Source organism: Anoplolepis gracilipes, chromosome 10 (assembly GCF_047496725.1).
Source record: "Anoplolepis gracilipes chromosome 10, ASM4749672v1, whole genome shotgun sequence".
NCBI classification, from domain to species: domain Eukaryota; kingdom Metazoa; phylum Arthropoda; class Insecta; order Hymenoptera; family Formicidae; genus Anoplolepis; species Anoplolepis gracilipes.
In genome coordinates, this window is record NC_132979.1 from 9,550,280 (window position 1) to 9,618,266 (window position 67,987).

General features: G+C 31.4%; 4 protein-coding genes and 2 pseudogenes across 9 annotated transcripts; 1 reads left to right on the forward strand and 5 right to left on the reverse strand.

The window, feature by feature from the left end:
• Window positions 1–5,341: 5,341 nt before the first annotated feature.
• LOC140670356 (uncharacterized) lies at window positions 5,342–6,467 on the reverse strand. Its single transcript, XM_072900918.1, has 3 exons — window positions 5,822–6,467; window positions 5,516–5,688; window positions 5,342–5,432 (listed from the first exon to the last, which is right to left on the reverse strand). Exons 1-3 carry the CDS (start codon window positions 6,335–6,337, stop codon window positions 5,342–5,344), a joined length of 780 nt encoding a protein of 259 aa, XP_072757019.1. The 5' UTR covers window positions 6,338–6,467.
• Window positions 6,468–8,581: 2,114 nt separating this feature from the next.
• LOC140670710 (uncharacterized) lies at window positions 8,582–9,573 on the reverse strand (annotated as a pseudogene).
• Window positions 9,574–20,568: 10,995 nt separating this feature from the next.
• LOC140670357 (uncharacterized) lies at window positions 20,569–21,404 on the forward strand (annotated as a pseudogene).
• Window positions 21,405–23,527: 2,123 nt separating this feature from the next.
• On the reverse strand, window positions 23,528–31,746 carry LOC140670203 (proto-oncogene tyrosine-protein kinase ROS-like). Its single transcript, XM_072900772.1, has 9 exons — window positions 31,545–31,746; window positions 30,408–30,487; window positions 29,377–29,464; window positions 28,609–29,256; window positions 26,048–27,501; window positions 25,260–25,349; window positions 24,878–25,101; window positions 24,213–24,680; window positions 23,528–23,959 (listed from the first exon to the last, which is right to left on the reverse strand). Exons 1-9 carry the CDS (start codon window positions 31,658–31,660, stop codon window positions 23,600–23,602), a joined length of 3,528 nt encoding a protein of 1,175 aa, XP_072756873.1. The 5' UTR covers window positions 31,661–31,746; the 3' UTR covers window positions 23,528–23,599.
• Window positions 31,747–38,882: 7,136 nt separating this feature from the next.
• Window positions 38,883–46,096, reverse strand: LOC140670530 (proto-oncogene tyrosine-protein kinase ROS-like). 2 transcript variants are annotated; one of them, XM_072901178.1, is made up of 9 exons: window positions 45,944–46,096; window positions 44,890–44,971; window positions 44,023–44,110; window positions 43,226–43,897; window positions 41,364–42,826; window positions 40,577–40,666; window positions 40,195–40,418; window positions 39,530–39,997; window positions 38,883–39,281 (listed from the first exon to the last, which is right to left on the reverse strand). In XM_072901178.1, the coding sequence occupies exons 1-9, from the start codon at window positions 46,043–46,045 to the stop codon at window positions 38,916–38,918; spliced, it is 3,555 nt and encodes a 1,184-aa protein (XP_072757279.1). In that variant the 5' UTR covers window positions 46,046–46,096; the 3' UTR covers window positions 38,883–38,915. The 2 variants fall into 2 exon arrangements, with proteins under 2 accessions (XP_072757279.1, XP_072757280.1); XM_072901179.1 differs by lacking the exon at window positions 44,023–44,110.
• A 1,782-nt stretch (window positions 46,097–47,878) lies between these two features.
• Window positions 47,879–55,700, reverse strand: LOC140670439 (protein sevenless-like). Of its 5 annotated transcripts, none has more exons than XM_072901030.1 (8): window positions 55,518–55,699; window positions 54,342–54,423; window positions 53,305–53,392; window positions 52,527–53,172; window positions 50,684–52,145; window positions 49,506–49,729; window positions 48,839–49,306; window positions 47,882–48,336 (listed from the first exon to the last, which is right to left on the reverse strand). In XM_072901030.1, the coding sequence occupies exons 5-8, from the start codon at window positions 50,856–50,858 to the stop codon at window positions 48,100–48,102; spliced, it is 1,104 nt and encodes a 367-aa protein (XP_072757131.1). In that variant the 5' UTR covers window positions 50,859–52,145; window positions 52,527–53,172; window positions 53,305–53,392; window positions 54,342–54,423; window positions 55,518–55,699; the 3' UTR covers window positions 47,882–48,099. The 5 variants fall into 5 exon arrangements, with proteins under 5 accessions (XP_072757133.1, XP_072757131.1, XP_072757129.1 ...); XM_072901028.1 differs by having other exon boundaries at window positions 52,350–53,172; XM_072901029.1 differs by having other exon boundaries at window positions 50,684–51,366; window positions 51,845–53,172.
• Window positions 55,701–67,987: the final 12,287 nt, after the last annotated feature.

Sequence of the window (67,987 nt, forward strand, 5' to 3'; positions counted from 1 at the left end):
ACATATCATAATTATATACAGGGTGATTCAAAAGAACCTAACCTAACGTCCTTAAAGTGACATATTCTTGAGCGAATTTTAGGACGATTTTCCTCTTACAAAATTTTGTCTAAAGCTTAGTTTCTGGACATGTAGGGACGGCGCAACGCGTCATCAGATTAATGGCCTTCCTACGGTCAATAATATTGTATAATATCGTATAGAATGCAATAATAATTCAATAAACTTCAAGTGATAATATTGTATAATAATAATAATTATTACTATTGTAATATTATTAATCGTCTAGAGGAGTCATTTGTTTCATGACGCGTTTCGTTGTCCCTGCTTCCCCGTTGTATTCAGCTCATAAATAGTTAACTATTTTCAATTATAACTCAGAGATTTTGTAAAAATAAAATCGTTTTAGAATTTGTTCAAGAATATGTCATTTTAAGAACATCAAGTTGTTTTGAATTACCCTGTATATGAATTCTGATGTCAATACTTGAAAAAAATAAAATGGAAAAATTTTTTTATTTATTAATAAAAAAGATTAATATATTTTATAATGAATAAGTTCAGAGATAACAAACACATTTATAAAGAAATAAAATACATAAACTATAAAGTAAAGGTGAAAACTTAACTGATAGCTACAATATTGATTTTTACATTAATAAAATAATAAAAAAGTGTTTTTGTGTTTTTAAATGTTATGTTTTAAGACTTAGAAACACACTATTAATAATTAAACAAAAAAAAGTAAATATTATTATAAAATAAAAATCTTTTAGCGAAAACAATTTATGATGAATAGAAATTTTGCAATAATTACAGTGCGTTTATTAGTTTTTGTAATTTTACTAATTATTTATTAAAAATTAAAAAAATTAAGGTTTGACCGTTTATAACCCTTACGGTACAACCGAGATGTACCATGATCCCTTTTTTATTTTTTTTTATTTTAATGTTGTATATATGTAGAAAGTGAGTTTTCACTTCGCACGATCTAGTGGAAATATGTTTAACTAACGCATCTATAAGAGCGCGCATGCCCCGTCGTCAATCTGCTGCTAATTGCGAGATAAACAAGGTTGGGAAAGTTACTTTGTAAAAGTAACTAGTTACAGTTACAGTTTTTTCATTGAGAAAGTAACTAGTTACAGTTACAAGTTACCGATTTTGAAAAAGAACTTGTTATAGTTACAGTTACTCAAAAAGTAACGAGTCATTACTTTTCAGTTACTTTTTTTAAATGATTGTACAATATTATTTTAAACATAAAAAGCTTAACATTTTGTTTTACTAATTGTTGTATATTATGTGTTTAATTATGTGCTATATTATTTTACGTATGTTAAATGATATAATTTTATAAAGATAAAAGATTAAATCATATGCTACCTAAATACTGATAAATTTATTATTTTATATATTATGAATTATAAGACAATATACAAAATATTAATAATAAAATGTAATAAAATATAATAAAATATGTGTTTAAATATCCAAATATATTTTATAATCTTATAAAAAAATAATATTAATCTTAACTTTTAATAATCATAAGGTACTAATAATAATATAATCATAATAAAAAATTTAAAGTTAGGACAACGTTCGAATTGTTATTGAATTTTTTCTATTTTTATTATATTTAAATTATTATCATCTTGTATTATTTTTTTATAATGCAAAAAATTGGTCGGTAAGTAAAAATAAGATATACAGAACGATGCTTTTAGCGCATGCTCTCAAAAAAGTAACTATTAAAGTAACTATTAAAATAGTTATTAGTTACCAAAAAAATGTAACTAAGTTAAGTTATAGATAGAGAAAAGTAACGAAGTTAAGTTATAGTTACCGAAAAAAAGTAACTATAACTATAACTTCGTTACAAGTAACTCGTTACTTCCCAACCCTGGAGATAAATATCATATTAACGTGTGTTCTGGGATCCTTACATACCCCCATATGTACTGAACGTTTTAAAGTTAAAACGTATTTTTTTTTTCTTTATTTATTTAAAACGAGTTTGACATGCACGGCATGTATGCGTCCAATATGTCCAACACATCGAATCGACCTAACAATTTGTCCTGATTGTACCAATAATTATTCATCAGATTTATAAAAAAGTTATTAAAGTTTTCTTCTAAAGTTTTTTTTGTAAAAGTTTATAGATTTTCTAATAAAAAGAAGAATTTGAATTATTTGAAATTATTGTATATTTATTTGATGCAAAATATATGCAAAACTAAGCAATTTGCACGAAAAAAGTAACAAAAATACGTCACATTGACCTCTTTGAACAATTCAACTTTTTATAATGCACAAAGTTACAATAATTTTTTTTGCGTAGTATGAAACTTCTATTTAAAGATTATACGTGTAAGAGAGTCAGTAATTTTTCTTCAAATAACTGAAAACTTGAATATCTCAAATTTAAGAAAAATTTTATTATCAGATTCTCTTAACCGCGGTTATACTCAAAACACGTGTTGTCGATTCGGAAGGTCGTAGCAGAGAGAGCGAACGGAAATTTTTTCTACAAAAGCTTGTTTTTAAAATCTCCCACTCCTCTACAGTGTCGATACAAATTTTTCGATTGTTTTCAAGATCGATTTTCTTACATACGTGAGTTTCTCTTGTTGCGATGCTTTATATAGGATATAAATATTTTAACGTGAAAAGTGAAATTTTTTTCGATGTTATACCAAATGTTTGCTTCTAGACTTCTTAATATGAAAACTATAAGTCCCACATCAATAAACTTTTTATCAGCATACTTGTTAAAGTCTGTACTTTCGATTCATATATGATTAATATAAAAAAAATTAATTTTAAGTAAAGTTACAATAAAAAAAACAAGTATTCTTAAGAAAATCAGTGAAAAAGCGTCAAAAATAATTCCGGAGGATGAAGTAATGTTTTAAAAAATATCTTTAGAAAAATATCAAAAATTATGATAAATAAAAAATAGTATATAAATACGCACGTAGCGAATGACAGCTGTTGTGGATGTTGATTTGTCTATTGGTCTTAATTGATTGAAAGCTAATTTGAAATTTCACTGTATCAATCTTTTACTTTGAATTTAGTAGCTGCCTTGTGAATTTCCACATTAAATTATCTTTAAATAAAAAGTAATTTACTGTAAGTTTTATATAAAAATTAATAAATAGAGATAGATATTTAAAGAAATAGAAACATTTCAAAATCGTGTCTAACAAACGTATCACATATGTGTTTAATTTAGCAGTGTATCAGAAAATCAACGGAATAATTAATTTAAAAATTTATATTAAAAAATTCTTATTGTTACATTTAAATTTTAATATACCGTCTCAATTAAGTTTAATTTTATATTATATAACACTGATTTTTAAATGTATAATGCAAAACTAACAAATTGTATATATATTTTTTAATATGGTTAAAACTCTTTAATTAGAAGTATAGTCATTAAAACAAGTAATGTGTTATTTGCAATATATAACATTTAGTTATATTGTGTAAATATTTTTTATTGGCATAAAGTTAGAAATGAGAAAATGCATGAAAATACTTTCCTGGAGACTTACCGGAGTTAGGTCATTTTCCAGATTTCCCCAAATCGCGATGGTCAATCTGGTTAGTATTAACACTTTTAATAAAACAAATAATATTTTTAACGTTTTTATAAATTATTCTTCTTGTAGATGTTTATACTCAATCGCATTTGACGTGATTCTCGACTGAAATGCCCAGTAGCTATCAATGTTTGATACAATCTTCACAATGATTCAGATACACTAATCGAATCAATGTTTCTTCACGTCTCTTGATAGATTTTTTGTAATATGTAGAGTTCATGCCTATGTATATAAATTTAGTGCTTATTTTTGGATGTGTTACTTTTTAAGACTTTTTCTCATAATCGATTATAATGATTTTTATCACTAAATTATATAACTGCTGGTAAATCAATAAGTAGTATATTTTCCTTAATTTAATTTAATACAACTTAATGCAAAATAATGCTTATAATATATTCTATAACATATTATATCGTATAGTATATTATATCAAGGACAGAGTAGTATATGCACAATCAATCTTTAATAGTTTGTTAAAATATTCAAATAAACCAATGATTGAACAATAAGAAGCGGATAACGTATTATTTATTATAATTATAAATTACAGAGTAGTAATGGGGCAGGTATGGCCCGTCAAAACAAATCCCCACCACCGCGCCTTCGGGCACCGCGGGGGTGTCTGGTGTTTTCCCCCACCACCACTGGGACTGACAGAAAAAAAATTGGTGGTTGGAGGGGAAAGGGTTCGTGCTCAGGTAAGAAAAATTTATTTTTTGGAAAAATTTTCTGGTTTTCTCAGGACTTGACTTGAACCTGGGTCCTTCGTATTGCTGATCCTGGTCCTGGTGTACTGAGTTAAATAAGAACTTACTAGAGTAAAGGTTAGATAAGACATTTATGTTACGTAGTGGGGCAGGTATGGCTCTTGGGCCGATATCGGTTACGGAGACGATGGTGGGACGGAAAAGCGCGTTCTGCACGTGGGGCAGGTATGGCCCGTCAAAACAAATGATGTCGCATGGTAGTTGACTATGTATAACGTCATGCCTGTGAAAATGAAAAAAAAGATAATAACACAGGAACGTGTAGGTTCTGTCAAACGCGATGGTATGACGCAACGAAAGAAATAGTATTATCGGTGTCTTATATTACGATGAGCGCCTATTGTTGAAAGAGGTTGCGGAACATCCTTTTTCAACAATAAAAGTAACGGAACTACTTATATGCAAAATGGGAAAGAGGAGCGGGTGAAAGAAATAGATGATTAAAAATAAAATTGCTCACATTTATTGATGCAGATTTTTACTACAAAAATCAAGATTCTTATTACATATAATTAAGGTAATAATTAATTTTTATTAAGTAATAGTACAATGTATTTTTTTATATTTTATTACACAAAGGTTTACATGTTTAAGCATTACATGTCGGTATGTTTAATACGTTTTTCGTGAAAGAAAATTTTATTAAATAATCTTACAATCAAGCGATCGTTACGTTCGCAATCTTCGGTAAAAAGAGTAAGAAACTGATTAAGATCGTAACCACTACACATATAATATAAAAATACGCAGCAGTATTGCCCGCAAGTTTGAGAAAAAATTCCTTGTAATTGCTGGGTGTTCCAATGGTGGATGGTAGAATTTCGCCGCAGTCGGAGTAAAAATCCGGAATACAAAGGGGATAATCCGTAGCTATCGAAGTAAGTGCCTGTACCGTATTTATCGAGGAAGAAAGCGATCCAATGTTCTCCAGGTCGAGTATGGTTGTCGGTGTTAACAACGATGACCGTCGACCTCGTCCACACCCTCGGAACTCTGTCGGCAGAATACACTCCCACATGTCTGGCATCGAGATGATGGAGTGCTTGCAAAATTTTGCAAGAATTCATTTTTTTCCAACAAAGGCGAACGAACGTGCGGTATTATTTGAATAACGTCGGTTTTTACCTCTTTTGATTGAATGCGATTTTATCAATATCGGCTTTCGGGTTTTCAATGTCGGTTTGCGTAGTAATGTTAGTAATTTTGAACTTGTTTTCATCCAGCAACGTCTTTGATTTCGTCAATTTCACAAATCCTTCTTCTTCTTTTTTTTCAATTAGATGTTCGGTTTTGTTTCTCTATTTCATTACTCGATTTAATATTTTCATTTATGTCACAAAAAACATAATCTTTGCTTTCGATTTCCTCGGCGATTTCGTCGTCCGTGTTCTCGGAGTATATTTCACAATCTTTCTCAGTACTACAACTAACTTGAGTACTAAACGTAACGTCGATATCACGATTATTTTGTGTGACTATCCAGTATTTTAGTTTATAAGCATTGTGTAATGCGCAACGGAAGATTCCAAAATTCCAAAATTCGTGGTAACAGCAATATCGTCCGTCTTCTTCTTTTGACGATAAGTTTTTAAATGGCGGAGAGATATCTTCCAAATTATTTATATCTCTGGAAAGTATATTCCGCAAGTAGCTTGCCTTTTCGTTGCTTCTAACGTAAATGTAACGCACACGTCTTGTAATTTCGCGCAAATGTGAAATAAAATATTTCAGATTAGTTTCACCGTCGAACCACTCAATACCGTGATAATTTTGCGAGAGCCAATTGTTTTCTCGTCTTGCTTTTGCGGATAATTCTCCAAATGGATGTAGAGGCATCATAATCCAATGGCCGACGATTGGGGCGTCAATCGAGACAATAGCGACTTCCTTTGGGATAAATTTATCGTTGACATCACGGAAGCCTTGTATGTCGATGACTATGTCCATATTGTGAAAATTTATGTGCTTGCAATGACAAAGTATAACCTCTTCACGAAACGCTCGCGTTCACGTCTCGAATGAAACTAAATCTTCTTTTGTTACAATACACGATTTTGGAAAACACGGCGATATCGATATTTTATTTGAAATTGGAGGGGGAATTTTTAACCGAGTATTACACTACGAGGCATAAATCGTGCATAGATAAACTAGCCGGAAAAATTGACGATGACTTGACGCGACGCGTCGATTTCTATCACATTATCGAACTCTGCGTAAACAATACAGTTAATGGTCTCGGCGAGAGCTCTCTCGAATCGCACTTCTAATCGCAAACTTCCATGTTTCACAAGATTCCAATGGCCGGCACAATTAGCGGACAAATCGGGTGTAAGGTCAAAAGCAAATAACGTATATCCCTTGAAATAATCCTCTCTGCTTATAGAATTTCCTTCATTCAAAAAATGGATACCCCCGAAAAAAGCGTTTGATAAGCTTCAACATAAAGCGGTTCTTCAACCGAGAAAACCGACTGTAACGGCCTACTGGGAATTTGCATACCATCGACATACATCGAGAAGAAATTTATACCCCAATTTTTAAAATTAAACGGATTTAATTTTCTATCACCATTAAATGCTTTATTATTGACGAAACCGACTATTATTCGTTTCGGTAGTTGATCTAATATTGCATTATTTATTGATTCCGCCATTACCCCGCTATGAATCGTAAAAGTTTTAACCTCGACTCTCGTAAGTGGATACTTGGCAGTAACTTTACTCAACATTCTAGCGTATGCAAATAACACCCCGGCGCTTATTTTCGTTCTTCTCACAAGTAAGCTGGCATCCAATATATGAATTTTCGATAAACTGTTACTTTCCATGAGACAAAATGAATCTTTCGTACGAGTCGTAAGCGTACTTCTACGCCGTTAATTAAAAATTTGTCTTGATTGAAAACGTCGCAATGAAGATGTCCTATAAAATCTAGCGCTCGTTCTCCATGAATGTATCGAGCTCGTCTCACGAACGCGGCGTTGCCTTTTGATTCCAATAGATCGTCCATGTATCCGGGTGTATCCGCGTCCCACAGACTCGAGGTTAGATGGGTAGTTTTTGCGGGTGAAGAGTAATTTAACAACGCCTCGATGTACGCGCGATACGCGTAAGCGTTGTTCTGAGGCGACACGAGCTTTTGATTGAAATACACGTCGATCTGATTGAAGATGGAGTGGAGTAAATGATTTACGGGTCCTACTTTGACCTCTGTGGCGGCGGCGGTATCTCCCGTTCGCGGCGCGAGGTCGTCGTTGGTTTCCACGCGCACTCGAAGACTCAGCATGGTATGTGTGAGATCTAAATATTCTTCTCCATGGCCTGGGATGACGAATTCTATCGGTGAGTCGTCCGAGAGCGAGCTGACGGGTTTGTAATAGATCCATTGTGAACTTTCGATGCTAGTCTGCGTGGGTGGTAAAGAAAAAAGATCGAGTTCACTTTTTAAACACTCGAATGCGTATGAAGAAAAGACATGATTATTTACCGTAAATTTTTATCAATATCTTTTACCGATATTTTCGTTGTCTACTGTGTTTAGCGTAGTATCGTTTAAGAAAATATGTCGGATACGGTGCGCTTTCTAGAAGTTTTACGACGTTTCGCGGAGGAGTTATGTCTTTTCTTTGACTTGCGATTTTTCTTTCTCCCCTTGCTTTTTAATGTTTTATTCCGCGCTTTGGTTTTTTTCGGTAATCTTTTCTTATCTGATTGCCAACGTTTACATGACGACGTTAGCGCGGATTTAACGATACGCGCGTTAAGCCTGGCGAAAGGAAACTGAGCTGCGTGCATTTTCGCATCTGTCTTATATCCCGAGCCTTTCATCAGACTACTTATTTTTTCTTTAGCTTTTCTCTTGAGATTTTCGCGCGATTCTTTAAAACGGTTTTCGGCCGACACCTTTAGCGGTATATTATTTTCAATATCACCGATTATTAACACCTGCTTGTAAAGCTTCTTTCCCTACTGCACGCGCTCCTCTACTTAGATAAGGTAGTATACGTCTAAATAATCCTCTTAGAAAACTTCCGATTCCATGACCGCGTTGATAAGGTGCGCCGACGAAAACTCTCGGAATTTCACCACCTTTGCCGCTTTGTAAATTGTAATACTCGTAGTAGTCTGTCATGTTGCATTTGAGAACTTAATTTTTATCTTTTTCCCTATGACACCGACGTTCGCAATATTAACGGGTTTGCCTAAAGTGTAACGTCACAGTCGATGTTCCGGATTCGAATGCTATTTTTTTTCCGAACTGATCTCTTATATCGATTTCAATCCTACTGAAATTTGTTCGTCATAACGGGATATAATGCAGAGAAGAGAAATGTTTCACTTGATTCGTTCCGTACTCGTAATCGCGATCATGCCTCTCGATCGACACTATTCGGAGAAGAGGAGACTGCACATCGCCTGTTATGTAAGGTTCGCAAATATCACAATAAACGAATAGTTTATCGGGAATACCGCGAGCCAAACTACAGGGTTCGTAACTAAAGAATCCAAAGTGTCCCTTTTCAAAACCGAGTTTAACAAAAATTGATGTAGATTTTTTTTTTAATCAGGATTATACGTCGTAAGCATAGTATAGTATCGTCCTTCCCGCTTAAGAGCATTATAAAGTGCATCCCCTAAACCGAGTATTCGTAGTTTATCGGAAAAGTTTACATAATGATTTAGTTTACATTTATTTTCATCACACTCAAGGTAAAACTCTATACTACCGGCGGATAACCCCCGTCGATCCAGACGAAAATGCGAACTGACTCCTTTACACGTCGTATTAATCGCGTCGAGAAGTTCGTCCATATTTTTATAAATGCCAGCCCGTATTTCGTCTTCCCTCGAAATTATCACAGAATCTTTTTCCTCGTTACCTTGAATGTCAATATCGGCGAATGTGAGTATATTCTCACCGCGTTGTATATGAAAAAAAGTATTGGGAAATTGAATTTCGCTGAGCGCGACTTCCCCTTCGCCGTGTAACTGTATCGATTGAGGCAATTCCGTAATAAATGACGAGGTAGTATTGTCCGGAAAATAACGCATACTGCTATTGCTCGGAAGAACCAGTAGAAATTGGTCCTCCCTCATCTCAAAGATTTGTTAAACTTGAAGCGGGAATCCAACTATCGAACTTGCTAGGATAACTACGCCAGCTAACTAACAGCTGTTTATTATCACCACGTCCTCTGCTCTTTATCACGCGATCGACGATAAATTCTTCCTCCTGTAAATTTTTCTCAACTAGGGCTAATTCTTGCTCGTAAAAAAATACCGTCTATGACCTCGCCGGCTAAGTCATTTAGTTCGTACACTCGCGGTTTTCGCCAATCAAGAACCCGATGAATTCGAAATATCTCCTCACTCCACTTTGCCTCGTATCCTTTCTCGAAGGTGATTTTTGCTCTACTGATTCGCACGAGTTCGCCAACGCGATATTTAACCTTTTGTTTTTCGCATTTCTCGTTTTTCCAACGAAGAGTTATATTTTCGCGTGCAATGCGGGCATTTTCCCGCGTAACGACCGCAGGTTGCATTTTGATACTGAAATGACGCGTGTGATTATAAGCGTGAACGATATCCTGCAAAACATTTATGTAACGTCGTGTATTTTTATGCGTAAAATAACGCCACATACGTTCCTTGAGTGTTCTATTAAAACGCTCCACTATAGCTGCTTTAATATCAGGATTGCGAGTTACGCGAAAGCGAATGTTTTTTTCTTTTAAGAATTTTTGTACAGGACGCGCTATAAATTCTTTACCTTTGTCGGTCTGTAGGCAAACCGGTAGACGACCATTGCTTTTCGAGAATATACGCTCAAAAGCTCGTATTACATAGATACCTGTTTTGTCACGTAAAGGTTCAACCCATACAAATTTACTAAGCACATCGATTACTTCGAGTAAATAGGAATAACCGTCATTATAGCTCTTGAGATTACGGAGATCAATCAAATCAGCTTTCCACAAATCGTCGATATTTGTCACGTTATAATGTAAATGCGGAAATTTTCGTCGTACCGGTCGATGCAGCGTGTACGCGTCTTGCGATTTAAGTCAATCGAGAACATTGTTGGGACTAAAATTCGGTTTAACGGCTCGCGTTAAATTGTCCACCGCGGAATACCCTGCGCAGTGCGAGGGGTCGTAATACAGTTTTTCGAATTCCGACATTAGAGTCTCATCCAGTCGAGTAAACGTTTTTTCCCTTTCGACGGAGAATCTTCGTTATCGTGTGTTAATGTTTCATCGGCGTTGTCTTCGCCGGCGGATACAAATATCGTGTCTGCGTCGGACTCGTTTAATTTACGAGTGTATGATTTTGAGCGCAGAGTTTTCTTCGGAGTGGAGCTCCCGCGAGGTAACGGATTTTTAATACGATGAACTCGTAACAAATCGCGATTATCTATGAGATTGGAAGGCGTGTTTATATCGTGCAATAATCGAGCAAACTGAATTCTTCCGGTTGCTTTTACGGTTTTTCTTTCCCGTATCGCGTCGTTTATGAGATCCGAGATATTCGATCCCGTTACGACTACCGTCTATAGTCACAACTCCGCGTCTATCCCAGCTAATCTTAGACTCCGGGGTGTCTATCAAATATTTCAATAGAGCGCGTGCTTTGTCGCGATAAGATTTCGGCACGGAGACGACTATTTGTTTTATCATTTCCACCGATTAAGCGCGTTTTTTTCCGAAACTGCTACTAGCATTACTATCGCTAATGTTACCGTCACTGCTAATTAAAGTTTGCGTTTCCAAAAGTTCATCGTTATCGTCATCATACAAATCTTTCATGTCTTCGTTCTGCTCTTCATCTACCTCGTCATTATTTTTGCGTAAACGTTTTCTCGCAGCTCGAACAAAGTGAAGATAACGTTGAAGTACTTCCTTATACATTTTCCATCTTTCCCCCTCGTCGCGGGGAGTCGCGAGATTAAGAATACGGCACATCTCAATATCGAGTCGCGATAAAGTAGTTCCAGGCGTCTGCACCGTATTATTTTCGTTAACATTTTCCAGATTTTGTTTTATCGAATTATCCGACAATAATGCGCTGGGTGCTATTTCCGGATGATGTTGATGTTGCATGCGCTGCATTCTCTCGAGATTTTCCGTAGAAATTAAAACCATTTTTTTAGCTCTTTCCATTATTTAAATATCGGAATCGTTAATGCTTTACTTTTTATTCTGAAAAAAAGCTGATATAAAAAGTTGTATAATTTTTCATTTCCCGATAATCCGTGATAATATAACCTCGAGTAAAGGAGCAATAAGATAGGGTAAGAATCCTCCCCGTTGTACCAGTAGCTTTCTTTTGCCTCTCCAATTACCTCGTTTTGTCGCGACGCGTCGTAAGATGGTTTTATGCTTGGCTAATCGTCTTTTTTCGTTACTTCCAAGCGGTACATTTCCTTTGAGCGTATTATAAGCGCACTCTTGTATGCACTTTATTTGTTTATTATCTGCAGTGCGTAAGAAAGACACTCTTTGATTTTTTTCAGATAGCACAAAGTTTTCAAAAGACATGCGTTTCGCTCGCCGATTGATTTGATCGTCTAGCAGTTTTTATTGCTCCGTCCGACGAATTCCGCGACGCCGGTGACGAAGGATATTTATTCTCTTTTACCATTACGATGTAATAGCGCGACTGGCAAGATGCGTATGTAATCACCTTCCTTTTATATACTCCCTCCTCTATTGTTCGATCTACGAGGTACGTAGACGTAATGCAGCGAATCGTCGGGAAAGATACACGCCCGAAATCGATATTCGTCTGAAGTAGATTGTTTCAAATCAAGCAATAAATACCCATGCGGTCTCGAGGTTGCGTCGTAGTATGCTTCTTCCATAAACTTTGGGTCGTCGGGATATACTTGACGTGCTAAATGACGAATTTGGGCACGATCACGCAGATTTTTGAAAACAACTATATAATTCGCGTTGAGAGATATGTCACGCTGTCCACACCCCTGATGGAACAGATTTTGCGAGATAAGAATAACACTGAGATTCTTATGATGGCTTTCTTTTGTAAACAGATCCACGATAGTGTCGCACGATGATGATTCTCTCATAAGATCGTCGATTATTACCAATTTCGGAGAAAGTGAATCGTTGGAATATTTTTCCGGGCGCGGCAATCCCTCTCGAAATTCGATTATTTTTTTTTCGCGTTTCTCAAAGTATTATTACCGCTAAAGTATTCGCTTCTTCGCGCGCTTTTCTCTTCTACTTCTCTTTCACTCACAGCGTGTTGTAGGCGCTGATACGCATCTTGCCACTCGGCGTAATAAAATAAAATTCTCTCGAATCGTACATTGGACATGATTGATAAACTTCGAAGGAAAGTTTCCACGAAAATCGTTTTTCCGCATCCCGTAGGTCCGCAGACGATCGACGTCCAAGGATGTTTCCAGCATACATCCATTTTGCAAAATGAGCGATTGCGCATTTATACACAAATTTATAAATGAAATAAGTTCATCGTCACCTTTACAAATAATAATAATAATAAGCTTGTTAAAAATGCGCATGCGCGATAAATTTTTAATGTTAAACGTTGGAATGCAGAGGAATAAGCTTATTCGCGCTTCGGGGCCCTCCACCCGCGGCGGTCGCGTGCTCGCGCTAGCGAATATCTCGCTGAGCGTAATGGCGCGGTGATAAGCTGTAACTTTAGTAAAAATGCTCTCACCAGCATATATATGCTCGCGATAACAAGGGATTGAGCGTACGCGCTATTTTAAAAAAATTATTGTTTTACTAAATAAAAAATATACCACTTAAAAACTAAATTAATAAAACTAAAAAATATAAAAAGTTGGGAGGAAATAGGAGCAGTATTTTTATTAAAAATAAATTTTTTATTTTTATATATGCATTTACATAGCATTTTTCTTATTAGCTATATTTACATTTTTCAACTAAACTAAGATTTATATTTTATTATAAAAAAAAATTACAGCTATATTTAAAACTAAAATTTTATTTTACAAAACTTTACATTTTGACAATATTTATATTTTACGCAGGGTGGACGGAAAACGTGCGCAATTCTATATTTTTACACACAAAGTTAGAGGAGTGAACAGGAAAGTATGCTAATATCTATCAAGTTTCTGATAAATACCCGTACGGTAGAGAATATCGTTTTGTTTTTATAAATCTTCGTTTTAATAGCAGAAGCGCACATCTTTTTGTTTCATCACGCGTAATTATATCATGAAACACTGTGCGCCGAATGGCTTTAAACCGAAGATTTATCCTCGATTCAGGGGTTGTTTCTTTTACTTGTTCCTCTGCCTGTTCCTCTCTTTCTTTTTGTAATAATAATTCTCTAATGCTAATAAAATTAACTAAGCGCGAGTTTTCAAAATTCAGAATTATACCCTTTACTTTACAAACTTCGCGAGTGAGTCCATCGGGTGTACGAACCACATACGCGTAAAATTTCGGTCCACCGGATACGAACGACTCTATGTAGCTACCCTCGCCGTAGTTTGCGAGTTCATCCGTCATATCGCCTAAAAAATTACCCGTACGCGGTTCGTATTCCTGAGGATCGCTGGTACTCACGTATATACATGAGTCGGTATCATAATATAAAACGCGGTTTTCTAATTTTTCTAAATATCCGTATAATTTTAATCTTGTGCCGTTGTGTAAGCTGCTATTACTACATTAGTAAGGGGCGAAGGTACGATTGCTTCTTGTCGCATTCGTGACGAAACATATATTATTTCGTCGTTTACGGGCAATATATCGATTATTTCGTGTTGCGGGCTAGTGAGTAGGCTCATTAATTTCTGCTCCGTTTTAACGATGTCAGTATGTGGCAAGTTTTCGCGTTGACCAAATTTTCCCCAAAAAGAATTTAACGCTAGTTTCGCGACCAAACGTAAACCGGGGTTGTGTACGATGTTATTTTTCTCAAGAGCAATACCTTCTGTTTCCTCGTACTCACGAAGATATCGCTCTTTAGCATCGTCATCTGTGCATTCGCTCGGCCAACCATTAGCCTCCTGCTTTAATTGTAAAAATGTGTTTATATATCCGGCGAATAGACCTCCCTGGCGCGTGGTTTGATTATAATGAGTGACATTATACTGCCAAATCTCACTAACCTCTATCACAAAATAACCTTTCTCAATAGCTTTCTTTAATTCGCACGATATCCATGTACCTTCGAATTCGCGTTCGAAAGGTTCATGAGCGCACACGGATTGAGAAAATGTTTCGCAACAAGCACGACACAATGCGAATAATAATTTACCCTGCACGCGATAGGGTAATACAGGGTGAAAAAGATTGCAGGGAGGGAGTACTCTGCAACGAACGATTCCTTCGACCGAGTCGAAATTATATCCCGGCGATATTCTGATTAATTCCGCGCATTCCTCGCCTACGTATACCGTTGGATGCCCGATCGAAAAAGCACCGGTTTTCAACACATACGGGTACAGTGAACATACATCAACGTAACGTATCTTCTCCGTTCCCGTAATCTCGTAGCGCGTCACAATATTTTCCGTGCGCCCTCCGTAGAAGGAGTGTCGAGGATCGAGCGGTTCGTTGTCTAACATTTGATGATGTAAATATTCACGCATCTCAACATTTTCATTTATATCGCGATCAAAGTCGCACTCCCATTTCTCTATCACCCTGTATCCCCGTGTTCGAAGACGCGATGTCGTTGCGACGGTATGCTCATAACGTAAATCGATTGTATCTGTATGATCTGACGAAAGCGGTTTATCGCGATTGACTCGAAAACATCTCGGACAACCATGCCAGAAACATCCGTGAAATTGTAACACGTAATATTGCGTTACCCCGTTTTCCGCAGACTCGTAGTACCCATCGACAAGCGTGCCATCGGGTAAACGATATTCCCTGCTTCGCTCTGCGTGGAAAATGCGACGACCGAGCTCACGCTCCTTCCACACTAACCACTGTAAAGCTTTGCGCGACTGAATATTTACACGTCTGTAACCACCCGCAGGAATAACACCTATCTCTCTTTCGCGTAAAAAGTTTTTTCTGAATACTCTCATGCACGTAGAAGCAATAGTTGTACATTCCTCGAATGGACACACATCCCCGCGCTGTAAAAAGATTTTTCTAAAAGCCATGCACGCTTGTCTAAGAATATCTACGTCATTACGGCAGTAATCCAATATTTCGCGTTGAAAATCAAACACGTAGTTCGCACGCGTCATCTCCGAGTGCCATGCCAAAAATTTATCGCATTCTTTCACCTGCATAGAATCAGGTGAATAATATTGTACATCGGGCAGTGGACCGACATAAGATTGATTATCGATAATATTAAATAAGTGAGGAAAAATACCTTTATTCGAAATATCCGTCAGACCGAAAGCCTTGGGTAATTCGGATAAACGCATCGGCATATAATTAACACTATCGATAAATTTTGTACGTCCCACCGTTAATACTATTTTTGTTCCATTTAAAATTATTTGCGGCTCTAACGAGATACGGTTTTCCACGATATGATGTAAAATAAATTGAGCATCAAACGATTTAGCGTTATGTGCGATACAAATTATTTGTTTAAAATATTTTGTCGGACGCGTTACAAAATCTACAAATTCCTGTACGGGATTATGATGAAATATATATTCCCGAATCCCGCACCAACGACATCGCATCGAGGTTTTATTTATTTCCGCGCATGACTCACAAATTTGATGAGCGACGCAGAGCGTAGGCACGTGAATTTTTACATTCGTGGTACCTTGGAGCGTTTCATCTTGCCTCGTCTCAAAGTCATAAAACACGAATGCTACGCGGCTTTTTTTACGTGCGGGTATACAATTATTTTCACCACCGTACCTCCGTTGTTGTTGCTCCCCATTCTCTTCGATAAATTCCGCACAATAAGGATTGGAATTATCGCCGCGCCGAATAGGTAACATATAACAAAAGTGGTTCAGCGATTGTAAAGAATGACACACGGTACAATAAGCCATGTCGCATTCGTGTTGTTTATTTCTTTGAATTAACCGGCCGCAATCGTTACAAAATCATACAATTTCGCAAACGCTTTTTTGCGATTTTCCATCGTATGATTTCCGCGCGCGGTGACGCTCCAAGCACTCACGATTAAAAAATCCCCGTCCACAATTATCGCATTTAATATGTGGCGTATCTGTTTGCTCGCACGGCGGCATCGCGATACATCGCGGACATTTGTTAGAGCATCGATGCTCCCCCTTATCGGAGCGATAACTTAAATTACACGGAACGCAGTATCCTCGCCCATCCGCGGCGGCCCTTAAATTTAAAATTACGTCGAAATGCTTTATGTCCGGATGAAATAATATATTTAAGCACGTTCTTGTCTCTCGCTGTAGAGAGGCTAAGAATTCAACCCCGTTGTACAACGGTTTACCGCCCCGACCAAAAGTAACGATATTATATATCACTATAGCAATATTATCCCTGGCGAGATATTGTTGAAAGCGTTCGATTTCGGGAATTCCGCTTCTTTCCTCAGGAATCGTGACACCCGCATTCCTCGTAAGTTGCAACGCTAAGTCGCGTTGTAACACAGAGTTTTGTCGTCTCACTGCGTTCCATTTTTCATGTAACTCTCCCGTGCGCAAATTTCCACGCTCGTTAAAGATTTGAGCGGATACAAGCGCACGAGGGAAACATAAATTGTCCGAATTGGAAATCATTAAAATCGAACGCTTAACAATAATATCCCGTGTAAGTGCGTTACGTCCGCTTCCCTGAGGAGGAGTAACTTTAGAAACGCGGATATTAAACGCTAGAGCTATATCATGACCGTCGCAACTTTGCACTAACGAACTTACAAGATTCCAAATATTCTCGTAAGTCGCGAAATGGTCGGAACGATATACCTGCGGGTCCACGCGTAAAATTTCCAGAATCAAAAGTCATCCCGACGTAATCACCCGGTACGCACGAACGCGTTACGTACGTGTGAAGTTCCCGAAACGCGTTCTCTAGCCAGTTATATACATTAGTTCCCTCGGGTACGGGTCGGATACGAAAACTAATTTCGTGTCCCTCTATACCGAAATTTCTAAATTGGCGCACGTTTTCTGATAATAATACAATACTTCTAAAATTATTTTCTACTTGATCGCCAGTATATACACCCTCCTCTTCTCTTCTATCAGGCTCGTTTTCCACAGCGTCAAGTGTTTCCTCATCTGTATGCGAGTGATTTTCTTCTTCTCCTACGCGTACTTGTTGATGTTGATTTTGTTGAGGTTGTATTTTGCCGCTTCTTCCACCCCTGATCTGTACTGTGAAAAATAAGAATAATTAAATTATTTTGATGAAATATTTCGTAAAATATTTCTCTCTTACGTTTAAATTTTGTTAATAATGTAAAATTATTACGTTATTATTTATGTTAAGCTAACTTACTCGTTTTAATCTTCTCCCTTCAACCGTCTGTTACGCCGGTATATCTTTAGGGATCATACACCGGCGTGTATGAAATGTCGGAGATGATAGTTGTTGAGTAAAAGTTTTCTAGTAAAATTTTTTCAAATAAAATAAAACTTAAACGTAAGAGAAGAACTAAAGAATGTTTTAAGTTATTACCTTCTTCTATCATCGACACGTCATTTATATCTTCTTCTTCTTCTTCTTCTTCTTCTTCTTCTTCTTCTTCCTCCTCTTCCTCCTCTTCCTCCTCTTCCTCCTCCTCCTCCTCCTCCTCCTCCTCCTCCTCCTCCTCCTCCTCCTCCTCCTCCTCCTCCTCCTCCTCCTCCTCCTCCTCCTCCTCCTCCTCCTCCTCCTCCTCCTCCTCCTCCTCCTCCTCCTCCTCCTCCTCCTCCTCCTCCTCCTCCTCCTCCTCCTCCTCCTCCTCCTCCTCCTCCTCCTCCTCCTCCTCCTCCTCCTCCTCCTCCTCCTCCTCCTCCTCCTCCTCCTCCTCCTCCTCCTCCTCCTCCTCCTCCTCCTCCTCCTCCTCCTCCTCCTCCTCCTCCTCCTCCTCCTCCTCCTCCTCCTCCTCCTCCTCCTCCTCCTCAATCATTTTGCCCGATACTATTTCTGCCTCTTCATTTCCCTCCATCAGGTCTTCATTCCGTACTTCTTCGTTTGCTGCAATGTAATCTAAAAAATATTGTATTATTTCTCTTGTTTAAAAAATCTTTCGCGCTATTTTTTTTATTCGATGTAATATTTTTTACTTACTTGCAATCTGGGAGAATATGACCACTTCGTCAATCGAGCTAACTTCTCCGGAAAGCGGTTCCTCTGTGTCATTCTCTGTGTCCCCCTCCGTTAAATCGATAACAGGAGGTTCTGGAGTTAATACTATGCGTGCCCGTCCTGAAATGTACGGTATTTTAAAATTTGAAAAATAATATTTTGTTTTTCATCAACGCTATAAAATATGTGTTAAAACTTACGTGAAGGTCCCGCCTCTGGCGACGTGCCTGCTTGTCGTTTTCTGCGTAAACTTAATCTTCCGGTTCGATCTTCGTTTATTCGAGGGAGACGATTTCCTTCGACTCTCGTGATCGCGATCGGACGCGTTGAGTCTAAAAATTGTTTGATTTAAATAACATATTTTATAATTTTAAACCCGATAAAAGTAAAAATAAAAACTTACCATTCAAATTCTGGAGAAATCGATGAAAATGCAGCCGAAGAAATTCTATGTACCCACCAGCATCGCTCTCTTCCTCATCAAAACAGATTCGCGATTCGATAACTTCTCCGGCGATATTCAAAAGTTCGCGAAAATTGCAAAAATGTCCTAGGCGGAATAATACCGCGAGCACCACGCTAGGACACTCGCCAGCGAACTTTTCGAAGACGCTATAATTTTTTTCGTCGTCGCTTGTTAATCCCGATAACAATTTGTCAAATTTCTGGCCGCATAAACTCTGTGCCAGTGAAAGGCAAATTTCTACAACGTTTTTAAGATTCGACATGATAATTAATTATTTGCACTGTAACTCGCGTGATGGATAAAATTCAAATTCGGAACTTAAAATGTACTTTTTCCAATACGGAGAACCATATTTATACATTTTAAAGAAAACGGCTCTTTAGGAAGAGGGGAAAATTCTTTGATTTTGTATTGGTCGGATTGTTAAACAAAATGCGATAGGACAATACAATGCAAAACTTTCGAAAGAATGTTTTATTATTATATTTTCTTCTTTTATGATGGATTAACGGTAAGTTTAAAGAAAATTTTGGAAATAATCTATTTCCCATGTTTACATTTCTTTTTTTGTTACGTTCGATAATAAACGAATATTCCTTTTTTGTTACGTGAAGTAATCTTTATTATTTTCTTTATTTCCGCGGCGTCTCGTTATAAGAAATATGTCGTGAAAAAATTTCGGTAATCTTTATTATTTTCTTTATTTTCTCGCCGACTATTTATAAGAAATATATCGTGAAAAAAATTTCAGAAAAACCAACAAGCAATAAACGCTTATTCCTTTCTTTTTGTTACGCAAAGTAATCTTTATTATTTTTTTTATTTTCTCGGCGGCACGTTATAGGAAAAAACCAACAAGCAATAAACACTTATTCCTTTTTTTTTTTTTTTTTTTTGTTACGCTAAGTAATCTTTATTATTTTCTTTATTTTCCCGGCGGCTAGCTATAAGAAATATGTCGTGAAAAAATTTTGGAAAAACCAACAAGCAATAAATAAATATTTTTTTTTTTTTATTACTTTTATATGTGACGCAAGGTTTTGTTTTTTTCTTGGCACTCTTTAGAATTTCTTTCTCTAAATTTATATTGAATACAATTTTATTTATTTATATATATATATATATATGAAAAATTTTCTTTTATTATATTTTTTACGATTTTTGTAAAACTACGTTATAAAAATATTATTCTCTGAACTTTAGACGCAACACAGGCAAGTTATGGAGAGTAACGTACATTTTTATAATCTATTTTTTATATTGATTTAAAATTTCATACACATATAATTTTTTATTATTCTGTGCGCGCATTTTCCCTACCGCATTTCTATTTCATCTTTCTAATTTAAGTATTCGGGAAAATTAAGTTCAGTCGTTTCCTGCCATCCGAACTAGCAAGTTCAACTGTAAAAGTTCGTTGTTTTTGTTTGTATTCTGTGCGTGATTATTCGAACTTTGATTTTCTACGCAGAAGCAGCTATCATGGATAATCGTAAGGAAATTTCAAATTTCAAGAAATCCTTGTATTCAGTCAGCGCTTCTAAGTCAGAATGCAATTTCGTGGGAAAAATCGAACTGCAACGTATGTTGTTATCTACAACATATGGCCTGAATTCATCCTATACGAAGAAAATTCATGTGAGCCTTATGGCGTCGGATGGAGAGGAACTGGATTTTCTACCGATTGTTAAATTATCATCTCATAGCGCTGAAGGAATTTGCTTCGATATGGAATCGTGGCAGAAATTTCAAGAAAACATGGAACAGATGTCTTTGTACTTAAACGGTGATAAAATTAAACAGAGTACGATTATCATCGACAAAATAATTATAAATTTTACTACCGCATATGGTGCTAGAGCTGTGCTAGTAGCGTATCGCGAAAACGTGCAAGAAGATCTTCCTTCCAAAAACATCGAGGATACGAACGCAAACGGGCCTACACCGAAAAAACGGAAAACTTACAGCGTTGCGATAGTAATGCAGAGAGCAACCTTTCTGGGACTGGAAAATATAGTTGGATGTGTAAACGCTCGTTTGAATCAACTAAATTTAATTTCCAACAGTGTCAACGAATTCGCGATATCTAATGAACGAAATAGAGATAAATCTTCCTATCAATAGTAACATTAATAGCAGTATTATAAAACTTCTGATCAATAGTAATAGCAAGGAAATAGAACGTAACGTTCGCATTCAGCTAAAAGATTTATCATTTCTCGATATATACTTTGAAATAACATTTTTAGAAATAATCTCGCTTTACCTCAATCAAATTGTACATATGATAGTAACAAAACGAAAATTATAATCATTATCCCAGGAATATTTTCTTCAATTATTCATTTTGTAAAAACTTCTTGAATAATTTTGATTTTGTAAAAAATTTTAAATATAAACGTTACATATTTGTACATTTAAATCTATTCTCGATTTCTTTCACCCACTCCTCTTTCCCATTTTACATATAAGTAGTTCCGTTACTTTTATTGTTGAAAGGGGATGTTCCGCAACCTCTTTCAACAATAGGCGCTCATCGTAATATAAGACACCGATAATACTATTTCTTTCGTTGCGTTATACCATCGCGTTTGACAGAACCTGCACGTTCCTGTGTTATTATCTTTTTTTCATTTTCACAGGCATGACGTTATACGTGGTCAACTACCATGTGACGTCATTTGTTTTGACGGGCCATACCTGTCCCACGTGCAGAACGTGCTTTTCCATCCCACTACCGTCTCCGTAACCGATATCGGACCAAGAGCCATACCTGCCCCACTACGTAACATAAATGCCTTATCTAACCTTTACTCTAGTAAGTTCTTATTTAGCTCAACACACCAGGACCAGGATCAGCAATACGAAGGACCCAGGTTCAAGTCCCGAGAAAACCAGAAAATTTTTCCAAAAAATAAATTTTTCTTACCTGAGCACGAACCCTTCCCCCTCCAACCACCACTTTTTTTTCTGTCAGTCCCGGTGGTGGTGGGGGAAAACACCAGACACCCCCCGCGGTGCCCGAGGGCGCGGTGGTGGGGGTTTGTTTTGACGGGCCATACCTGCCCCATTACTACTTTACAGTTATAGAATTTTTTAAGGTAAACTTTATTTACTCTCGTTTGCGTAAAGAAATTGCTAGATTTAGCATTGATAACAGACATATTTGACATATAAATTTCTATGTTTTAAAATAATAAACTTATATCTAATTATGATATGTTTGCAGTTGTTAAAAAAAATTCCATTATCCAGAGCTAACTTTATTCCATTCCCTGATAATTACTTCCAATGTATCAAAATAATCGATAATATAATTGTCCTTTAATTATTTTTGGCCCCTGAGATTTATTTGATACTTACAAAAATGTATTCATTGCTGATCGTTTTTAATAATATTTCATCGTGCATGGGTGTATAAATCCACAAACGGTCATTCCTGATTTATAATTTATGATAATATGGATTTAAACCAAATAAGATGACTTTATTATTAGCACTGACGAGAATACTGTCATATTATTGACCCTTTTGACACATTAGATATAATTATTCTTGAAGTATTTGAAACATGATTTAAAATTAATATAAAATTAATATTAAAGATTAATATAAAATTTTCTTTGTGTACGTGATGAGTACTGCCCATAAGTGATTCCACGAGCTATTAAATAAGAACCCGTGCTCTCAAAGTAAAATCTGGGAATCATTTTTAATCATCGTTATGGATAACTTACCTTATGATCCTCCTAAGAGTTAAATCAATTACGCCAATTCCGAAATTTCGCAATAATTATCAAACAACTAATTTTAAAAAAATAGGCCAATTCAGGTGACTATAAGCGTGCGGCGAGAAGACAGCTCACTGATACGCAATTAAAACTTTGAAAGAAGCAATCTATAGTTGCATCTCAAAAAGCACACTTTTAGTTGTAGAATCCTCGTCACTCATTACAATGAGCATTTCTTTTGTCGCATGCTTATACTTGCAAAAATATATTCTTATTTAAATTAAATGCGTACATAAAAAGTAACAAATAAAGATAAAATTTACAATATACAAATTTAATTATTATAAAATCTGACGAAATCAAATAACTATAAAAAACATGCTTATTTCTAAATAGAAAATTATAGAATAAGCTTATATTATTAATATGCATCCTTAATATTTTATTTGCAAAAATTTTCTTGTAAATTACATAGAATATACTAAATATAAATTATTTTTAACTTGTCACATAATTGCTCAATTTTTTCTATGTGTGTTAAGAAACCATTACAATCTTTGAACTGTATATATTAACCTTATATAATAATATGATTAACACAATCACATTGTAATTAATAAAACTAATAATTTAATACAATGGTAAATGTATTATAGAATATAACAAAAGTAAAAACAATATTTTTATTATTTTGCAATCTTCTATCTTTAATCTATATAATCAATTCACAAAAAATTATTCTACTATGCAATGATATGCATATAAAAGAATTACAATTTAATTTATTTCTCCATTTCTGATAACATCAACTGAGCTAGTGTCGCATCTTCTGTGCTGTTTCTCAAAGACACAATATTATTGAGACAAAACACAAAGTTTGGTCTATCATTCGCCACATTCCAACAATGCTGCATCAATTCGTACAAAGTCGGTGGACAGTTGAGAGGTTTCGGCAATTTGCCTCCCGAGCGCACATACTCTAATACTTGGTCATTACTTTTGGCGGGATAAGGCTGCTCACCCAATGACATAATTTCCCACATTAGCACTCCGAATGCCCAAACATCGCTTTGTGAAGTAAATATTCCGTCCACTAAAGATTCTGGTGCCATCCAGCGAACAGGAAGGAAACCTTCTCCTCTCTAAAACATAATTTTAGCGCAATAAATCTTTTGCCAAAAACATCCACATATTTTTAAAACTAAAAATAGGTGCAGTTAAAGTTAAGTTATTTTTTCTACATATACTATACTAATAAAAATAAAAAAAGTTTCTTTTTCAAATCAATTTACAAATGTTAATATTATTACAATGTAAAAATAGAAAACAAAGTTTTATTTTCTCTTAAGTGTTTATAAGTGTATTACTTTATTTATTAAATAATTGTATATTTACTTTGCGGTAATACTGATCCTTGTAAATATCTCTAGCTAGTCCGAAATCGCCAATTTTCACAATACGATTTTCGCGATTTCTCGAAGTTATTAAACAATTTCGACACGCAAGATCTCTATGCACAAAGTGCAATTTTTCTAAGTAGCAACAACCTCGCGCAACATCTTCACACATGGCGAGTAAATCTTGCAGACGCAAAGCTTGCGAATCTAACGGATCCAATGTTCGACTCTCTCTTAAATATTCGAGTAAATCAGTTTCCATTAATTCTAATATGAGCCATGGTGAATCCGCGTCCATACAAATTCCCAACAATCTTAGAACATGCGGGTGGCGAGAATGACTCATAAACTTAGCTTCTCGAAAAAATTCCGTTATCTGTTGCGAGGAAGCATTGCTGCGTAGCATCTTTATGGCGACAGGCATTGGGCCCGGTTCTTCTAAATCCTTGACAGTTCCTTGAAAAACCTGTAAGATATTTTATAGTCAATACAAGTCGATAAAATACACGTTAAAAATAAATTTAAATTATTAACTGCTTACAAAAAATTTTAACTTTGAAATTGTTTTTATTAAAGAATGTGTCTTTATTTCAAAATTTTCTGATTAAATATTAACAAAAGTCTTCAAGAATACATTTAAGCCATAAAAAATTATTTTTTTACCTTTCCAAACGCACCTCTACCTACAAGTTTCGTTAGAGTAATTTGCTTTTTTTCGACTATGGTTAATGTAAGTTCGTTTCGATTAAATTGCAATCTAGAAGCGTACATCGCTTTAGATTGGATGTTCTCGGTTTGAGGTATTTCGTCTAAAGTTGCTAATTCGATGTTGGTCATTGTTGAAGGTGAAACTTGTTCATTGTTACTTTCTTTCCATTTTCGGTATGCTGTTAAATAACGTTATTATATACTCATTATTAATTTTACGTATTGAAAAATTAAAATTATTTTCAACAAGTAAACTATTTTCACAGAACTTTCTATACATATATAAATCTAGAAAAATATGAAATTAAAGTCTAAAGTTTATATCAAAAATACTTACAATAATACAAATGGCAAATACAATATACACCAATAGTGAGACCCGCGATCGTTGATATTATTATCAGATTATAATGCGTAGCAAATATTTCTGTTAAATCAATGACATTGCTTGAGTTACTCCAGTCTCTAAAGCCGTAAACGTTTTCAGCCCGCACGTTAAATTGATATGAATGATCCATCTGTTTTGTAGTTGCCAGTAATTTTTTGTTTCATTAAATTATAAATTCCAATCTTTTTACTTTCAATCAAATCCATTCAAATTAATTCAAATAAATTATCAATCTAATTACTCATTTTAAAATTATTTTTGACAATTAAACGTTGCAATTTATACACGTCAATTGTAAATCTGTGTTCGCAAAGGTTCCCAATTTAACTGGTACAGTTGCTAGAGGCAATACTTGTATATATTGTATTTTTATGTAAAAAGAAGTTCCAAGTGCTCCTGGATTGCTTACTTAATGAGACTACAATGTTTTCTGTACCTATTAAATCAGAAACATCTGCCAGCTCAGGATCGATCTATAGGATAATTTTTTGCATCAATTAGGAAGCTTCAATTGTTAAAGGTAACCACAAATTTAGTAATATCAATTTTGCTTATAAAAATATGCAGGCTGAAAACGCTTATGGCATTAGAGTGAATTAAGCTAAGTAATTAAAAGATTTTATATTATATACATATTTTTACTTAAAAGTTTTTACTTAAATTTTTAATTTAAAAAATTTAAGAAAACATTTCTCGAAAATAAATGCATGATAATGTAATACATTTATTTATGTTACCATGTGTTTCAAAAGTAAATTCTCCATCAGACGGCCATATAAATTCTTCCTCGTAATTGCAATATCTCAGGATCAAACGGAATTTATATAAAGTTCCTGGCAGCAAGTTTCCTATATGGTATTTTACTGTATAGTTATCTGTCTCGGTATTGTTTGCGATTTGCCATATTTGCATTTGATTTTGTTTGTACTTCAGTGTGTAATGGGTTATATTATTGTTAAGATTCCATGAAATATTTATACTATTTATACTGGATTTGCTCAAAATCAAATTATTCGGTTCCGGATACATATAAACACTTTTCTTTAAACTGTCAATGAATAAATTGCTGAAATTAACTGAATATATTCGCACAAATACCAAGTATTCCTGTCTTGGCACCAACTGATGGCTTGACATGAAAAACTTGCCATCTGTCGTACGTTCAGATTGATTGATAAGATGTATGTCGTACTCTTTTTGAGTAATTGTTTTTCGAGTGCCATTTGGGAAAAGATGTGACATCCAATGTACCTCGTAGGTCACTGCCACGCAATTAATGTTCTTAGGTGGCATCCAATAGACTACCGCCAGAGTAGGCGTTAGAACTTGAACCGTCACATTTTCCGGCGCGTTGAGCTTGCCAGGGGTAGTTTTTAGAATTATATCCTCCCCAAATTGCAACTTCATCGATAATTTATCGACATATAAATTAGTTAATGCAAATTTCAATGTGTACGTTGTGAATGGAGTTAAATTTTGTATTTCGTAAAGCCGCTTGTGTGTTTTCACGTAGAATTCGTCGAATTCGTCAAGATCATTGTTCAAACATGTCTGATAGCGCACGGAGATGATATATATAGTAGTGGGTAATTTGTATTTTTTACATCCATTAGTAGGAACCGACTTCTGAATGTTTAAGACAATGCTATTTGTTGTTATCGTCACTTGTTTCAAAAAATTTAATTGAAATTCTTTTATGTCAGGTACTAAACATTTTGTCGGGGGATGTGATTGTAAAGAATTACTCAAAGCTATAACATTATACACGTTTGTTTTTAAATTACCTACTTTTTGAACATATTTTATTTTGTTTTCTTTGCTTTTGAAAAGTGCATACTTTTTTTCTAAAATATAGATTGTTTTATTGTTGTACCAGTAAAGGTTTATCTTGTCAATCGTTAAATATAAGAAAGACATTTCATTGTTTTGAACCGTTAAAATCAGGTTGCAGTTACAACCATAAATGTCTGTTGCAATTAAGTAAGTTTTCGATTCTTGACATATCCAGTACATTAATGGTTTGTCAATATTCGTGTAATCAACCTGCATGATGATTGCGCGTTCTAATGTTTTTTTGTACGCACAGGAACATGAATTATTCTTCAAAAACGGTTTTATATTTTTTCCATTAAAATCCGATTGCATTTTTTCAGGTTTAATTGATAAATAAAATTCTAGCCAATAAAGATATCTGGAAAAAAAGCGTATTATTTTCTAATTATAAAACATTATTTTTTTATCCTTATATTGCACACGTATGCACAGAATCTATGTGATTATTAAAAATTTTTGTAATTCTACGTCAGTTTATGATTCTATAATATATGATCTTTAATAAAAGTCACCACATTAATAGAAAATTATGAAACAAATTTGTAACACATTTGCGTCCTTATTGTGCGACACTACTGAGACATGGTTGTTTTCTGTTATAATTTTCTTTGGCCACCAGTAGATATACGCTAATGTTAGTAAATATAATAATGTTTTATAAATTTAATAGCTGTGCGTGTAAAATCATTTATTTCGTCATATGAGGCAAACTTGTTAAGACCCATACAGCACAGAAAGATTGTATACAAATTGCAACAATCTTTCACCGCAATATTGCAATATTACAAATTTACTGCAAAATGTTGCTGCACCATTGCTGTGGAATTGCAGCAACGTTAAAATGCCCGCCTTTAAGAAGATTGCAACAAAATATTATAGCAATATTGCAATATCAAGAATTTTCAATATTGCATTGTTACTGCAATCGTTGACTAATGTTGCATATAAGACTTTTTGTTTCTGATACATAATTATATATGATAAAATATCAGAAGCATATACACATAAAATGCAAAAAAGTTGAACTTAAATGTGCGTAATAATCTTTTATCTAAAAAATATATTATAAATTTACATAAAATTATATATATAATTTATATATATATGTATATATATATATATATATTTACATATAATTTATTATGTGTATAAATTTATAATATAATATTTCTTAGATAAATATTATTGCAAACATTTATTTAGATTCAACTTTTTCATATTTTATATGTTTCTTATACGTTTTACTCTAAAAAATATAATTATAAAATTTTGATTTTGAAATTTTTCCGAAATATATGTTGCAACGACTGTGCTGATATTTTATAGATTTATATCTCTGCAATGTTTTTGCAATGTTTTATTGCAATTTGCAATGTTACAACGTTGCTGCAATGTAATTGCAATGATCTATGCTGTATGGGGAGAAACAAAGTTATTTTTTTTAGATAAATAAAATTTAATATACCCTGTAGGAGGCAGCACATTTAAATATGCAATCGTATTATTTCTTTGCAGAATAGTATTGTCTTTGACTATTCCAGTTTGCCACAACGCTAAGTCTAGCTTCGTAATCGTAAACCTGTCGATATATTCTATCCAATAAAGATTTCGTGTCACCCAATCGAGGCAGAGATTATTCGGGAAATGGTGGATATCAGTTATTTTTGTACAATTATTTACTTCGATTGCATTTAGATCGAAATCGCATGTCATTAATTCCGACTTATTACTGATCCAATAAATTTTACGTTCCAGTTCTAAATAAACGATTTCATGCGCTTTGTATTTTTTAAGTGGAAAGCTGATCCGCAAATCCACATCTAATACTTTCAGCGGATCAACCAACGAAGCGATGAATAATAAAGGTAACGGATTTTCTTGCATGGTGGACACATTAATGAAATTTGTGTAAGGACCGGCACCAGCTTCATTATACGCTTGTACTTTAAAGTAGTACATTGTATCAGACCTTAAATTGTATGCTTTGTATTGCAATATGCGTTGTGTAGCTGAAATATTAGCGACATGCACAATTTTCTTTAGGTTCTCGATAAACCAGTACTGGATCATGTATTTTTGTAACACTCTATTTGTAAATTTAGGTTTGTTCCATCTATGAAGAAAGAAAGCTATTTTAGTTTATTTTTTTTATTTTTAGTGAATTTTAGACAGAATTAGAGACAAAGTTGTTTTTCTATATACGAGTACAAGTAACAACTTAAAAATGTTTTACCTGAATGTCACAGAAATATTTTTCTCGTTTAATCTATTCCCAAAGTCTACGAATGCCCTGGGAAATGTTGGCTCGCTTGGAAATATGTCTGCAAATTTTAGAATTTTGTATAATTATATAAAAGAATTGAGAGTATAGATAAAATTAAATCTTTATAAAGATTTCAAAATTGTATTTAGTGTATTATAATTACGTATAAGAGTTCTGATTTCAAAAACTAAAAAAAATATAGTGGAAAAATTTCTTGAAATATAACTAAAAAAAATAGTATATTATATAATAAGTAAATTCAAGTGACAAGCATTTCTTTAAATAAAGAAAGAAATGAAAACATAAACAAAGTATGATAAAAATTAACCAATAGCTACAGTACTGATATTCAAAATAATTGAATAATACAAAAAAAAAATTTTTTTGTATTTTAAAACTTAGAAACACAATTAATATAATTAATCAAAAAGAAAAAATTTTATTCTAAAATATAACTTTTTCAGCAAAAATAAATTGTATTGTAATGAATAGAAATCTCTCAATGATTACGGTGCTTTTATCAGTTCTTGTAATATTACTGATTATTAATAAAAAATTTAAAAATATAAAATTTGTGATTGCTTATAAACGACGTAACTAGCAAAATAATGACATTAACTTTTTTTCTCTTGATACGAATTTTTTTATTTATATTTTTTATTTTTACTAACAAAAGATATTTTTTTTATTTAATTTTTATTTCTTGAGTAAGAAGTTTAAATTATTTTCATACCTTTTATGTAATTCAATTTTATTTTGATAATATTTTACATATACCCAGATAACACAAGCTATTCATTTTTATGTCATCAATTTTGAGTCTCTTTTGAAATACATCTTATAAAATGTATTCTATATGTATTTCAATAAGGACTCAAAATTGGTGACATAAAAATTAATTCTTTTCGAACAGCTTGTGTTATCTGGGTAGAGTTTGTTTTATTATACATAATTTATCAGTAGATTTTAGGAATGTAGACATGTCTGCGATAAACTCTTACCGTTTTCATTTAATATAGTCATGCTGTCAGAAGAGACGTTTGATAACATGTAGTGATCATTAATCTCAAAGGCTGAGACATCCTGTTGAAAAATATACATTATATAATTTACATTGTAAGTGTTCATCGAATTGCTTGATAAAAAATACATAAGCGATTAGATCAAAATTTATTTCGCAGATGAATATAAATCAATGAAGTAATGAAAGCAAAATTCTAAATATGAACATTAATATGCGACAGATATCTCTTTTCAACATTTTAAAATAACTATTAGCTTTGTTAATAAGGCGTCAGAAATTAAGTTAAATTTCAAAATTAAAGTAAATAATTCATATTTAAAACCGCGAACTGTTTTGCTTCACTTACGTCGATCTGTCCATTATTTGCATTTGCATTATTAGTTGTTCAACAAATTTAGTATTTAACAGAATTATGTATTTCAAAGTGTGTTTTAAAATAAATATTATATATAATGTTTTGCATTATCTTTAGAAAAATGTAAAAAATTATGATAAATAAAAAATAGCATAATAAATACGCATAGCATAGTGACAGCTATTGTGCATATTGATTTGTCTATTGGTTCTAATTGAAGGCCAATTTAAAATTTCACTGCGTCAATCTTTTACTTTGAATTTAGTAGCTGTTTCGTGATGTAATTTATTTTATCTCAAAAATTTTGAATTTCCACATCAAATTATTGTAAAATAAAAATTAATTGACTGTATGTTTTATATATAAATTAATAAATACAAATAAATATTTAAAGAAATAGAAACATTTCGAAAATTATAAAAAAATCATGTCTAGCAAAAGTATCACATATGTATTTAATGTAACAGTGTAGCAAAGAATCAATTAATTTATATTAAAAATTTTTATTATTATATTTAAATTTTAATATACCGTCTTAATTAAGTCTGATTTTATATTATATAACATTGATTTTTAAATGTATAATAAAAAACTAACAAATTGTATATATACTCTTTAATACCATTAAAACTCTTTAATTATAAATACAGTCATTAAAAGAAGTAATCTGTTATCTGCAATGTATAATATTTAGTTTTCTTTGTGTAAAAATCTCTCATTGGCATGTAGTTAGATCAAAGAAAATGAATAAAAATACTTTCCTGGGGACTTGTCGGAGTTACATCATCCTCCACATTTCCCGAAATCGCGATTGTCAATCTTATTAGTATTAACACTTTTAATGAAACACATAATGTTTTTAACATTTTTAACATAATATCTTTTTTTTCTTGTAGATGTTTATACTCGATCGCCTTTGACGTGATTCTCGACTAAAGTGACCAGTAGTAACCAATGTTTGATACGATCTCCTCAATGATTCAGATACATTAATTGACTCAATATTTCTTCACGCCTCTTAATAGATACTTTGTAACATATATAGTTTATGCTTGTATATATAAATTAAGTGTTTATTTTTTAATGTGTTATTTTTGAAGACTATTTTTCATAATTAATTATAATGATTTTTGTGATCAAATTATACATATAACTGCTGATAAATCAATAATTAGTGCATTTTATATAATTTAACTTAATTCAACTTAATACAAAATAATGCGTATAATAAATTCTATAGCATATTATAGCATACCGTATAATATATTGTATCAAGGACAGTAAATACACGCATATTCAATTTTTAATAGTTTGTTAAAATATTCAATTAAAAACATGATTGAATAATAAGAAACAGATAATATATTATTTATTATATAACTATAAATTACAGTTATAGAATTTTTTAAGGTAAATTTTATTTATTCCTTGTTGAGTAATAAAATTGCTAGATTTAGCATCGATAACAGATGACAGAACATATTTGACATATAAATTTCTATGTTTTGAAATAATAAACTTATTTATCTAATTATGATATGTTTGCAGTTATTAGAAGAAAATTCGACTTTTTAGAGAGCTACCATCATTTCAATCCAATATAATTACTTCTAATGTATCAAAATAATCGATAATGTAATTATCCTTTAATTATTTTTGGCCTCCGGAGGTTCACTTGATATTTACAAAAATTTATTCATTGCTGATCGTCTTTAATAATATTTCGTTGTGCGTATAAATCCATAAAGGATCATTCCTGATTTATAATTTATGTAAATACGGATTTAAACCAAATGAGATGACTTTATCATTAGCACCGATAAGAATACTGTCATATTATCGACCTTTTTGACATTATAGATATGATTACTCACGAAGTATTTGAATTATATGAATATATAAACTCATCTTGCTATTGTTTTATTATCAGAAATGTAGAAATCTTTTATGTAGCTTAAGAATAATAAAATAAACGTTTTATTAAGTTCTCTATAATTGACCTCTTTTTCTATAACGATGTATCAAAACATTGGTACATTTGGATTTGTACATGAATATATTATAATTTTTAGTATTTATACATTTCTGATGAATTAAAAAAAATAACAAAATTATAGTAACTAGACATATGATAGCCTTTTTCCTTCCCCTTATATATACTATAATTGTTGCATATAAACCGTTATTTTTAAGTTTATTATGCTTAAACGTTTGTACATTATTTGTGCATTTATATATTTATAACTAATTAATTGATTGCAGCTGACTAATGGAAGATTTTATATTTTTAACTTTTACAATTTGTAAATTAATGATTAATAATATATATTTTTTCATATATTTGTAATAAAAAACTTGATATTCGAGAAATATTTACAGATGAAAGAATGTATTCACGTAAATATAAGTGGTGTTAGTTCTGTAATAAGAAAAAACCTAATGATAATTCTGCACAATTAAAATTGTAAACGGCGGCAAATACAATGACTGTTGAATATAAGTACAGTTAAATTTTTACTTTTACAAAAGTCTGATGTGTTATAAGTAATTTAATATTTAATGTAAAATTGTTAATTATACTTTAATGTAACTTGCAATAAGAGATAATTTGGTTGAAATTAATATTATAATTATTATTGCAATTAGTGTAAAAATCTTTAATGTGTATTTTAATTAAGTAAATATAATTTATTAATTTATTTTATTTTTGTATTGTAAAATATTTTATAAAGTCATGATGATTCACTAACAATTCACCAATAATATAAAAAATAATAAAATATGATTTAAAATTATACCAAAAATAAATGTAAAATTTTCTGTACGTACTCCATAAGTACTGTCCATAAGTGGTATTGTAAACTATTAAATAGGAACACTGTCCTCTCGAAGTGAAAATATAAAATCGTCTATAATAAAAGCATTTTTGTATTGATTTTGACCTGGAAAACATTTTTAATCATTATTATGGATAACTCATCTTATGATCTACCTGAGAGTCAAACCGGAAATTACGCAAATTCCAAAATTTAGCAATAATTATTAAAAAAGTAATTTTAAAAAAATAGGCCAATTCATGTGAGTATAAACGTGGGGTGAGAAAAGACAGCTCACTGATACGCAATCGAAACTTTGAAAGAAGCACTCTATAGTTGCATCTCAAAAAGCACACTTTTAGTTGCTGAGTCCTCGCGATTCATAATAATGGGCAATTCTTTTGTCGCATGTTTATACTTATGCGTATATATTTCTTTTCAAATTAAATGCGTACATAAGAAGTGAGAAATAAAGATAAAATTTACAATATACAAATTTAATTATTATAAAATAATTATACAATCTGACGAAATCAAGTAACTATAAAAAAACATGCTTATTTCTAAATAGAAAATTGTCATAATAGAATAAGCTTATATTATTAGCGTGCATCCTTAATATCTTATTTGCAAAAATTTTCTTCTCATCAATTACATAGAATATGGTAAATATAAATTATTTTTGACTCGTCACATACTTGCTCTAGTTTTTCTGTGTGTGTTATTGTTACGTCCGGTAGACTTCACGATTCTTTCTTTTCGAGAGGAATGTATAAACAATCAGAGATAATGATTCTAAGAACTCTCTACGGGAAATATCAAACCGTGAGAGCTGTCACTTTAGTCGCACTCCATGAATATTACGTTACGTGGATAATAAAAATTTTAACAAACCTCCGTAAGGCGAGACCAACTATAAATAAGACAACCCAAGAAGTCTTAGAAATCAAATAAAGAATAAACATTCGAACGGCTCTCTAAATTTCAAAAGAATTTTAAATAAAACAGAGTCGCCGTAACTCGAGGCAGTTGTTTAGAACTGCAATTATAAATTTGAAACGGCGACGAAAACTTAAGAAGCATTTGATAAGAGAGCTCGCCTGACGGACCACCTAAAGTGACAGCTGTTTATTATAAATTTCTAAATAGCGATAAGCGACTCTGATGGTACCAAACTTCTCATTGGCCAAATGGAAAAATCTCTTGAACCAATAGAGAAGAAATTTTTGAGACTCGAAGTCGAAGGAAACACCTCCTAAGCATAAGGGGGCGTTAATTAAAATTCTAATTTATCCAATTGTCCAATGGAGAGGAGGTACGAATCCTAGTATAATGCGGAAGCAATGCGTCGCAACATCAGTTTTTCAGTTCTTTTCGGTATCAGAATCAGTATCAGTATATTCATCATCATCTCCATCACTATTACTCGTACGGTACAAACTGTTTTCTTCTACCTCGGCTTCGAGACGCGGAATCGATTCTCGATCTCAACGTTTAACCCTTCGGGTGTTAACAATTTCGAATATTAATACTTCCGATTCCGCGACGAGTGGTTTGCCTAATATTTAACACAGACTCTCTGTGTAGTGCGAATTAAAAATTTAAACAATAAAAGACGTCAAACATTGTAAGTGGTTGCGTGCGAATTAAAAGTTTAAAACAATAAAGAGTGTTGAACATTGTAAGTGATTGTGCCATTCAACACGAAAAATTCTATCGCTAACCAGGGGCACCTGTGAAATTCAACCGACGCCGTTAAATCCACTGCCGAGGTCCTTTTAAAACCAACAGCGTACGCAATAAGTAGTGAGTACCGACCAAATAATCTATTCTGTTGATTTCACCTCCCCCATTTAAAATTCGGTTATAGTAATTATAGTGAGACAGTTTTTTATTTTTGTTGTTCTTCATTTTATTATTACTGTTTGACCTGATACTTCTCATTTTACCTTTGTCATTATAATTAACTCCTCTTTTCGTTGTTCATGTTTATTTCCCATCCTTTTCATTTTCACGTAGCCTTTCAATTTTCTCTGCAAGTACCTGTGTATTTTGCGAAACCGGTATTTCGTGTACTGGTACAAAATATAACTAGGTCAAACTTGCAAATTCTTTTTATTTTCTCTGCAAGTACCTGTGTATTTTGCGGAACCGGTATCTCGTGTACTGGTACAAAATATAACTAGGTCGAACTTGCAAATTCTTTTTATTTTCTCTGCAAGTACCTGTGTATTTCGCGGAACCGATATCTCGAGTACTGGTACGAAATATAATTAGATCGAACTTGCAAACTCTTTCTATTTTCTCTGCGAGTTCCTGTGTATTTTGCGGAACCGGTATCTCGTGTACTGGTACAAAATATAACTAGGTTGAATTTGCAAGGTCTTTCTATTTCTCTGCGAGTTCCTGTGTATTTTGCGGAACCGGTATCTCGTGTACTGGTACAAAATATAACTAGGTCGAACTTGCAAATTCTTTTTATTTTTTCTGCAAGTACCTGTGTATTTCGCGGAACCGATATCTCGAGTACTGGTACGAAATATAATTAGGTCGAACTTGCAAACTCTTTTTATTTTCTCTGCAAGTACCTGTGTATTTTGCGGAATCGGTATCTCGTGTACTGGTACAAAATATAACTAGGTTGAACTTGCAAGGTCTTTCTATTTCTCTGCGAGTTCCTGTGTATTTTGCGGAACCGGTATCTCGTGTACTGGTACAAAATATAACTAGGTTGAACTTGCAAGGTCTTTCTATTTCTCTGCGAGTTCCTGTGTATTTTGAGGAACCGGTATCTCGTGTACTGGTACAAAATATAACTAGGTCGAACTTGCAAATTCTTTTTATTTTTTCTGCAAGTACCTGTGTATTTTGCGGAACCGATATCTCGAGTACTGGTACGAAATATAATTAGGTCAAACTTGCAAACTCTTTTTATTTTCTCTGCAAGTATCTGTGTATTTTGCGGAATCGGTATCTCGTGTACTGGTACAAAATATAACTAGGTTGAACTTGCAAGGTCTTTCTATTTCTCTGCGAGTTCCTGTGTATTTTGCGGAATTGGTATCTCGTGTACTGGTACAAAATATAACTAGGTTGAACTTGCAAGATCTTTCTATTTTCTCTGCGAGTTCCTGTGTATTTTGCGGAACCGGTATCTCGTGTACTGGTACAAAATATAACTAGGTTGAACTTGCAAGGTCTTTCTATTTCTCTGCGAGTTCCTGTGTATTTTGCGGAACCGGTATCTCGTGTACTGGTACAAAATATAACTAGGTTGAACTTGCAAGATCTTTCTATTTTTTCTGCGAGTTCCTGTGTATTTTGCGGAACCGGTATCTCGTGTACTGGTGTACAAAATATAATTAGGCAGAACCTGCAAATTCCTTCAATTTTCTCTACGGAAGCAAATTTCTCCTGAATTCCATTTTTCCTCTGGTCCTTTAATTATTTATTACAATTTATTCATTACCTCTTTCCTTTTGTGCTATTCCTTTTTTTTATTTTATTTATTTCCTTTCTTTCCTTCTTTTCTCTCCACTTCTTTCTCCTTCTCCTTCCTCTTTCCTCTCTATATTATGCATTTTAAATAATATAATTTCCTGACTTAAATTATATTAAGAACATTATAAATTGTACTAATTAGAACTGTCTCGCCGAAAATAAACGATAAGTTTTCTGAAACATTTGCGTGGGTTCATAGTGGAGCCCGTTCATCCGAAACGCCTAAAGGCTAAAGCGAAACGTCTCCGCAACCGTAAGAACCGACGTGCCCGAAGAGTTTTGGCTCAAGCGACAGCAAATTATAATTTTAAGAACAATATTTCTAATCTTAAGATAGAATTAAAGGGTCAAATTTTCCGCGAACAGTCATCACACACACACGCAGAGTCCCACCCCTTCTCCTCATTCAAGAGAGCTGAAACCACCCTTCTCATCTGACCCTTCTCCTCGCACCCCCATCGACCCCCCTCCCCTTTCATATCCAGTAATATCATCCTTGCACGAGCAACCTTCCCCATCGTTCCTCAATTTACCGGGGCCTTCTAACAAAACTCGCTCTACTTCCGAACCCCCTCCGCGTCCACCCTCACCAGCCCCTATCATTGTCCTGGGAGATTCACCCCTATCTTCCCCCCGCAATTCACCTGATTCCCAAAAGGAATCGGATGAAATTTGGGAGGCCCTTCGTGACATTGCCGAGATCGTCGTAGACCTCGAGAAAGAAAACGCAAGTCATGCTGAAAATTCTAAACACCAACAACCTCCTCGTCCTCCGCCTCAAGATCCTATCCAATATTTAATAAATAATCTCCCAAGGATCCGACATTCCCTCCCAAAAGGCTCGTATACAATCGGGCCTGGTCCTGTTGATTTGACAACATTGCACTCCATCCTTGCAACCAACCCGTCGGGATCCGTTATCCCATGGTTCCTCCCCGGTCTTAGATATCTCCTCGCCATTCCGATAGAGGCTCTCTGGAAGAAATTCCTTCCTTCCACGATTACCTTCAAGGAAGCATAATTCTTTTCCTGCCCCTTCCCTTAGAATTTAAATACTATTGTATAAATACCAGTCAGGTAACAAGTCCTTTTATTTTTCCATTTCCAATTTACCTGACTGACGTCCCTCTGAACTAATGTAACACCCGCGAACACACACGCACACACACACACTTAAGTAATTAATAAGATTAATTAATTTAATTAAAATGCCAATTTTTTGAATCTTATACATATATATATATATTTGATTTTTGCTTAATAAATGACTAAAAATTTAAAATATTAAAAATTCTAATCAAATTTATTAATCCTTTCTAACACATTCCCTGACTCCCAGATCGCACAAGGTCCCGTCCCGCGTAACAGGGATTAACTTCCTTTACCAAAAAGGGACCACCGAACGAACGGCCTACTGACCTAGTAAAAGAGACCCTCGAGGTCTTTGACCAGGTTCGGCCTTGTACAGTTCGTTCGAGTCGAGAGCGTTAAGGTTTTACGCGTTTCGACAAGGGTAAGTTCTGTCCTTTCATTATCTCTTTCTTTTCTTTTTTTTTTCGAGTCTGGATGTAACATATAAAACCATTACAATTTTTGCACTGTATATATTAACTTTATATTATAATCCGATTAACATAATCACATTGTAATTAATAAAACAAATAATTTAATATAATGGTAAATGTATTATAGAACATAACAAAAGTAAAAACAATATTTTTATTATTTTGCAATCTTTTATCTTTAATAAATATAATCAATTTGCAAAAATTTATTCCACTATACAATAATATGCATATAAAACAATTACAATTTAATTTATTTCTGCATTTCTGATAACATCTACTGAGCTAAGTGTCGCATCTTCTGTGCTATTTCTCAAAAACACAATATTATTGAGACAAAACACAAAGTTTGGTCTATCATTCGCCACATTCCAACAATGCTGCATCAATTCGTACAATGTCGGTGGACAGTTGAAAGGTTTCGGCAATTTGCCTCCCGAGCGCACATACTCTAATACTTGGTCATTACTTTTGGCGGGATAAGGCTGCTCACCCAATGACATAATTTCCCACATTAGCACTCCGAATGCCCAAACATCGCTTTGTGAAGTAAATATTCCGTCCACTAAAGATTCTGGTGCCATCCAGCGAACAGGAAGTAAACCTTCTCCTCTCTAAAACATAATTTTAGCGCAGTAAATCTTTGCCAAAAGCATACACATATTTTTAAAACTAGAAATATGTGCAGTTAAAGTTAAGTCATTTTTTCTACATATACTATACTAATAAAAATAGTTTTTTTTTTCAAATCAATTTATAAATGTATAATATTATTATAATGTACAAATAGAAAACAAAGTTTTATTTTCTCTTACATATCTATAAGTGTATTACTTTATTTATTTAATAATTGTATATTTACTTTGCGGTAATACTGATCCTTGTAAATATCTCTAGCTAGTCCGAAATCACCGATTTTCACAATACGATTTTCGCGGTTTCTCGAGGATATTAAGCAATTTCGACAGGCGAGATCTCTATGCACAATGTGTAGTTTTTCTAAAAAGCAACAACCTCGTGCAACATCTTCGCACATGGCAAATAAGTCTTGCAGTCGCAAAGCCTGTGAATCTGCTGGTTGGAATGCCCTACTCTCTCTCAAATATGTCAGTAAGTCAACTTCCATTAATTCTAATATAAGCCATGGTGAATCCCCGTCTATACATATGCTCAACAATCTTAGAACATGCGAGTGGCGAAAATGACTCATAAACTTAGCTTCTCGAAAAAATTCCGTTATCTGTTGCGAGGAAGCATTGCTACGTAGCATCTTTATGGCGACAGGCGTTGGGCCCGGCTCTTCTAAATCCTTGACAATTCCTTGAAAAACCTGCAAGATATTTTATAGTCAATACAAGTCGATAAAATACACGTTAAAAATAAATTTAAATTATTAACTGCTTACAAAAAATTTTAACTTTGAAATTGTTTTTATTAAAGAATGTGTCTTTATTTCAAAATTTTCTGATTAAATATTAACAAAAGTCTTCAAGAATACATTTAAGCCATAAAAAATTATTTTTTTACCTTTCCAAACGCACCTCTACCTACAAGTTTCGTTAGAGTAATTTGCTTTTTTTCGACTATGGTTAATGTAAGTTCGTTTCGATTAAATTGCAATCTAGAAGCGTACATCGCTTTAGATTGGATGTTCCCGATTTGAGGTATTTCGTCTATAGTTGCTAATTCGACGTTGGTTATTGTTGAACGCAAAACTTGTTCATTGTTACTTTTTTTCCATTTTCGGTATGCTGTTAAATAACGTTATTATATACTCATTATTAATTTTATTTATTGAAAAATTAAAATTATTTTCAACAAGTAAGCTATTTTCACAGAACTTTCTATACATATATAATTTTAAAATAATATGAAATTAATATCTAAAGTTTATATAAAATATACTTACAATAATACAAATGGCAAATACAATATACACCAATAGTAAGACTTGCGATCGTTGATAATATTATCAAATGATAATGCGTAGCAAATATTTCTGTTAAATCAATGACATCGCTTGAATTACTCCAGTCTCTAAAGCCGTAAACGTTCAGCCCGCACGTTAAATAGATATGTCTAATTCATCTCTTTTGTAGTTATCAGTAATTTTTTGTTCCATCATAATATAATTTCCAATCTTTTTACATTCAATCAAATCCATTCAAACTAATTAAAAATAAATTATCAATCTAATTACTCATTTTAAAATTATTTTTGACAATTAAACGTTGCAATCTATACACGTCAATTGTAAATCTGTGCTCGCAAAGGTTTCCAATTTAACTAATACAAGTTCTAGTAGCAAAACTTGTATATATTTTATTTTTATATAATAAAGGAGATGTTCCAAGTGCTCTTGGAGCTTATTTAACGAGACTACAAAGTTTCACGTACCTATTAAGTCAGAAACATGTGCCAGCTCAGAATTGAAGGACAGGATGATTTTGTATCAATTGAGAAGCTTTAATTGTTAAAGATAACTACAAATTTAGTAATATTAATTTTACTTGCAAAAATATGCAGGCTGAAAATACTTATGGCATTAGAGTAAATTAAGCAAAGTAATTAAAAGATTTTGTCTTATATACATATTTTTACTTAAAAGTTTTTACTTGAACTCTTAAATCAAAAAATTTATGAAAACATTATTGAAAAATTAATACATGATTACATAATGCATTTATTTATGTTACCATGTGTTTTAAAAGTAAATTCTCCATCAGACGGCCATATGAATTCTTCCTCGTAATTGCAATATCTCAGGATCAAACGGAATTCATATAAAGTTCCTGGCAGTAAATTTTTTATATAGTATTCTACTGTATAATTATATACCTTAGTTTTGTTTGCAATTTGCCATATTTGCGTGTGAACTTGTTTGTATTTCAATGTGTAATGGGTTATATTATCGCTGAGATTCCACGAGATATTTAATCTATTTATACTGAACCCTCTCAGAGTTAAATTGTTCGGTTTCAGAAACGCGTAGACATTTTTTATACTTTCACTAAAGAAGTTACTGAAATTAACTGGATATGCTCGCACAACTGCCAAGTATTCATGTTCTGGCACCAGATGATGGCTTGACATGAAAAACTTGTCATCTGTCGTACGTTCAGATTGATTGATAAGGCGAATGTCGTACTCTTTTTGAGTAATTGTTTTTCGAGTGCCATTTGGAAAAAAATGTGACATCCAATGCACCTCATAGGTCACTGCCACGCAATTAATGTTCTTAGGTGGCATCCAATAGACTACCGCCAGAGTAGGCGTTAGAACTTGAACCGTCACATTTTCCGGCGCGTTGAGCTTGCCAGGGGTAGTTCTTAGAATTACATCCTCTCCGAATTGCAACTTCATTGAAAACTTATTGACATAGAAATTGCGTAATGCAAATTTCAATGTATATGTGGTGAGCGGCGTTAAATTCTGTATTTCATAATGCTGTTTGTACGTTTCCACGTAGAATTCGTCAAATTCGTCAGGATCATTGTTCAAACAAGTCTGATATCTCACGGAGATGATATACATAGTGGTGGCTAAGTTGTATCTCTTACATTCGTTAATGGGAATTGACTCCGGGATGTTTAGAACGATGCTGTAGTTTGTAGTTGTCGTCTTTTCTTTTAAAAAATTAATAACTTTAGATTGAAATTCTTCTATGTCAGGTAGTAAACACCTCGTCGAAGGATATGGTTGTACAGAATTACTCATAGCTATGATTTCACTTACATAATAATCTGAAATATTAACTTCTTGAACATATTTCAATGTATTTTCTTTGTTTTTGAGAAGTGCATACTTTTTTTCTAAAATATAGAGTATTTTATTGTTGTACCAATAAAGGTTTATGTTGTCAATAGTTAAATATGAGAAAGACGTTTTATTGTTATGAACCTTTAAAATCAGGTTACATCTACAACCATAGATGTCTGTTGCAATTAAGTAAGTTTTCGATTCTCGACATATCCAGTACATTAATGGTGTGTCAATATTCGTGTAATCAACCTGCATGAAAATTCTTTTTTTTAATTGTTTTCTGTACGCACAGGAACATAAATTATTCTTCCAAAAAGGTTTTTTATTTTTTCCATTAAAATCCGACTGCATTGCTTCATAATTAAATGATGAATCCATTTTAAACCAATAAAAATACCTGGAAAAAAAGTGTATTATTCTCTAATTATAAAACATTGATTTAAGCGTATATCACACGTATGCACAGAATCTATGTGCTTATTTAAAATTTTTGTAATTCTACGTCAGTTTATGATTCTATAATATATGATCTTTAATAAAAGTCATACCACATTAATAGAAAATTATGAAACAAATTTGTAACAGATTTGTGACCTTACTGTGCGACACTACTGAGACACGATTGTTTTCTATTACAATTTTCTTTGGCCACCAGTAGATATACACTAATGTTAGTAAATATAATAATGTTTTATAAAATTAATAACTGTGCGTGTAAAATTTATTTCGTAATATGACGCAAACTTGTTAAGAGAAACAAAGTTATTTTTTTTTAGATAGATAAAATTTAATATACCCTGTAGAAGGCAGCACATTTAAAGTTGAAACCCAGTAATTTCCACGTAGAATAATATTATTGTCTTTGACTATTCCAGTTTGCCACAATGCTAAGTCTAGCTTCATAATCTTCGCGATTTGTTTGTGTGATTTCTTTGAGTAATCATATTCAATCCAATAAAGATTTCTTGCCACCCAATCGATGCAGAGATAACGCGCAGAATTATGGACATCAGTTATTTTTATACAATTATTTACTTCGATTGCATTTAGATCGAAATCGCATGTCATTAATTCCGACTTATTACTGATCCAATAAATCTTACGTTCCAGTTCTAAATAAACGATATTTTTGGGTATGTATTTTTTAAGTGGAAAGCTGATCCGCAAATCCACATCTAATACTTTCAGCGGATCAACCAACGAAGCGATGAATAATAAAGGTAACGGATTTTCTTGAATGGTGGACACATTAATGAAATTTGTGTAAGGACCGGCACCAGCTTCATTATACGCTTGTACTTTAAAGTAGTACATTGTATCAGGCCTTAAATTGTATGCCTTGTATTGCAATATGTGTTGTGTAGCAGAAATATTAGCGACATACATAATTTTTTTTAGGTTCTCGATAAACCAATACTGGGCCATATATTTTAGTATTACTCCATTTGTAAATTCAGGTTTGTTCCATCTGTGAAAAAAGAAAATTATTTTAGTCTTTCTATATTTTAGTGAAATACTGTTAGAAACAAACCGAATTGATTTTCTATACATATGTATATACGAGTAACAAGTAACAAGTTAAGAATTTTTCACCTGAATGTCACAGAAATGTTTTTCTCGTTTAATCTATTACCAAAATCTACGAATGCCCTAGGAAATGTTGGCTCGCTTGGAAATATGTCTGCGGATTTTTAAATTTTGTGTTTAATTATAAAAAAGAATCGAAAGTATACATATAGTTAAATCTTTATAAAAATTTTAAAATTGTATTTAGTATATCATAATTACGTATATTAATTCTGATTTCAATAACAGAAAAAAAAATAAAGTGGAAAAATTTCTTGAATTATAACTAAAAGAATATCATATAATAAGTAAGTTCAGATGGCATTTTTCTAAATAAAGAATGGAATGGAAACATAAACTACAAAGTATGATGAAATTTAACCAATAGCTACAGTACTAATTTTCAAAACATTTGAATTATATAATAATAGTATTTTTGTGTTTTAATACGTAAACACACTATTAATAATTAAGCAAAAAGGAAGAAAATCTTATTCTAAAATAAAAATATTTTAGAAACAAATAATGTTATGATAAATAGAAATCTTTCAACGGTTACAGTGCGTTTATCATTTCTCGTAATTTTACTGATTAGTCTTTAGGATTGAAAAATGCAACATTTATGACTAAGCATAAACGACGCAACTAGCAAAATAATGACATTACTTTTCTTTTTTTTTGACATGAAATTTTTTAATCTTTTTGAGATATATTTTTTTTTTATTCAATTTTTATTTCTTGAGTAAGAAGTTAAATTATTTTCATAATATTTTTGTAATTTAATTTTTTTGCATAACATTTATATAGGTATAGAGTTCGTTATATTATATTTATTTCATTATAATTTATCAGTAAATTTTAGGAATTGTAAACATGTCTGCAATAAACACTTACCGGTTTCATTTAATATAGTCACGCTATCAGAGGAGACGTTTGATAACATGTATTGATCATTAATCTCGAAGGCTGAGATATCCTGTTCAAAAATATACATTGTATAGTTTGTAAATGTTCGTCGAATTGTTTTATCAAAATACATGGGCGATTAAATCAAAGTTAATATCGCAGATGAATATAAATCAATGAAATAATGAAAGCATAATTCTACATAACAAAATTTAAACATGCGACCGTTTAATTACGTTGATGTCCTCATTATTTGCATTGGCGTTACTGTGTATTTAACATCGATTGTATTTCATAAATTATATATTTCAAAATGTATTTTAAAATAAATGTTTTATAAAATGTTTTGCAATATCTTTAGAAAAATATAAAAAATTACGATAACTAAAGAATAGCATACAAATATGTATATAGTGAGTGATATATAGCTGTTGTGGATATTGATTTGTTTATTGGTCTTAATTGATTGAAGGCCAATTTGAAATTTCACTGTATCAATCTTTTACTTTAAATTTAGTAGCTGTCTCGTGACGTAATTTATCTTAACTCAAAGATTTTAAATTTTTACTTTAAATCATTATTAAATAAAAAGTAATTCACCGTAAGTTTTATGTAAAAATAAATAAATAGAAATAGATATTTAAGAAATAGAAACATTTCAAAAATTATTGAAAAATCGTGTTAGCAAAAGTATCACATATATGTTTAATTTAGCAGTGTCACCAGAAAATCAACGAAATGATTAATTTAAAAATTTATATTAAAAAATTTTTATTGTTACATTTAAATTTTAATATATCGTCTCAATTAAGTTTAATTTTATATTATATAACACTGACTTTTTAAATGTATAATGCAAAACTAACAAATTGTATATATACTTTTTAATACCGTTAAAACTCTTTAATTATGGATTCCGTCATTAGTACAAGTAATCTGTTATTTGCAATGTATAACATTTAATTTTATTTGTGTAAAAATTCCTTATTGGCATAAAGTTAGCAATGAGAAAATGCATGAAAATACTTTCCTAGAGACTTACCGGAGTTACGTCATTTTCCAGATTTCCCCAAATCGCGATAGTCAATCTGGTTAGTATTAACACTTTTAATAAAACACATAACATTTTTAAATTTTTTAACATAATAAATTATTCTTTTCGTAGATGTTTATACTCGATCGCCTTTGACTTGATTCTCGACTAAAGTAACCAGTACCAATCAATGTCGTTTGATACGATCTGCTCAATGATTCAGATACATTAATTGACTCAATATTTCTTCACGCCTCTTGATAGATTCTTTGCAATATGTAGAGTTTATGCCTATGTATATAAATTTAATGCTTATTTTTGGATGTGTTACTTTTTAAGACTTTTTCTCATAATCGATTATAATGATTTTTATCACCAAATTATAAAACTGCCAAATTATAAATCAATAATTAGTATATTTTCCTTTATTTAATTTAATACAACTTAATGCAAAATAATACTTATAATATATTTTATAGCATATTATATCGTATAGTATATTATATCAAGGACAGTAGTACATGCACAATCAATCTTTAATAGTTTGTTAAAATATTCAAATAAACCCATAATTGAATAATACGAAACGGATATTATTTATTAATTACTATAAATTACAATTATAAATTTTTTTAAGGTAAACTTTATTTACTCTCTTTTGCGTAAAAAAATTGCTAGATTTAGCATCAATAACAGAAATATTCGACATATAAATTTCTATGTTTTAAAATAGTAAACTTATATATTTAATTATGTTTACAGTTATTAGAAAAAAATCCATTTTTCAGAGCCAACTTTATTCCAATCCCGTATAATTACTTCCAATAATCAAAATAATCGATAATGTGATTGTCCTTAATTATCTTTGGCCGCCTGAGAGTTACTTGATATTTACAAAAATTTATTTATTGCTGATCGTCTTTAATAATATTTCGCCGTGCATGTACGTATAAATTCATAAACGGTCATTCCTGATTTATAATTTATGGTAATACGGATTTAAACCAAATAAGATGACTTTATCATTAGCACTGACGAGAATACTGTCATATTATCGACCTTTTTGACACATTAGATATAATTACTCACGAAGTATTTGAAATATATTTTAAAATTATATCAAAGATTAATATAAAATTTTCTCTGTATACTCCATGAGTACTGCCCATAAGTGATTCAGCGAGCTATTAAATAGGAACCCTGTTCTCTCGAAGTAAAACCTAGGAATCATTTTAAATCATTATTATGGATAACTCACCTTATGATCCTCCTGAGAGTCAAATCGGAAATTACGCAAATTCCGAAACTTCGCAATAATTATTAAAAAGGTAATTTTTAAAAAATAGGCCAATTTATGTGATTATAAGCGTGTGGCGAGAAAAGACAGCTCACTGATACGCAATTGAAACTTTGAAAGAAGCAATCTATAGTTAGATCTCGAAGCACTTTTTAGTTGTAAAATCCTCGTGAATCATAACAATGAGCATTTCTTTTGTCGCATGCTTATACTTGCAAGAATATATTCCTATTTAAATTAAATGCGTACATAAAAAGTAACAAATAAAGATAAAATTTACAATATACAAATTTAATTATTATATATCTGACGAAATCAAATAACTATAAAAAACATGCTTATTTCTAAATATAAAATTATAGAATAAGCTTATATTATTAATATGCATCCTTAATATTTTATTTGCAAAAATTTTCTTGTAAATTACATAGAATATACTAAATATAAATTATTTTTAACTTGTCACATAATTGCTCAATTTTTTCTATGTGTGTTAAGGAACCATTACATTCTTTGAACTGTATATATTAACCTTATATAATAATACGATTAACATAATTACATTGTAATTAATAAAACTAATAATTTAATATAATGGTAATGGTATTATAGAATATAACAAAAGTAAAAACAATATTTTTATTATTTTGCAATCTTCTATCTTTAATCGATATAATCAATTTGCAGAAATTTATTACATTACACAATGATATGCGTATAAAAGAATTACGATTTAATTTACTTCTGCATGTACGATAGCATCTACTAATAAGCTAAGTCTTACATCTTTTGTGCTGTAAATATTCCTTAGAGATGCAATGTTGTTGAGACAAAATTCGAAATTCGGTCTATTATTCGCCGCATTCCATCAATGCTGCATCAACTCGTACAATGTCGGTGGATAGTTGAGAGATTGCGGCAATTTGCCTTCCGAAAGCACATACTCTATGACTTGGAAATCATTTCTGGTAGAATAAGGCTGTTCACCCAATGACATAATTTCCCACATTAACACAGCGAATGCCCAAACATCGCTTTGTGAAGTAAATATTCCGTCCACCAAAGATTCTGATGCCATCCAGCGAACAGGAAACAAACCTCCTCTCTAAAACATAATTTTAGCGCAGTAAAAATTTTTTGCCAAAATCATCTACATAGTTTTACAGCAAAAATTATGTGCAGTTAAAGTTAATTCATTTTTCTTCTTCTATACAGGGTGTCCCAAAGTGACCGGTAAATATTTTAATGGGATGTTCTTTAAAACATTTTAAGACGAAAAGTATAATACAAAAATGTGAAACCTACAATAGTTTTCAAACTGGAAGCGCTTATATTTCACGAATGACAGGGATGAAATTTCGCGCGCTCAGATACGGCAAAATAATAAGTGATTTAGATAAATTCATAAAAGCACTTTTACCACAAATAAAAATATCTTTATATATATATATATAAGTAAAAAATCTATTTAAATTCCAATCAGCGTACAAATGTATAATATTATTATAATGTAAAAATAAAAGACGAGAGTTTATTTTCTTTTACACATAAAAATAATTATATTATCTTATTTATTTTTATTTATTACGCAACTGTAATATATTTACCGTGCGGTAATATTGATTCTTGTAAATATCTCTAGTTAGTCCAAAATTACCGAGTTTCACAATACGATTTTCGCGGTTTCTCGAGGATATTAAGCAATTTCTACATGCGAGATCTCTATGCACAAAGTGCAATTTTTCTAAGTAGCAACAATCTCGCGCAACATCCTCGCACATGGCAAGTAAGTCTTGCAGACGCAAAGCCTGTGAATCTGATGGTTGGAATGTTCTACTCTCTCTCAAATATGTCAGTAAATCAACTTCTATTAATTCTAATATAAGCCATGGTGAATCCTTGTCTATACAGATGCTCAACAATCTTAGAACATGGGTGTGGCGAAAATGACTCATAAATTTAGCTTCTTGAAAAAATTCCGTTATCTGTTGCGAGGAAGCATTGCTGCGTAGCATCTTTATGACGACAGGCATTGGGCTCGGCTCTTCTAAATCCTTGACAGTTCCTTGAAAAACCTGCAAGATAATTTATAGTCAATACAAGTTAATAAAATACACGTTAAAAATAAATTTAAATTATTAAACTGCTTACAAAAAATTTGAACTTTGAAATTAGTTTTATTAAAAAATGTGTCTTTATTTCAAAATTTTCTGATTAAAAAATTAACAAAAGTCTTCAAGAATACATTTAAGCCATAAAAAATTATTTTTTTACCTTTTCAAACACACCACTGCCTACAAGGTTTCCTAGAGTAATTTGCTTTTTCTCGACTATGATTAATGTAAATTTGTTTCGATTAAATTGCAATCTAGAAGCGTACAACGCATTGGATTGGACGTTCCCGGTTTGAGGTATTTCGTCTAAAGTTGCTAATTCGATGTTGGTCATTGTTGAAGGTGAAACTTGTTCATTGTTACTTTCTTTCCATTTTCGGTATGCTGTTAAATAACGTTATTATATACTCATTATTAATTTTATTTATTGAAAAATTAAAATCATTTTCAACAAGTAAACTATTTTCACAGAACTTTCTATACGTATATAAATCTAAAATAATATGAAATTAAAGTCCGGAATTTATATCAAATGTACTTACAATTATACAAATGGTAAAAACAATATACACCAATAGTAAGACCCGCGATCATTGATATTATTATCAGATTATAATGCGTAGCAAATATTTCTGTTAAATCAATGACGTCGCTTGAGTTACTCTAGTCTCTAAGCCGTAAACGTTTTCAGCCCGCACGTTAAATTGATATTTCTGATTCATCTTTTTTGTAGTTACCAGTAATTTTTTGTTCCATCATAATATAAATTCCAATCTTTTTACATTCAATCAAATCCATTCAAACTAATTAAAAATAAATTATCAATCTAATTACTCATTTTTAAATTATTTTTGACAATTAAACGTTGCAATCTATACACGTCAATTGTAAATCTGCTCGCAAAAGTTCCTAATTTAACTTAGTATAGGTGCTAGGAGCAATACTTGTATATATTGTATTTTTATGTAATAAAGGAGAAGTTCCAAGTGCTCCTGAAATGCGTACTTAATGAGACTACAATGTTTCGTGTACCTTTTAAATCAGAGACATGTGCCAGCTCAGGATCGATCTATAGGATAATTTTTTGTACCAATTGGGAAGTTTCAATTGTTAAAAGTAACTACAAATTTAGTAATATCAATTTAACTTGCAAAAATGAGCACGCTAAAAACTCTTTTGGCATTGGAGAAAAGTAAGCAAAGTAATTAAAAGATTTTGTATTACATAGGTATTTTTACTTAAAAGTTTTTACTTAAATTTTTAATTTAAAAAATTTAAGAAAACATTTCTCGAAAATAAATACATGATAATGTAATACATTTAATTAATTAATTTTACCATGTGTTTTAAAAGTAAATTTTCCATCAGGTGGCCATATAAATTCTTCCTCATAATTGCAATATCTCAGGATCAAACGGAATTTATATAAAGTTCCTGGCAGTAAATTTTCTATATAGTATTCTACTGTATAATTATACGTTTCAGCGTTGTTAGCGATTTGCCATATTTGCATATGAACTTGTTTGTAGTTCAATATGTAGTGGGTTATGTTATCGCTGAGATTCCATGAAATATTTATATTATTTGTATGGATCCGCTCAAAATTAAATTATTTGGTTATTATTTCCGGATACGCGGAGACATTTTTTATTGAACTGTCATTGGAGAAATTGCTGAAATTAACTGGATACACTCGCACAAATGCCAAATATTTCTGTCCTGGCACCAGATGATGGCTTGACATGAAAAACTTGCCATCTGTCGTACGTTCAGATTGATTGATAAGGTGAATGTCGTACTCTTTTTGAGTAATTGTTTTTCGAGTGCCATTTGGAAAAAGATGTGACATCCAATGCACCTCGTAAGTCACTGCCACGCAGTTAATGTTCTTAGGTGGCATCCAATAGACTTACCCCCAGAGTAGCCGTTAGAACTTGAACCGTCACATTTTCCGGCGCGTTGAGCTTGTCAGGGGTAGTTTTTAGAATTATATCCTCCCCGAATTGCAACTTCATCGATAACTTGTCGACATATAAATTAGTTAATGCTAATTTTAATGTGTACGTTGTGAATAGAGTTAAATTTTGTATTTCGTAAAGCCGTTCGTGCGTTTTCACGTAGAATTCGTCGAATTCGTCAAGATCATTGTTCAAACATGTCTGATAGATTACGGAGATGATATATATAGTAGTGGGTAATTTGTATTTTTTACATCCATTAATAGGTACACTTCTGAATGTTTAAGACAATGCTATTTGTTATTATCGTCACTTGTTTCAAAAAATTTAATTGAAATTCTTTTATGTCAGGTACTAAACATCTCGTCGGAGGATATGATTGTACAGAATTACTCATAGCTATGATTTCACTTATAAAATCATTTGAAATATTAACTTTTTGAACATATTTTATTGTATTTTCCTTGTTTTCGAGAATTGCATAATTTTTTTTTAAAATATAGATTGTGTTATCGAAATGATTGTACAAGTAAAGGTTTACCTTGTCAATTGTTAAATATAAAAAAGACATTTTATTGCTTTGAACCGTTAAAATCAGGTTACAGCTGCAACAATAGATGTCTGTTGCAATTAAGTAATTTTCCGATTCTTGACATATCCAGTACATTAATAGTTTGTCAATATTTGTGTAATCAACCTGCATGAAGATTGCTTTTTTCAATTGTTTTTTGTACGCACAGGAACATGAATTATTTTTCAAGAAAGGTTTTATATTTTTTCCATTAAAATCCGATTGCATTGCTTCATTAAATGATGAATCAATTTCTATCCAAAAAAGATATCTGGAAAAAAAGCGTATTATTCTCTAATTATAAAACATTATTTTAACCGTATATCGCACACGCATGCACAGAATCTACGTGATTATTTAAAATTTTAATAATTCAACGTCAGTTTATGATTCCATTACTTATGATTTTCAATAAAAGTCATACCACAATAATAGAAAATTATGAAACAAATTTGTAACACATTTGCGACCTTACTGTGCGACACTACTGAGACACGATTGTTTTCTGTTACAATTTTCTTTGGCCACCAGTAGATCAACGCTAATGTTAGTAAATATAACTGTGCGTGTAAAACTATTTATTTAGTCATACGTCGCAAACTTGTTAAGAGAAACAAAGTTATTTTCTCTAGATGGATGAAATTTAATGTACCCTGAAAAAGGCAACACATTTAAACGTATAATTGTTTTATTTCTTTGCAGAATAATATTATAGTCTTTGACTATTCTAGATTGCCACAATGTTAAGTCTAGCTTCATAATCTTCGTAGTTCTGTGTTTGTAGTTACGTTCCGTCCAATAAAGATTTCTTGTCACTCAATCGATACAGAGATTACGCGCGGAGTAGTCGACATCAGTTATTTTTTTACAATTATTTACTTCGATTGCATTTAGATCAAAATTGCATGTCATTAGTTCTGTGATATAATCGATCCAATAAATCGTACGTTCCAGTTCTAAGTAAGCGACTTCTCTAGCCAAGCATTTTTTAAGTGGAAAGCTGATTTGCAAATCCACATCCAATACTTTCAGCACACCATACCCTGAGACGATAAATAATAGAGGTATCGAATTCTAATGTGTCGTGGACACATTGATGATATTTGTGTAAGGACCAGCACCAGCTTCATTATGCGCTTGAACTTTAAAGTAGTACATCGTATCAGGCGTTAAATTGTACATTTTGTATTGTAATATGTGCTGTGTAGCTAAAATATTAGCGACATGCATAATTTTCATTTGGTTCTTGATAAACCAACATTCGACCATGTATTTTTGTATCACTCCATTTGTTCCATCTATGAAGAAAAGAAGCTATTTTAGTTTGTTCTTTTTAATTTTAGTAAATTTCTGACAGAATTAGAGACAAACAAAATTGTTTTTCTATACATATATATTCGAGTACAAGTAACAACTTAAAAATGTTTTACCTGAGTTTCACAGAAATATTTTTCTCGTTTAATCTATTGCCAAAATCTACGAATGCCTTGGGAAATATTGGCTCCCTTGGAAATATGTCTGCGGATTTTAGAATTTTATGTTTTAATTATATAAAAGAATTGATAGTATACATTTATATGTATATTAAATCTTTATAGATTTCAAAATTGTATTTGGTGTATTATAATTACGTATAAGAATTCTGATTTCAAAAACTAAAAAAAATATAGTGAACAAATTTCTTGAAATATAACTAAAAAATAGTATATCATATAATAAGTAAATTCAAATGACAAGTATTTCCTTAAATAAAGAAAGAAATGAAAACATAAACAAAGTATAATAAAAATTAATCAACAGCTACAGTAATGATTTTCAAAATAATTAAATAATTTGAAAATAATTTTTTTGCATTTTAAGACTTAGAAACACAATTAATAATTAATCAAAAAGAAAAAATCTTATTCTAAAATAAAACTTTTTCAGCGAAAACATTATATTATAATGAATAGAAATCTCTTAATGGTTACAGTGCTTTTATAAGTTCTTGTAATTTTAGTGAGTATTGATAAAAAATTTTAAAATATAAAATTTGTGACTGCTTATAAACGACATAACTAACAAAATAATGACATCAACTTTTTTCCCCTTGATATGAATTTTTTTATTTATATTTTTAATTTTACTGACAAAAGATATTTTTTTTATTTAATTTTTATTTCTTGAGTAAGAAGTTTAAATTATTTTCATACCTTTTATGTAATTCAATTTTATTTTGATAACATTTTATATATACCAAGATAACATAAGATATTCGAAAAGAATTCATTTTTATGTCATCAATTTTGAGTCCCTTTTGAAATACATTTTATAAAATGTATTCTATATGTATTTCAAAAGGGACTCAAAATTGGTGTCATAAAAATGAATTCTTTTCGAATAGCTTGTGTTATCTAGGTAGAGTTTGTTTTATTATAATTTATCAGTAAATTTTAGGATTCTAGACATGTCTGCAATAAACTCTTACCGGCTTCATTTAATATAGTCATGCTGTCAGAAGAGACGTTTGATAATATGTAGTGATCATTAATCTCGAAAACTGCGACATCCTGTTGAAACATATACATTGTATAGTTTGAAGTGTTCGTCGAATTGCTTCATAAAAAATACATAAGCGATTATATTAAAATTTATTTTGCAAATGAATATAAACCGATGAAGTAATGAAAGCAAAATGCTAAATAATAAAATTAATAAATATGCGACAGATATCTCTTCTTAACGTTTTACAGCAATTATTAGCTTTGTTAGAAATGCGTCAGAAATCGAATTAAACTAAATATTTAAAGTAAATAATCTATGTTTAAAATCGCGGAATGCTTTGCTTCACTTACGTCGATCTGTCCATTATTTGCATTCACATTATTATGTGTTCAACATATAGTTTATTTAACAAATTATGTATTTCAAAATGTTTTAAAATAGAAATTGTACGTTATGTTTTGCATTATCTTTAGAAAAATGTAAATAATGTAAACAATTATGATAAATAAAAAAATAGTATATAAATACGCACGTAGCGAGTGACAGCTGTTGTGGATGCTGATTTGTCTATTGGTCTTAATTGATTGAAGGCCAATTTGAAATTGGCCTTCGCTGTATCAATCTTGTACTTTGAACTTAGTAGGTGCCTCGTGATGTAATTTATTTTAACTCAAAGATTTTGAATTTCCACATTAAATTATCGTTAAATAAAAACTAATTTACTGTAAGTTTTATATAAAAATAAATAAATAGAAATAGATATTTAAAGAAACAGAAACATTTCAAAATCGTATCTAGCAAACGTTTCACATATGTGTTTAATTTAGCAGTGTACCAGAAAATCAACGAAATGATTAATTTATATTAAAAAATTATATTAAAAAATTCTTATACATTTAAATTTTAATATACCGTCTCAATTAAGTTTAATTTTACATTATATAACACTGACTTTTTAAATGTACAATGCAAAACTAACAAATGGTATATATATATACTTTTTAATATGGTCAAAACTCTTTAATTATAAGTACAGTCATTAAAATAAGTAATCTGTTATTTGCAATATATAACATTTAGTTTTATTTGTGTAAATATTTTTCATTGGCATGAAGTTAGAAATGAGAAAATACATGAAAATATTTTCCTGTAGACTTACCGGAGTTACATCATTTTCCAGATTTCCCAAAATCGCGATTGTCAATCTCGTTAATATTAACACTTTTAATAAAACACATAATATTTTTAACGTTTTTAACATAATAATGTTTTTCTGCTTGTAGATGTTTATACTCGATCGTCTTTGACGTGATTCTCGACTGAAATGCCTAGTAGCATTCAATGTTTTATATCTCCTCAATGATTTAGATACACTAATTGACTCAATGTTTCTTGACGCCTCTTGATAGATTTTTTGTAATATGTAGAGATCATGCCTATGTATATAAATTTAGTGCTTATTTTTGGATGTGTTACTTTTTAAGAATTTTTCTCATAATCGATTATAATGATTTTTGTCATCAAATTATATAACTGCTGATAAATCAATAATTAATATATTTTTCTTAATTTAACTTAATACAACTTAATGCAAAATAATTCTTATAATATATTCTATGGCATATTATATCGTATAGTATAATATATCAAGGACAGTAGTACATGTACAATCAATCTTTAATAGGTTGATAAAATATTCAACTAAAAACATGATTGAATAATAAGAAACGGATAACATTTTATTTAGTATAACTATAAATTACATTTACAGAATTTTTAAAGTAAACTTTATTTATTCTTTGTTGCGTAAAGAAATTGCAAGATTTAGCATCGAAAACAGACATATTTGACGTATAAATTTCTATGTTTTGAAATGGTAAACTTATATATCTAGTTATGATATGTTTGCAGTTATTAAAAAAAATTCCATTTTCCACTGCCAACTTTATTCCAATTCCGTATAAATACTTCCAATGTATCAAAATGATTGATAATGTAATTGTCCTTTCATTATCTTTGGCCCCCGGAGATTCACTTGATATTTACAAAAATTTATTCATTGCTAGTCGTCTTTAATAATATTTCGTCGTGCATGTGCGTATAAATTCATAAACGGTCATTCCTGATTTATAATTTATGGTAATACGGATTTAAACCAAATAAGATGATAAGATTACAGAAAGAGCTCCGAATTATTAAATATAAATAAGTAAATAAGAAAAAGGCAATAGGAGCGAGGAGATGTGAATCAAATTATAAGTTTTTTATATAGGTGATGTGTCGCAGGTATATTGACATTAAGTACATTAGTAACATTCTATAAAAAGACGGAAATTATAATAAAAATCTGAACGTTTCAATTCATGTTTTGAAACCTCTTCAGCATAATATATATAAAATAAATAAGTAAATTATAAATAGATAAAAACGAAATTAATGAGAAAGCATCGCATAATAAAGGCGTAAGCAATGTGTGAACTAAAAATCGTGATCGTATTCACATGATTAAATGGATCAACCCTTACAGGTTGATTGTATGAAACCACTAAAAAACTAATCAACTTACAATCAACTACTAACAACTTCTTAAAGGGAAACTCGAATCTTATCCTTATCAGAGCGGATAAAGGTAATGTTACTGTTGTTTTGGATAAAGACAAATACACCCAAATAATGGAAAATTTATTGTCAGATAAAGAGACTTATATTTTATTAAATAAAAACCCTATTAATAAACTAATCTCAAGCCTCAACGACATACTCAAACGGTGAAAAAAACAAGAATACATCTCGACCATTGAATATCGTAAAATGTCCTTCAGTGAAGGTAATTTACCGCGAGCATATGAGTTACTCAAAATCCATAAGATTAACATCCCTTACAGGTTGATTGTATCATCTATCAATAGCCCATTATACAACTTAGCCAGTTGGTTACAGAAAATCATGTACGACAGCTTCCCGAAACCGAATAATCATATTGCAAATAGTTTCGATCTAGTCAACAAATTATCTAATTTACATATTGATAATGATTATGAGTTGTTTTCGCTAGATGTAATCTCACCGTTCACTAACATCCCGATCAATTTAGGAGTAGAAAGCATATCAAAGAGATGGCAATATATCACAAATAATTGCAACATCCCGGAACCAGAATTTTTAACAGCAATAAACTTAGTCTTAAACTCTACATACTTTGTTTTCAATAATAAATTTTACCAACAAACTTTTGACACACCAATGGACTCCCCACTCTCTCCGATCATCGCCGACATAGTCCTACAAGACATAGAGGAGAAAGCATTGACGTTATTGAATTTTACCCCTTCCATTTACTTTAGATACGTAGACGACATATTAATATCGGTACCTCCAAAATTTATTGACCAGACATTGACAATTTTTAATTCTTTCCATAACAGAGTACAGTTCACAGTGGAAAAAAATGACCACAACAAGATCAACTTTTTAGACCTCACACTCATTTTAACTAATAACCATCTAATATTTGACTGGCACCATAAGAACACGTTCTCGGGTAGATATCTCAATTTCCATTCCCAACATCCTAACAACCAAAAAAGAGGCACTATAATAGGCTTAATCGATAGAGTATTCTTATTATCACATCCCATGTTCCATGAAAAGAATATCAAATTTATAATAAAGATTTTACTAGACAACTCCTATCCAACCGATTTTATATTCAAAACAATTAACAACCGTATAAAGTTTTTAATTAACAATAGACCATCCGACAGAACACCCAATAATAACTCATACTTCACAATTCCATATTTGCATTCAGTAACTGATAAAATAAAGAATGCTCTAAAAGATGTCGACATCAAATTAGCCTACTACAGCATAAACAAAAACAACAAATTTATTAAGACACACAAAGATCCTATCCCTATTCCCATGAAAACAAACGTGGTATATAAAATTAATTGTCTAAATTGCGACGTTTCATATATTGGTCAAACGGGCAGAAAGCTGAATACTAGGATAAAAGAACATAAGACCAACATAATGAAGCAATAACAACAAATCAGTGATCACTGACCACCGCCTAACATACAATCATGACTTTGACTGGGACAATGCACAAATACTAGACAATGAGCCCTATTACACAAAAAGACTGATATCTGAAATGTTATGCATTAAACGACAAATAAATAGCATAAATCTACAAACAGATATAGAATATAATATATATCTATAATTTGTTTATAAACTTTGCATAAAAAGCTCGGTTCCTTTAAGTGCAAAATTATTCTTTTTGTAGATAATTCCTTTTGTTATCGTAAGTAATAGCGTTATGCTGCGAAAAACAATCTGAGAGCACCGATCACGAGATCTTTATATATGTTATGTACTTATATATTTTTTTTAAAAGAGACCAAAACTTTCTAACGCTCAAATCTCTAATTTTAAGAAAAGTAAATTTTTACACTTTTGAGCGAAAAGTAACAAATATTTTGATTTTCGACCGCTTGCTATTATTATTTATTTTTAATATCTTTGTTTGAAAGTTTCATTCTCTTCCTTTTTTATCATCTAAAATTACAATTTATAACTATTAAAAAATTACAAATTTTCTTGTACAATATAATTATTTTGCCAATTATTGCAAGCATTATTACTTGCATGCAGTTTAAATGTCGAGTAAATGCACAATACATTTCACATTATCGAGTTATAAAGTTTTTGATAATATTACGATTTTTTATTGTATGTATTTGTGATTTAATAATTTCAAACACGCCATTTTACTCCTCACACTTAACAAAATTAACATGACAAAATATACTGTACAGCGTACGCAATGTTTTATAAAATGTTACATTGCTGCTTTCTAGTTATAAAGAATCAAATTTTAATTCAAGTGACACTGTTGTCAATGAAAGTAAAAGTAGTTAAATGAATTTTTCGACAGCTTGTGTTCAATAAGAGTGTGTTAAATAGATCATGCGTTTGCAGAATAAAAAATCTTATTAAAAATAACGCTGATACTTATCATAGTAATTACATTAAGATTTAATAACTAAATGTAAAGTGTATATAATTATACGCATAATTTTAATAACATATTTGAAGCCGCCAAAGATCCTTCCCATTGAAACATTCTCCGTCGTGAACTCATTCATTGTACGCAAACGAGAGAATAATTTTTGTTGCGGGTCATTTAAACACTGTTGTAATCATTCATATTGTCACTATGCATATTTGATTATCGTTTGCAAGATAAATCTGGACGACTCACGCAATAGTAAAGTAGAATCAGCTCAGAGTACATCAAACAGATGCTGATTCGGAAAGAATCGTCCTCTGTCCATCACTTGAATCGTAAATTTTTAAATTTAGTCCATGTAAATATTAGCGTGACTAATGTTACCAAAAGTTGTCTAGCAATATAAAAGTTGGCTATTTAAATTGATTGCTGGATTCGTTGATCATTTTACTTGGGTATTCCGTTGAATACAGTCGCAGAGATCTCGGGGAGACATAAAACGTCGAAAACGCTGCCAAAAATATAGTCAGAGATTATTTCCAAATTAACCATTCTGATGCTGAGGCAGACAAAGACAGCAATGGAAATCTTCTATCTTGTGTCCACATGGCAATGCAGTGATACACGATACAGTGTAGTCTATTCCAAATTTGCAGAAAGAGTCTCGACGATGTGATTCAAAGGTCAAGTGGAAAATTGCCCTTTGCAGCAAACCATCCATTCATTTTTGAACTTTTTCGTAATTGAAGAAGTCTGTCTCGGCGAGCGCGTGTTGCATCGATCGGAAAAAGTAATCCGATGGAGCCAAGTCTGAAGAATAGGCTGGGTGCGAAAGAACTTCCAATTCGAGCTCCAATAGTGTTTCTTTCACGGTTCTTGCAACATGTGGTTGTGCGTTGCGTGCAAAAGAATTACTTTGCACCGATTATTGACTACTGATGGCCTTTTTCGCATCAATTCATCGTTCAATTGGTACAATTATTGTTGATAGCCGTCAGCCATGATTGTTTCATTCAGTAGTAATAAATGCTTCAACCAAGTTAATTAAATGAGACTCTTTGCACGGATCGCTACCGATATTAACCATCCTAGAGAATCAACCAATCATCTGCGAAATTGAGCGCTTGATTATCACACCAATTGGGCTTGATTTTGAATGAGAAAATATCCTTGTATAGTTATCTAGTCATTAGATATTCAGCGTAGATTGGAATCCTTCCAGACATAAAGATCAAACTGCAGTCAATGTAACTGTTGTTGAATCATCTGAAGTGCCGGTAGTAAGTCAGCAATGCACTTAGTAACATCCCTGTTCCGCTTCTTTGCCAGCTGTCGCATCGAATGGTCAGCAGTCGAAAACATAAATTTGTAAGTTATATTCAGCTAATATTTATGCATGTCCTCCTTGTTATTGTATCTTCACAATACTTGCTACAAGTTGCGATTGTGTGGATGCATCACGATCTAATGATACACTTTCTCGGTGTCAGCCAACGATAATCATCAAGTACTTGTGGAACCATTATCGAAGAAGTTGTTGCATTTTGCTTACCAAAAGTAAAAAGATTTTTATTGATTAATTTACCCAATAAAGTAAGTCAAGACATACAATATTAAAAAAAAGAAACGATAGAATATAATATAATTAGATATACTAATTAAACAAAAAAATTTAATGCGACAAAATTTGTTGTAATAAATTTCTTGTAATCATGTAGTCAATTTTCATATCATCATTCATTTTATTGTTTTGTAATATATGTAATAATCATGTAATATATATGTATATAGTAGTGTTATGTTTTATCACATTAAATTTTTTATTTATTGTTAATTACTTTAATTGTCTTAATCTTTATTCATATATATTATGTTTTCAAAAATTCTTTAACTAAAAATATCTTATAATTATTTTGTGAATTTTATATATATATATGAATATTATGTATAAAAAATATATATATACATAAATGTTTTAAAGTAAAATACACAATCATATTATACGCATTATTAGATTATATATATATATATATATATATATATATATATATATATATATATAATCTAATATATAATATAATAAATATAACATAGCATAATATTATAATATACTACTTATTCTTAATTGACGCATGTTCTTCATATCATTACTTTCATAGAAAAAAATCAGGTTTAAGCAATAACGTATACATTGAGACAACGTTTATTTGTATAACTATATATATTGTAGAGGTAGAGAAGTACTTTCATTATTCTAATTGTGTGAAGCATTTCTTCAAAACATTACTAAAAATTTGAGCTATTTATAATATGAATAAAACTGAGTTGATAAATTATAATTGAGATAGTTGTATTTTTGTAAATGTTATTATCATTTTAATATTAATAATTTTATAATATTAATTTTGAATATATTTCCTTAATGTACTATACACACGCAACACATAATACAGAAAAAAACACGATATAAATCCTACTGGCCTAAATGAGTATGTATGCAATAATGCAATTTTTAAAAGGCACTCAGAAAGAATATGCAGTTGTTACGTCCGATGGACTCCAGGATTCTTTTCTTTCAAAATCGAATATCGAAACTTAAAACCAAAGGAATCTGACAGGCGAGATTTAATAAATCAATACTAAAAGGTTAAAAATAGCAAATTAAAAGATTAAAAATGATATAATGGATAGAATTCGATGATTGAGTATCAATTTTAAAATACCAGACGGAACGAAACTCCTCAGATGTAATTAGAAGACAACGAACGGAAATCAGTTGTATCGGATACCAAAAGTATTCACCTGATAGATTACCTTTACTCGATATCGATTTTTAACAAATTTTGAGGGAAGATCATCCCCGATTTTAAAGAGTGAATAATCAATGCAGCAAGTAGTAAGTCGATTTTTATTTTATTAGCATTAGAATTAAATATTAAATAATAATTATAAAAAGAAAAACAGTTCCAAATTTAAACATTTTTAAATATAATTAATGAATTATTTTCATAATAAATCATATTCATATTTAATTTATTTTTTTATTATATATATATCCTTTTAAATTTTTTCCTGTTACTGCTATTGTGAGACGGCAGATGTGATTCGTGTCTGATCTACACTTTATGTGTGGACTTTCAGCCCTCCTGTTCAATTAACATTAGTTTCTCTTCTTTAATTACTATTGAGAGAAGAGAAGTGTGATTTGTGTTTGGTCCACAGTCATAACCGATTAAATTCACAATAGTTTCCATTATTTATTTTAAATAATTTTTCTCTATCCAATTTAAATTAATATATTTACATTAATTTTTGAGAACTCTAAAAAGAGTTCTCAAAAATGAGAATCTAAAATATGTGCTCTGTGCACTAATTAAAAAATTCATTCGGAAAAAGAATTAATTTTTTTACGCATCAACATCCGCGCATGGGCTCTCATTGCCGAGTATATCTTATCATCATGTTTGTTTATTTTATTTAATTGTTAACAATACTTTTATAAGAAACTATTTTTCCTTTATTATTTTTAAACTAACAAATTACTGGATTTCTTAGTAGAGTCCAAGTCAAAAGGTGCCAAAAAAAGGGCTAAAAGAAACCGATATCGACAAAATAAATGAGCGAGAAAGGTTTTGGGGAGGACGGCCGTCGATCCTGATTTTAAAATAAATAATAATAATATAAATTTAATAAAATATTGACCACAAGTTAAGTTAACTAGATTAGAAGATTTAATACACACATACAAATTTCCTCTCCTTTAAATTTATCTCAAACTAATTCCCCATCATCCTCACCTCCTCTCTCTCCTTTAATAAATTCTGAATCTTCATTTAGACCACCCTCTCCTTCTTTTCCGTCACAATCTTCTGTTAGGTCTCCTTCTCCTACTCCTTCAGTTATAATTTTAGAAGATTCACCTCCTTCTTCTCCTCATTTCCAAAATTCATCCTATATTGATAGTGAATCAAATAATTTCCGGAAAGTATTCCTTGATTTAGAAGAAGAATTTGAAGATCAATCTTCAGATTTTGAAACCCACCAATCCAATTTTTCCTCTCAATCAAATTTTAAATCAAAAGAAATATCTAAAGAAAACCTTTTAAATTATTTCCTATCTCAATTTTCTAGAATTGAAGACTTAATTCCTGAAGGAGCTTTTCGAATAGATCCTGATCCTGTAGATCACTAAAAATTCCTTAAAATTCTTTCGACCAGTCCTTCCCATACAATTATCTCTTGGTTTCTTCCTGGGCATTGTTTTCCACTCATTGTTTCCATCCAAGCCCTTTGGAAGAAGTTCCCTCCTTCAACTATTGTATTCTTAGAATTATAGTATTCCCCCATTCATTTTCCTTTAAATAAATCATCCTTAATTTATTATTGTAAATTTCCAATCAGAAATCAATCCAATATTTCCTTTTTCCAAATTTCTGACTGATGACCTTTGAATTATTGTAATCTCATCAAAATCACACACACATACATACATATTCATACTTAATTATATTTATTAGAATTTAACTGAATTTGTTATTTCCATTATCTATCTTATTCTTATATTATTTTAATTTTAAAATCATTTTTTTTATTTTCCTTATTCCTTATTTTTTTTATTTTCCTTATTCCGAAGTCGTACAGGGTGTTTCTGCAATATATAGATCAGTAAGTTGGGTTGCCTATCTGACGATCAGCAGGGGCATGCTTTATCAACCTCGCATAATCGAAAATTAATAAAATCGGAGGATCGATCATATAATTTTTTCTTTGTAAAAAGTGAAAAAATTACGTAATTAATACCTTAAATGCAAATCCGGTAGGGAATGAGGAAACTGAAATCGGCTTTTAACATACAGTATAATTGTAATATTTAATAATATGAATAAAATAACATACACATAGAAAATTTTACATTAAAAATAACTATGGTATGTAATAACTGTGGACTATTAAGAACACCGACAATGACTTTAAACCGAATTGCCGCCTCTATAGCTAATTTGCGCGATATAACTGAAGAATTAAAATTGAAAACAATTAATATTGCAAAGACAGAAATGATCAATAATATACCATGGAATAATATTAAATCATCACTTTAGTTAATATTCTTCGATGCACCGACTAAAATAATTATTTGCAACGGATTAATTAAATATCCTCCTAATATGCAAGTGAACAGAAACAATGAAATAGATGGATCAGTCTCGCAATGTTTAATTATAATACTAATGTACATGAAGCAACCAAACACACTCCATATGAGTTAGTTTTCGGTAAAATAGCGAGAATTCCATTAAACGAACCCCTTGCATCAGAAGATAAATTAGCAAGCTATGACGAATATTTAATAAATCTAGCACACGAAGGGGAAAAAACTAATTAAACTGTAGTATAAAATATGTAGACGATTTCTGCAAAATAATTTATTACCCTAAATTTGTGTTTTAGAAATGGGGGTTTGCTCCCATAATATAAATACATATGTATGTAGGGGAACGTGGGGTAGAACGGCACCGCGGGGTACATTGGTGCAGAGTCGATATCTTTTTACAGAGATGCTATCATGTCATGAAATATGTTGCAATTATTGCTATTAGGGGTCCCTTTCTGCGTGCTGTTATCAGTGGTCGCAATATTTTTAGTTGAAAGTTGTTATAAATTATTTAATGCACTTGCTGTGCTCTCCGCGACTGAGTTGTAATTCTTCGATATATTTACATAAGGTAAACAATGATAAAAATCTATTTTTTAGTACCGTAAATACATTTATGTTTTAAAATGATCTTTTCCTATTAATTTCATACTGTGTCTATGTAAATATTGATTAATTATAATTTTTTATACGCTGAAAAGTAAATAAATATGTTTTGAGGCTTAATGAAATATTAGCCCACGAAATGTTGTACTTTTTATTTTTATACTAGAGAAAGAAAGAGAGTATACATAGATGCTGTCTTTCAAAATTAATACCAAAAATTATTACATTAAAGGATATTTTTCTATGTTTTAAAGAGAAAAATATTTATTATAACAAGAGAATTGTTTTTATTTATTAATTTATAGTTATCATTTAAAAATACAAATCTATATTCTTATGTTCTATATATCATATTATAATATACAACTTTTAAGAAGTTTTAGAAGTAGTTTATTTCGTTTATTTCGAAAAACTACTTATAGTAAAAATAGTAAATATGTAACGTAAATGCATTACATATTAATCTTTTATTAGTTTGATTGATTAATTATTTAAGATTCTTTCATAATCACGGATATCCAATCTTGAATTTAAAATAACTTGAAAACGGTCTTTTAAAATTTTTATTTGCCGTTTTCGTTTATCTATCTTATGTTTGATACACCATGTAAATATAATTAAATCAATCCTTTCCGTTTCTGTAGTGTTACGTCCAGATTAATTATTTAAGATTTTTTCATAATCACGGATATTCAATCTTGAATTTGAAATAACTTGAAAACGGTCTTTTCAAATTTTTATTTGCCGTTTTCGTTTATCTATCTTATGTTTAATACACCATGTAAATATAGTTAAATCAATCGTTTCCGTTTCTGTAGTGTTACGTCCGGTGGACTCCACGATTCTTTTCTTTCATGAAAGATCAAGAACCAACGAATATCTGATAGGCGAGACGAGAATTCCAAACCGTAAGATAACAAATGCTAGAAACTGAGCATAAACATTTAAAAGGCTCTCTAGCCTACTTAAGAATTTTTAAATAAAATAATCACCGTAAATTGAGATTGTTTAAAACTAGAGTCATAAATTGGAGACGGTGACGAAAACTGAAACCTCTTGATAAGAGTGCTCGCCTAACAGACCACCCTTGGGTGACAGTTGCTTACAATAAATTCTATAGAATATAGCAACAAGCGATAACTTCCTCGGACTGTATCTCAAGGTCATGGGAAATTCCTTTAGATTCTAGAGTATCATCTCGAGACCGTATAGCAGAGGAAAATCCTCTAGAATCAAGACGCAACCACTAAAGAATAGAATATTTTCTTTTGGGTGATCAAATAAAATATTGTTAATGTAAACGGAATAATTATTTTAGATAATGAATTACGTGCAAAATAATTAAAAAATTAGAACACATGTAAAGTTTAAATATTATTTTGACATTTAATCATTTTTTTCTAATTTATATTCAATTAAAAATGTCACTTTTTGTACAATTTTAATCGTAAAAAAATGTTATTATAATTAATAATAAATTAAATTTTAATAGTAGTTTAATATAAGTGCTGTATACAAAATAACAGTAATTATTTTCTCTGGTCTTTTAAGATAACATTTGTCATCATTGTTAAATAAAAAAGTATCTTTAAGTTAAGTATGATTAAATAAACTGTTATAAATATAATTAAATTCTGAAAATTTGCATTTTTAAACGATATATTGTTTGCAGTTACTTTATTCTGTTGTAAAATTCAATGCTGAGTACGAGGAAGACGAAATATATTCTATAATATCAACTAAAAATGACAAATATTCCTACTGGCCTAAAAAAGACACTCGAAATTGCATCATTAAATGTAAAAACCTCAGAATGATTGAATGATGCACCCGGTTACCGTAATTGATAAATATGGTAAGTATATTTGCTAACATAATTAATAGTAAAGAGCAGCATACAAACATAATTTTATTATTATTTTGTGCATATATTTAATGTATGTATGGCTGTATGTAAGTACATATGTATATAGGGTGGTGCCAACGGTTCAGCCACTTATGAACAAATTACTTCTGATAAACATCCAGAAATGCTTTTATAAAAAATTAAACATAGGTCTAGAAAAAGGTTTAAAAATGTATTTGAGCGTTAACTTTTTCAAGGAACTTTTAGGTACATATGTTTTAAAGGAAACTTTCTATTCAGATTTTTTATCAAATCACAAAATTTCGTTGGAACTTTTGACACCTCGTATGTATATAAATTTTTATTTTGTGTGTGTGCAAAATATTAATAACATGTTGAAAAAAATTAATTTTTATAGATTCATATAAACATGCTCTTCAAAAGGAGAGAAGGTTAATGGAAGATAAAAGCAATACCGAATCGGAATCTTAATTAGGCCGTGGATTAAGAAATAAAAAAGTTTCGTATTTTAGAAAAAAATAAAAATGGTATAAAGATTTTCTTGGATGAAATTTATTGGAAACTATTTTTTGTGCTTGATAAATGAATATAATTATTCTCTTGAGTTTTATTTTATTTTCATATAAGATAATTCTTATTTAGATAATATTAATAAGCAATACAAAACATAAATAATATTTTTCAGATAACTCTAGTACTTCAAGTGAAAATGAAATCAGCGATAATGATTCTATTCCCGAATTAAATAAAATCATACAAGGTATAATAGCAATATTCTATATTTATTTTTTTACTTTATATGAAAATATATTGAAACATGAAGTGTTAAAATTTTCATAACAAATGTGTTTTTCAGATAATGATGTCAATCAACTTCAAAAGAATATTAATAATAATGATATCAATCAAGTTCAAAGAAATATTAGTGATACACATTAATTAGATATTAATGAGATTCCTATTATTATAGAAGCAGAGGAC

Bases quoted from the DNA above. Each gene is read 5' to 3' on its own strand.
- LOC140670530 (XM_072901178.1), bottom strand. From the start codon at position 46,045: ATGTTAAAAAATTTAAAAATGTTATGTGTTTTATTAAAAGTGTTAATA. The intron at 44,111-44,889 runs GTAAGTGTTTAT...AAAAATCCGCAG, and splicing joins GACTATATTAAATGAAACCG to ACATATTTCCAAGCGAGCCA. The intron at 40,419-40,576 runs GTAAGTATATTT...GTTATTTAACAG, and splicing joins TATTTGCCATTTGTATTATT to CATACCGAAAATGGAAAAAA.
- LOC140670356 (XM_072900918.1), bottom strand. From the start codon at position 6,337: ATGGACATAGTCATCGACATACAAGGCTTCCGTGATGTCAACGATAAA. The intron at 5,689-5,821 runs GTTAGTTGTAGT...GTAATGAAATAG, and splicing joins ACGTTACGTTTAGTACTCAA to AGAAACAAAACCGAACATCT. The intron at 5,433-5,515 runs GTAAAAACCGAC...AAATTTTGCAAG, and splicing joins ATCGCATTCAATCAAAAGAG to CACTCCATCATCTCGATGCC.
- LOC140670439 (XM_072901030.1), bottom strand. From the start codon at position 50,858: ATGCAAATATGGCAAATCGCTAACAACGCTGAAACGTATAATTATACA. The intron at 49,730-50,683 runs GTAAAATTAATT...GTTATTTAACAG, and splicing joins ATTTACTTTTAAAACACATG to CATACCGAAAATGGAAAGAA. The intron at 48,337-48,838 runs GTAAATATATTA...ATTATGTTTTAG, and splicing joins AGAATCAATATTACCGCACG to AGAGGAGGTTTGTTTCCTGT.
- LOC140670203 (XM_072900772.1), bottom strand. From the start codon at position 31,660: ATGTTAAAAATGTTAAAAACATTATGTGTTTCATTAAAAGTGTTAATA. The intron at 30,488-31,544 runs AAGTATTTTTAT...TTTTCAACAGGA, and splicing joins ACTCCGACAAGTCCCCAGGA to TGTCTCAGCCTTTGAGATTA. The intron at 25,102-25,259 runs GTAAGTATTTTT...GTTATTTAACAG, and splicing joins TATTTGCCATTTGTATTATT to CATACCGAAAATGGAAAGAA.